The 71,376-nt window shown below is 42.8% G+C and overlaps 3 protein-coding genes across 7 annotated transcripts; 2 read left to right on the forward strand and 1 right to left on the reverse strand.

The window, feature by feature from the left end:
* Positions 1–1,040: 1,040 nt before the first annotated feature.
* Positions 1,041–24,532, forward strand: ARHGEF40 (Rho guanine nucleotide exchange factor 40). Of its 5 annotated transcripts, none has more exons than XM_031954991.1 (24): positions 1,041–1,811; positions 4,856–5,053; positions 5,567–6,803; positions 6,916–7,080; positions 7,257–7,377; positions 7,815–7,911; positions 7,989–8,069; positions 8,179–8,298; positions 9,367–9,462; positions 9,627–9,742; positions 9,955–10,081; positions 14,671–14,793; positions 14,946–15,089; positions 17,460–18,070; positions 18,240–18,474; positions 18,939–19,025; positions 19,737–19,952; positions 20,955–21,125; positions 21,770–21,947; positions 22,068–22,172; positions 22,403–22,546; positions 23,092–23,222; positions 23,798–23,854; positions 23,988–24,532. In XM_031954991.1, exons 1-23 carry the CDS (start codon positions 1,809–1,811, stop codon positions 23,837–23,839), a joined length of 4,548 nt encoding a protein of 1,515 aa, XP_031810851.1. In that variant the 5' UTR covers positions 1,041–1,808; the 3' UTR covers positions 23,840–23,854; positions 23,988–24,532. The 5 variants fall into 5 exon arrangements, 4 of the variants coding, with proteins under 4 accessions (XP_031810851.1, XP_031810852.1, XP_031810853.1 ...); XM_031954992.1 differs by having other exon boundaries at positions 23,993–24,532; XM_031954993.1 differs by having other exon boundaries at positions 24,367–24,532.
* On the reverse strand, positions 24,524–33,693 carry ZNF219 (zinc finger protein 219). Its single transcript, XM_031954995.1, is given in 6 exon segments — positions 24,524–26,267; positions 26,605–26,736; positions 26,989–27,362; positions 27,364–28,418; positions 28,718–28,803; positions 33,372–33,693. Coding segments are annotated over 5 exon segments (2,181 nt in total). The 5' UTR covers positions 28,724–28,803; positions 33,372–33,693; the 3' UTR covers positions 24,524–25,653.
* A 200-nt stretch (positions 33,694–33,893) lies between these two features.
* On the forward strand, positions 33,894–38,115 carry TMEM253 (transmembrane protein 253). Its single transcript, XM_031954996.1, has 7 exons — positions 33,894–35,664; positions 35,886–36,007; positions 36,704–36,814; positions 36,907–36,963; positions 37,209–37,319; positions 37,450–37,596; positions 37,938–38,115. The coding sequence occupies exons 2-7, from the start codon at positions 35,900–35,902 to the stop codon at positions 38,007–38,009; spliced, it is 606 nt and encodes a 201-aa protein (XP_031810856.1). The 5' UTR covers positions 33,894–35,664; positions 35,886–35,899; the 3' UTR covers positions 38,010–38,115.
* Positions 38,116–71,376: the final 33,261 nt, after the last annotated feature.

Consider the following 71,376-nt stretch of genomic DNA (forward strand, 5'->3'; position numbering starts at 1 on the left):
AAACACATATCCCCTTAACCACTTCTCTTATGGGACAAAGAGAATCCGGAACTCCAGAAACTGAAACTGGGATACCTGGATTCTTATTTATGTTTGCTCTATACTGAGAGATCCAGGGAGTAAACAAAGGGAAGGGATGAGAGAATTCCCCTACCTCCAAGAACCACAGGAATCTGGAACTGGTTTCTTAGGTCAGAAGAGCAGCATAACTTCCAGCCTTGGGTCTCAGTGGAGGTGGACAGTTCTCCTCCCCCAGGGAAACTTTTATGTCTCCTTCTTCTCCCATGTCCCTCCTCCCTAAAACTTGGAATCCAGCAGAAGAACCATTCTCAGAGATCTGCCCTCTTCCTAAATAGAGAAGAGGATGGTATAATCAATATTTCTCTAATGTTTCCATCAGGCTTTCTCACCCCACCCCCACATCCTGTCCCTTACCTTATAAAGAGAATAGCTGGCTGAAAGGACCAAAGGATGGTATGGGACAGATGGGTTGGTGTCAAAACATGCTTTAGCTTTCTCCTTCCTCTGCCCCCCCTCCCCAAAACAAATCTGGACTACCTTATGGATATCAGATATCTTCTGAATCCCTGATTTCCCTCCTCCCCCCAACATCATAAAACATTTAGTCTGGAGGAGGCCCGTCAGCCCAAGACTGAAAATCAGAAAGATGTCTAAATGAGGGGAAATTTTGGCCCACAGTAGAATTTCAAGATAGAATGTTTCCTACTTCCTGCCTTCTCTTGAAGGAAGCAAGAAGTGTTCAAGCCCTAAGAATTCTCTACCAGCTCCTTCTTCCCTAATCTTCATTCAGCCCTGACTGGTGGCCCTTCTGGGCAAAGGACCAAAGTGGGATGGAAGAAAGTAAGATGAAAAATGGATAGAGACAGCCATAGAAAAATTAGAAGTGACTACAGAAGAAACCTTGAACTAGAATCCGCACTCCCCTCAACCACAGCCCTCTATTCCAACTCTTTGGCCCTCCCTTCTTCTCCATCCACACCCACGCACCTCGTCATTCTGGGACACAGGAACCTCATTGTCCGAGCAGAGCTGCCAGAGGCCCGAGTATAGTGGGCGGAAAGAAGGGGGGTGGAGAAGATGGAATTGTACCGACAGTGGCTGTCGAGTCCCCTAATTGCCCTCAGTCCATCACCAAGAGATGTTTAGTTAATGAGAAGACCCTCAGACCAAGTCTGGACATCAGAAATCAAGATTCAAAGGAGGGGAAAACATGGCCCAGCGTAGGGTTTCGAGATAAGTGGTCCCCAGCCCCGAGCTCTCCAGGAGAGGGGATATAGGGAAAGATTCACCCCAAGTCCCACAGATTTATTTAAGGGTTGGATCCCAGCAAAACCCGAGGGAAGGAGACCAGTAAGCAGGCAAAAGGGGAATCCCTGGGAGAGTCTGGCTGTCCGATGGGTTAAGATCCTGAGTAAATTAATTGGGATCTGGGATGGATGAGAATCTAGAATACGTGTGTAGCTGTTCTGGGTAGATGGGCGGAGTGAGATTGAGGTGTCCCAGGGAGTTGTACATCTCCCGTTAGATCAAGTCGCAGAGAAGGGAGTCTGGGGAACTGGGGGAGGTTAGAGGGGGTGTGCTTAGGGGCGGGGCGGCCGTCTCGGTCCCCCTTGGTGGAGCCCCGCGGCCTGGGAGCTGGAGCCCGGGCTTAGCTTCTGCTACTGCCGAAGGGCCGGAGCTGTCCCCCCGCCCCAGCCAGACCAAGTGAGAGCCGCCGGAGGAAGGGAAGCGGTGCGCCCCGGCCCCGCCTGGACTCAGCCGCGAGCTGGGGCCCGGCGCCCCGAGCCATGGTGAGTCCTACACTTCAGCCTAAACCCTTTCTCCGTCCCAGCTCCTTGCTTCTGTCCCCCACCCTCTCCTCTGGGCCTCTCGATCCCAAGTCCCAACCCCAATCCCGCTGCCTCCTCTGCCTGTCCTTGATCTTGCTTTTACTTTGATTCTAGTTCTCCACCTCGGAAAAAAAACGGAATGCTCTTTCCTTCCTCCCTCTCCTTTCTGTCTGTCTTCTTGTCTCTGGGTCTAGAGCTGCCTGGCTCTCCCAGTTGGTTCCTTTCCCTCCATTTAACCTCCTCACTTCTTCTCTTACTCTTTATTCCTTTATCTGGACTTTGCCACCCCACCCCCATTCTTTCTTTTATGCTCAAATTTATGCTTTCCATATTCCTTGCCTTCTCCTCTGCCTTTTCTTACTCTCGGATCTCCTTGCCTCTGATTTACTCTAACTGTATAGCGTCCTTTCCTTTTCCAGTTCCCCCCCACCTCCCCACCCCCGCTTATCCCACCCAGGGCCCCTGGGAGCAGGTCCTGGCAATGACCCTGGAAAGGGTCGGCCAGGCCATGAGAACGGACCTGCCTGCAATCACCATTTTCCATCTCAGTCCCCGGTCCTGTGAGGGGAGGCCCACCCATCCGGTCCCAAGAGGACCAGTTACCGCTGTAGCTGGCGGAGGGGCACGGAAAAGTAAACAGGGTAGGAGAAAAGGTGCAGAGGAGTTGAGACTGCAGAGAGTACTAGCCCAGGTGGCATAGTTGAGAAGGGAAGGAAAGCATCACCTGGGGAAGCTTACACAGCCCTTTGTTCCATACGTAATTGCTCTTATCATTTAATATTGTATATTTTAGTTCTCTGTGGTTATGTAAGTTTTCTCTCCAAAACTGGAAACTTCAAGAGGAAGGATTATATTTTGTTTAAACTTTTTATGATTCCTAATATGTTGCGTGTGGAGCTGAGCACACTGGAGGTGATTGACTCATTTGGTGAGTTGAATGGCACGGGAAAGACAGCGGAGCGCACACTGCAGTGAGAAGGGTTGACACTGGCCTAAGAGAAGCTGCAAGGGCTCACGCTGCGGGGAGGATGAGAATATTTGGAGAACTGAGGCAGATGCGCACTACGGAGGAAAAGAGGGGCTCCTAATGGACACTGCCACCTGGAGAATTCGCTGCAGACTACTTTCAGGAAATCTCACTGCTGAAAGAAAGAAGGCACTGCCAGGGGGAGCGCCTGCTGCAGGAATGGGGGAGGGGTGCTGCCAGAAGGAGAGTGGACTTCAGGGAAGAAGGGGGGTACCGCCACTAGGAAAAGTCACACTTCACAGAGGAAGGGCATAATCTGTCAGGGAGAAAAGAGGGAAGAGTGCCAGGGGTTACTAACCCAGTCCCTTAGTCTTCTCTCTAGTCCCAGCCCTGTCACTTCCCTCCCAAACCCTCCCAAACTCTCCATTCCCAGTCCCCCTCTCTTCAGACTGCTCCTCCCCCCTCCCTCTGCTGCTGCTTCCTGTGGCTGGGACTCTCACACAGCCATGAGCTCACCGCCCCTAATGGGTTGCAGCTGCCTCCTGGCTGGGCTTCAGCTCCCCCCTCCCCTCCTGGCCTCTGAGCCTATCGCCCACTTGGCCCCACCCCCACCCCATTCTCAAGCACCACCACCCCTTCCCATACACACACCTATTCATTCTGCTAGACTCTGGGGTCAGCTCTTTCACATGCCTTCAGGTCCAAGCCTATCTAGGTACCCCCCTCCCCCTTTGTCAGGTCTAGTTATTCTCCATCTGTTCCTAATCCATTTGTCAGTATGTAAATGACAAAAATCTGTGGTGCTCTATGGCTATAGGTGCCTCCTTCCTGTGGATTAGAGTTATTTAAAGGTTGGAGGGGCATTTCAATGTAAACTCTTACACACACATACACACACACACACACACACACACACACACAAAATTAAACCAGCTTACTTGGAACATCAAGTAAGGGAAAGGGGATATAGTGCATATGAGAAGGATCTTGATGATGGAGATGTGAAGAGCTACTTCTGGGGTACTTGGAATTGATGTTACTGGTGTGTGGGCAGAAGAGATCAAAAGGGGGGGGTGGTTCAGAGAAAGAACTGTGGCTAGAAAGAGAAAGGGTAAAACAGCTGGTAAAGCTAGCTGGTGCTAAAAAGTAATCAGGCTCAACTCACAAATGTCCTACAGACACTTATGCAAGGGAAAGTCCTTCCCTGATTTTCTTTCCCTTATAACCCTTTTGTGACCCATTCCCCCTCCAAGAAACCCCTAAAATGTTCATTTGAACGTAATTTCACCTACCTAAAAAAGTGTTTCATTTGTGGAGATAGAGAACTAGGGCAAAGCATAATTTGTCCTAGTTCTTAACCCTTCACTGATTATATGTGTGTATGTGTGTATATGTATTTATGTAGATTGAGGCAGAAGATACCCCAACAATATTAGGTGGGTGTCACAGGTATGGTGAAAGAATTCGAAAACTCAATTTGTCTCCAGGTTAAGAAACAAAGATTTATTATGCTGCTGACAGTGGGCTAAGTTCCCAGGGAATTTAGCAAAGAATCTGGAGCAAGAAGATAATTTTATAGAAATAAGAAAAAAAAATCAAGTTCTCCAAATCACTGACATGCTAATTTTATGGTTTAGAGGTAAAATTCAAGAATGGTTCCACTATTATTGAATTCTATGGCTGAGGTAGAATTGAGGAGTGGTCTTAGAGGTGGAGTTGAGGAGTATTGGATTCTCAGAAACTTTATTACTGACCCACAGATTGTTATCTGACAGCAGCATTGTTTGTGGTGCTCCCAAGGCCAGGTAGTCATAGGGTTATTGCCACATCCTCCCAGAGAGCTTCACCACTTCATGTCTCTGTTTCTGTCCCCTGGCCAGCTACAGCCAGACCAATTAATCCTTGTTCTCTAGCAATAAGTCTGACCAGACCAGTCTGCTCCAGCAGAGAGACCTGTGGACAGACTGTCCACCTCCCCTGAACCTTCTGCTCTCTAGAGCTCTTCCCCTGCTGTCTTCTCCAATTCCCCTTCTCCCAGGAGCCCGAGCCAGTAGAAGATTGTGTCCAGAGCACCCTGGCCGCACTGTATCCACCTTTTGAGGCAACTGCACCCACACTGCTGGGCCAGGTGTTCCAGGTGGTAGAGCGTACCTACGGAGAAGATGCTTTGCGCTATGCCTTGGATTTCTTGGTGCCTGCTAAACATCTTCTTGCCCGAGTCCAACAGGAGGCCTGTGTGAGTTACTGCCTGCCTGCATGCATGCATGTCTGCTCCCTGGGCTCTAAACTGACTGCTTAATTACCCATCCCAGGGACCAGCCCTCACAAAACAACCTCCCAGAGACAGATATGGCCCAGAAAAGCTGGCCTCCCTTCAGAGACCGACTTCCCAGAGAGAGCAGCCAGCTGTCTTTCTTCATCTATATAACCAAGAGGTTGGGCTCTCTGGTCTCGGTTTCCCTCAGGGCTAATGTTCTGTGATTGTTATACTAGGCACTTCTATGACCCTCAATACTGAGCTTACTTCTGTATATAAACTAACTGTAATGTGACTTTCCTAAACACTGAACGGTACTCTTGCCACAATAAGGCTCAGTCTGTATTTTTCAAATAATGACCAAGGACAGAATTGTCCTTATTCCATCCGTCCTTACCCTCTCTGCCCCTATTCTCATGCAGGCTGCCTCCACAGCCTGCTGACCAGCCTTGGGGCCCCTTAATCTCCAGCTCCCCCCCTCTCTCTCTCCAGGCCCAGTATAGTGGCTTCCTCTTTCTTCACGAGGGCTGGCCGCTCTGTCTGCATGAGCAGGTGGTGGTACAGCTGGCTGCACTGCCCTGGCAGCTGCTTCGACCCGGAGACTTCTACCTGCAAGTTGTGCCCTCGGTGGCGAGAGCCCCTCACCTGGCACTCAAGTGCTTAGCCCCAGGGGGTGGACGAGTGCAGGAACTTCCAGTCCCTGCAGAAGCCTGTGCCTACCTTTTCACCCCTGAGTGGCTGCAAGGTATCAACAAAGACCGCCCTGCTGGACGCCTCACCACATGCCTCCTGGCGTCACCTACAGGGGTCCAGCGGCTGCCTTGGGCTGAGCTCATCTGCCCGCGATTTGTACACAAAGGCAGCCTCATGGTAGGACAGCGCCCCGTCTCTCTGCCCCCAGAGATTCCCCCAGCGCCCCCAGGGCTCTCCAGCCCCCCACTGCCTGAGGAGGCCCTGGGCACTCGAAGCCCCGGGGATGGACACAATGCCCCTGCAGAAGCCCCTGAGGGCGAGTATGTGGAGCTGTTAGAAGTGACTCTACCATCCCGAGGGTGTCCAGGGGATGCAACAAGCTCCCCTGGCCTCTCCAGGACTCAAACTGTACCTGCCAGGAAAGGTGCAGGAGGGAAGGGACGGCACAGACGGCACCGAGCATGGCTGCATCAGAAGGGGACAGTGCCCCGGGGTCAAGATGGAGCTCGGCCCCCAGGAGAAGGGAGCAGCACCGGGGTCAATATTGGCTCTCCCCCTCGAGCCGAATCCCCTCAAGAAGAAGGAATGCTTGATGCTCCCGAGCTCCCGGCTGAGGCACTGGGAGGGGAGGCTGGTCCTTTCCCTCTGAGACCAAATGAGGGTGGGGATGGGCCAGGCCAGGGGGATGAGGGACTGGCTGGGACACCCCGGAAATTAGGCAAAGGAAACAGAAGGAAGAAGCGCGGGGGAGGCAGAGGAACTGCTGGGCAGGGGGCAGAAAGTATACTGTCAAGCCCCAGGACCAAAGAAGAGATTGATCATCTGGAGGCCCTCACCCCAAATGAGAAGGAGCTCTCAGGAGTCAGCCTGGTACAAGAAGAAGAACCTGAATGTGAAGGAAAGACTAAGTCAGAGCCAGACCCTGAGCCGGAGGAAGTAAAGGAAAAAGAGCCCAATGCCTCTTCTGCCGGTGAATCTGCAGAAGAGGGAAGAGGGGAAGCAGAGTCCACCCCACAGAGCATGGCTGCTGCAGAAGGTGAGACTATGGGGAGGTTAGTGGGCAACAGAGGCAGGTAGAGAAAGGAACATGGTCCTGGGGAGCTACCTCTAATCCAGACCTCAGGCCGACCCCCTTCCTACCCCTTTAGGATCCACCCACCCAGAGGAGCCCCCATCTAGCCCCCTCATGCCGCCGTCTCAGGCTGGGAAGGACAAGGAAGGCAGGAGCCCCGAAGGGAATGTCCCAACTTTGACTGGTGATGGCTCCAATATGACGTGGGACTTGATGGCATCTGGATTTTTCATGCTGACTGGTGAGTGCTTCAAGTGAAGGAATAGGAGAAGATAACAGAAAATGGGAAGAGGGAACCAGTGAGGGGAAAGGAGGCCATGTTGTGGGGAGAGCCAAGGGATGTAAAGACTGATTGCACCTTCACCAAAATCAGCCTGTCATCTCTGACCCCTTTTCATAGCCACCTCCTGTCCACAGGTGGGGTGGACCAGAATGGCCGAGCCCTGTTGACCATCACTCCACCATGCCCTCCGATTGAGCCTCCACCCACACAAGCAGAGATGAGCATCGTTCTTTGTTACCTCTTTTCGCTGCTCAGGTAAATAGGGGCCAAGTGCTGACCTCCCTGAGTCCTTAAGATGATGACTTCATGGCTTCTAGAGCAATGACAAAATTACACACACACACACACACACACACACACACACACAACACACACACACCCATCCTCAGCCCACTGACTTTTAGCTCAATGATCCTTCTGAATTCTGAGAACCCTGCTATTATATACAGGACACTCATTAAATTTTCCATACCCTGAGTCCTTCACTATAGGTACAATGAACATTGATCTTCAAGAAACTTGACTCCATGATTTTGAAGACACTCCCTCCTAGAGGCAAATTTTTCACCCCAGACACTGGTTATTTACATTCTGTCTCTCTGATTTTTTCCCATGGACTAAAACCAGAGGCTCAGACTCTATGGTGCCCTAACCTCAAGATGAGACTTTATTAACCTTCCCTTCCCACACAGGTCTGATCTGAAGACTCTGGGATTGTCTGTCCTTCTGGACCTTCGGTGTGCTCCCTTGCTTCCACCAGGACTCATTCCTGTTCTAAGTGACCTTCAGGTACACAGTCTAGATCTGTAATTCCCTCCTAGATTCCCTAACTTCCAGGGTTTGACCTGTTCCACCTCTTCCCTTAGGATTCCAAAAAGCATCCTGTGATACAGCGATTGATTATTCTAACTCAGAATGAGCCCCCCACTGAGCTCAGTGAACTTCAGGTATGATTTATTAGAGCCCTACTTTGAGGGATGGCTGAGTCCATACTGGTTTACCTTGTTGACCATATATCTAGATCCAGAATTCCATCTGATCCCAGCATTTCCACAGGGGGCTGAGTTGCTGTCAGAGAGTGACCTACTAACTGTGGCCAAGCCTGAAGAGCTACAGAAAGATCTAGGAGGTCACAGGGATGACCCTTCTCCACAGCGCTGGACAGAAACACATCAGGTAAGATTATCTTTCCTCCTACCTCAGCCAAGGAAAGATACTACTATAGGCATGAGCCCATGGCCAGGACATCCACACTGGGTGCATCCTAGAGCAGAGGGCTACCTCAAAGTCACAAGACTGAATTCAATTCAACATTATTTACTGACCATTTAACTAAGATATTTCAAGGGTATCAAAAGATCTTGATAAGATCCAGTATGATGTAGTAGGAGGAGTGGACTTGGAGTCAGATACCTGGATTCAGGGCTTGGTTCAAACACCACCAAGTCGAATACTCCTAAGCAAGTTACTTGATCTCCTGAAACATCCATCTTTCAACTGTGAAATGAGGATATTTGCATGACCTACTTTACAATTTTTTTCTGGTGACACTGCTTTGTAAACCCTTAATGGCTACATCAGTGTTTGCTGTTATCATTCAAAAAGATTGTAATATAGGAGAGAATGAGATATATGAATCTAAAACAATAGAAAATAATGCAAGATAGTACAAAAAAGTCCTGTGTTAAATACCAAGTTCCCAAAAAGACAAAGAATGAGAGGCAGTATGAGAGAACAAAAGGAGATTGCATGCTTCTAATCTCTAGGTGTCTCTAAGATGCTTTCCATGATCTAATATTTCTATAACTCAATGACTCTGAGTGATGCAGATGGTTAAGGAGTGACCTTTACTAACAGTTAAAAATTGGAGTGTACCCAGCAGTTATTGGGGAGGACCCTCCCACCATGGCAGCTGTAGGGTTTGATCTGTGCCTTGAAAGATGGGCCTTAAAGAGGAAGAGCATTCAGGGGAGGGACCCTGTGAGCTATGCCCTGGACTGAAGAAGTTTGGGTTTGAGACCTGGTTCTGACACTCACTGGTGGTGTGACTTTCTCCTCTTCGAGCCTCAGTTTCCTTATAAGTAAGAACTAAGATTCTAAGTTTTCCTCTAGTTCTGATATGGTGAGGATATCTCTTAGGGTTGGGCTACTCTGTCTTAGGGTTTGGGTTCTTCATCACAAGTAGCACCTGTCTGCAATGTCTCTGCCCCTTCTGTGGTCTCTGGGTGTGCATGGGTTTTCCAGGAAGTAGCAAGACTATGCCAGTTGTGCCACGATGTGCTTCGCTCCGTTCGGGAGGCCATTGAGGAGCTTGAAGGGGCCGTGGAGCCTGAGGGAGAGGTACCGAGGCAGAGGGAGGGTGAAAAGAGGAGGGGGGACAGGTAGGAATCCCAGGGCAGGAGAATGGGGAAACCTTCACACAGGGGAAAAGAGAAGCTTGTGGGACTGGGATGGAAAAGAAGGGGGTTGGGCTGGTGTTCTTTCAAAGGTCCCTCTCACTGCAGGTGAAAGTGGGAAGCCCAGAGCCCCTGCGGAAGGTGCTGGCAGATCCCCGGCTGGCAGAATTGCAGAGGGACGGAGGAGCTATTCTCATGAGGCTACGCATGGCCCACAGCAGCAGGTGAGAATAGTGGGCCGAGCAGGACAGGGAGGAGGCCAGGGAGTGAAACTGGGGATTACAAGAGGTAATGAGCCAGGCAGAGGGGCTACTAGCCTGGCCGGGACGGGGACCTCGAAGGGTCCTGTATGAGTGGGCTAAGGACACAGGTCTGAGTCAGAGGCAAAATCCTGCCAAAGACAGTTTCTTCCTCACATCCCCACTTTTACTCTCAGGTTGGAGGGCCCAGGCCCTGCCATTCTGTACCAGGAAGTGGATGAAGCCATTCACCAGCTTGTGCGTCTGTCCAACCTCTACCTGCAGCGACAGGAGGATCAGCGACGTCAGCACAAGCTCCTCCAGGTGAGCCAGAGTACTCCCTTTCCCACCATTCCTAGTTCTTGGCACTGATATAAAACATTCTGCTGATTGAAGGAATTGCCTTTGACAAGTCTCCTGCCCCCCCCCCCCCCCCAGGACTTTAGATTTTCCTCCTAAATCTCCTTGATAACTGAACCTCAGCTCAAGGTGCTGAGCCTTCTGGAGCCTTACAGGGACTTGGTTTCCTAAGTTCTGAGATCTGCTTTGCCAAAACTCTACTTTGCTCCTCTTCTTCTACTACTAACCCCATTTGAAGACTCCTGATTCTTTCAATCAATTGACAAAGATCATTTTAAGAACCTAGTATGTGCCAGACATGAAGGATAGCCGGGTACTCTAGGGTTATAAAAACAAAAACAACACCACCCTCAAGGAATTTACATTATAAGAAGCAACATTTATAAAAGTGAACTAGACTAGATGGTAACTGGAGGTCCCTTCCAGTTCCAGGTCTGTAATCCTAAGTAGATGTAAAACACATGAAATGAAGACAAGGTAAACACAAAGAAATTTCAATAAGAAAGCACTAACACCCTGGAGAATCAGCAAAGACCAAATCCTCTAAGAGGTAGCCCTTGAGCTGAGCGATGAACAAGTTAAGTTTGCTCAGAAGTGAAGGGGAAGGAGTACATGAAAGGCATAGGCAATTACCCATGGAAAAGCAAGCAGACTGGGGATGTGATATGTTGTAAGGGTCAGCAAATAAACCAATTTGAATCGACTACAGAGTACACAAAGAGGAGTCATATTTAATAAGATTGGAAAAGTAGGTTGAGATCAGATTGTGAAAGGCATTCAATGCTGAACAGAAGAGTTTATAGTTAAACCTAAGTGGAGATTCTTAATCTAGGATTCACTGGCTCCATACCCACCACTTATGAAAAATCTGACATTTAATCAAGTTAGATTAGTTACTTAAAAATTGTTGAGTAAAACGGATCCATGAAGTCTGGTAGCAAACCCCAAAGTCAAAAATGGAGGTGGTTCTGGGTAGAAGGTAACCTTGCCACTTAGAAACATGAAGAATCTGGCTGCCATGTCATGGGTCTCCCAGCCAAAAAGCAACAGGGGCTCCCTTGCTACCTGGACTCCAGGAAGACCTAAATTCAAATCTGGCCTCAGAAACGTAACTAGATGTGTGCCCCTGCACAAGTAATTTAACCTAAGTCTATAATCTAATTAACATAATCTATAAAGGGAGAATAATAATAATACCTCTCAGGATTGTTGTAATGACAAAATGAGTGCTGGTACGTAGTAGGTACTACATAAATTTGGCCATTTTTAATGTTCTGTCCTTACTATGTAATTATGGCATCTTAGATTTCAAGGTGGAAAGGCCTGAGAGGTCATTTCAGATTACCTCAAAGGAAGAAACTGAGACCCATAAAGGACCTGAGGCAGAATGTAATTTAGCCAATGATTCCCTTCCCTTTATCTATAGTAAACGAACTACTATATATACTTTTCTGATCACATCATACATTAGAATAATTCAGGCAGAATCATGTCAGAGCTAGCTCAGATTAGCCTGGGAGAATTTCTAAATTTTCACTGTGAGCATTTATATCTCAGAAATCAGTAAATGATACAAAAACAGAGTTTGATTTGTTTAATTAATTGTTTAGACTTAAGATAGTAATGGAGAAAATGTTTACAATGCATTTTAAATTTAAAAATGTATCCTGTGAACATTTTTTTGAGATCTAGCTGGTAAACACTTACCAGCACACCACTGGAATCATCTTAATAAATGAAACAATCCCAGAATTAACAAAAAGACAAAAGAAGTGACATATAATGGCAAGAGTGTCAGATTTGGAAATGGGAAGATATAGATTCAAAATCAGCCACAGGCATTTATTAGTTATGAGATTCCTGGCTAGTCACTTATTTTCTTTGAGCATCAGTTTCTTCCTCTTTAAAATGAGGAAGTTGGACTCATTCTGCATTCTCTCCAAATTGAAATCTATGATATCCTTTTCCTTAATAAGTAAACCTGAGACATTTTTTCTGGAGTTCCCATGATATCCCCTCCCATACCCTAGCCAGATTGTCACTAAACTGCTCCCCAAGACTAGCCTCTCATTTCTGTATTCTAGAAGCCAATTCACAAGTCTAATCCTTCCCTTCCATATGGAGAACACTTCTCCTCCCCTGATATTGATAGTTTTTTTTCCAATATTGACTTGCCTTCCAATCTCAAGGGGCTATTTTAAAAACTCCCTCTTCACTGTCTATAGGCTTCTTGGAATCAAGCTTTCTTTGAGGAATCAAGTCTTCCCCTCCCTAATGTTAAATGGGAATATTAGTCTCATCAGTGTCCCCTCCTACCTTCTTTCCACCTGGCTTGAATCTGAGATCTTTGAAGATCTACTGATAATAATGCTAACAGCTCATATTTATATGATTCTTTATTATTGACAAGTGCCTTTCTCGCAACTCTCTAGTGTAATTTTTATTATCTATATATTATTCAAGAAATAGACATGTGGAAATTAGATGATTTGTTCAGAGTTCCACAGCTAGAAGAAATGGAAGAGCCAGGAATCCAATGTGACTCAAATTAAGGTCCTGTGAACTATCCACTCTACCAAACTATCTTAAATGATTTGAGAATCAGACATCCTAATAGATTCAATAGCTCTGAGAGGTACTATGTATCTTATGTACAGTGGAAGGTCCGCTGATACCTGAAACTTCCCAGCTACCACCTTCTTCTACCCAATGTCAGCTTTAAACCTAGAAGCCATAAAAAATCATAATACCTAAAACCCCAAAGGAAGAAAACACAATCCAAGAGGGAAAAAGGTCTTGAAAAATATTAATCCCCATTTTAAAAGGGCCACTCAGAAATGCTTTCTTCCTTCTCTGGCCATTAATCTTCTGAGGCCAAGAGTCCTGAAGAGAACACTAGCTGTTCTACTTAAGTACACCATGACCCTTAGACTTGCATTTGCTTTTCATTCCATAGTCCCAGGCTCAATGGCTGAATTGCCTAGACTTAACATAGGAATAACTCTCTCCAGCCCAGGGAAAATCAGGGTGCTGAGGTACTTTTCATAGCTAATACCAAGAAAGCGACCTTGGGCTCCCTATGTGCCAACATTGAAATCTAAACTGCACTTACTAACTTGGTGACATTGAGCAAATCATCTCCCATTTCCTTATTTGGAAATAATAATAAAAAAGAAAGTAAGAATCCTCGTACTACCTATTTCCCAGAATTGTCTGGTTCAAATGAGATAATTTAGGGAAAACATTTTGTAACCATGAAGTGTTTGTTATATGAATGTCATTTGTTATATGAATACATTTATATAGCATTTTAATATTAACAAGTATTTCCCTTTGCAACAACCTTGTGAGATAGAAAACCTGTTTTACAGATGAGATTAAGTAACTTGCACAGGTTCTCATAATTATTAAGTGGATCTTGAAGCTCTGTTCTCTGTCTCCAAGTCCAAAGCTTATTCCATTATACTGTGCTGATATTAGATATTCTAATTTTTATTATTTAATAATATCTGTTTATTGTCTTCCTTACATACAGGATCCTTGTAGACTAGGATCCAGAGGGCGATACTGCCAAACTAGTCAAGCACCCTTCTGAGAAAAAGCCTGATGAGTGGACACACATATATTTTTTTTAACATTAAAAAAGACCCCAAAACCCAAACTTCATTAGTCTTTTTTTTATAAAATAAAGTTCTAAGTATCTTTCATTGGAGCAGCTAGGTAGCCCAATGGGTAGAGTATTGGGCTGGGAGTCAAGAAGACCTAAATTCAAGTTTAGCTTTACACTCTTGCTAGCTGTGTGACTCTGGGCAAGTCACTTAACCTATTTGCCTCAGTTTCCTTATCCGTGAAATGAGGATAAATAGCACCTACCTTCCAAAGTTGTTTTGAGGTTTAAATAAAATAACAATTGTAAAGCACTTGGCCCAGTACTTCATATATAATAAGTATTATGTGCACCTAAGCTATCATTGACCTTTTTGGTCAACCTCAAGTTCTCTATATTCTTAGGATAACAATACTCAAACTACTCCTATGCATGTTTCAACAATGCTACCTTCCACTTTTCCTCCACCTCCTCTCATGCATTCTTCAGTTATTGAGGAGTCAACTAACTCAATCAATCCCCAACACCACCTTTTACATTGCTTTCTCCTGGACCATGGTACTCTAAAGACTTTCCTTCTGGTTCCCCTTATTCCCTTTACCCTAACAACTCTTAGCTCAGCCTTCCTCCAGGTCCCAGCAGGATTCCCTTCTCCTTTTCCTATTGTCTCTCCTTGACCAATCCCAAGCTTTTTTCAGCTCAGTTATATATCCTGCCTCCCCCAGGTCTTCTAAATAACCCTGAGACTTTATGTATCTGATTCTTACAGTCTTTTAAATATTATTATTCCCATTTTGTAGATGAGGAAATTTAGTGTTAGGGATCTGTCCAAGATCTCATGGCACAGTTAGAATAAATCAGAATCCAATTCTTCTGGATTCAATGTTCTTTCCATAATGGTACTTTGTTTCTTTGTGCTTCCTCTTCCCAATCTGTTTGCTCTCAGGTGTTACAGTGGCTTTCTGGTCCAGGAGAAGAGCAACTGATGAGCTTTACTGAGCTTGGAGATTCCCTCCCTGCCCTACAGGAGACAGAGATGCGTTTCCAAGCCTTCAGTTCTGAAGCTCAGGTAAGTCAAGGAGGACCAATTGAAGCACCTAAAAATAAGGAGTGACAGAGAAGAGAAAATCTGATGGAGAAGGAAAGAAGAAAAGCTCTTAAAAGATCAAGGCAGAGACTGTGTGCAGTGGACCCTTTCTTTTCCCCCCTCCCTTTCTCCAGGAGCATCTGGCACAGGCTCGGGAGGCCCTGACCCAGGAGGAAGACCCTACCACCCAGCAGGCCCTGGATGACTTTGAGCAGCGACTAGAACAAGTAGAAAGTAGCCTACATCGGGCCCTCCGGCTACACCGTTTCTTTCAGCAGGTACCCTTAATCCTCCCCCTTCTTTTGTTTGTTTTCTCCTCGTGTCTTTCTTCTCTTCCTATAACCCTTTCTGGAAGAAAGAGGACTGGATTAGAGGATCAGGTAACCTAGGTTCATGTTAAATGTGCGGGGCCATATTCTGCTTCACAATGCAGATGTAGGGATAAATATTACACAGTTCCTGCACTTGAGGAATTTATGTTCTATTGAGAGAAAACAACATCATATACATAGATAAATCAATACAAAATACACACAAAGAAAGAACAGAGTTAATTTCAGGAGGAGGCTTTAGGAGAGCACTAGCAACTGAAGTATCACAAAAGGCCCCTTATAGATGATGGCACTTGAGCTGAATCTTGAAAAGAAATAGAGAATCCACAAACCCAGTGTAAGGAGGATGTGTATTATAGGCTAGAAGATAGTTTATACAAAATCACAGAAACAAAAAATAGAATTTCACTCAAAAATGAATAATAGGCCAACTTGACTGGAATATGATTCAATCAGTTAGCAAGCATTTATTAAGCACCTGCTGTGTGGCAGGCACTATGAATTGGAGAGGAAAGAGATGAGTTAAAAGACCAATTAGAAATTACTACGATAGTTAAGAAAAGAAGCAATGGGAGCCAGAACTAGGGTATGAGCATATAAGTAGAGAGAAAGCAGATGGGAGAAATGTGGAGAAATAATCAACAAAACTTGACAATTGATTGGGTATGGATGGTCAAGAAAGAATGGAGAATCTAGGATGACTTGAAGATTATGACCCTGGATAACTAAAAGGATAGTGGTGATCTCAGAAGAAAAAAGGGAAGTTTGGAAAGTGAGTAGCTTTGGACAGAAAAATAATATGTTTCATTTTGAGCACGTTGAGTTTAAAATATCTACGGGACATCCATTCAGAGATGTTCAGTAGGCACTTCATGATGCTGCACTAAAGCCTAGCAGAGAGATAAGATCTGGATATGTAAATATGGGAATCATCTGCACAGAGATTGTAATTGAAGTCATGGCAGTTGATGAAGTTGCCAACAGAGATCATGTAGAGAAAGAAAAGAAAGCCCAGAGTTAGAGAGATGAGGATACAGAAAAGGAGCAAGAGACATGGTCAGATTGGTAGAAGGTGAACAAAGAAAGAACAGTTTTACCCAAAGTCAAAGAGGATAAAATAATCAGGAAGAGATGATGGTCAATAATACCAAACAACTTAAAGAATGAGGTCTAAGAAAAGGTCACTGGGACTTAGAAATTAGATCTTTATCAAACTTGAAGTTTTAGTTGAATGATGAGATCAAAGGACAGATTAAAGGAGTTAGAGAAGGACAGCTAGGTGATGGGATAGAGCCCCAACCCCCAGGAAGACCTTAATTCAAATCCAGCCTCAGATACCTCATAGCAGTCTGATTCCAGGAAAACCAGTGATTGCCTAAAGAGAGAAGGGAGGGAGAGGGAGAGAGAGGAGGAGAGGGAAGGAGGGAGGGAGGAAAGGAGAAAGGGAGAGACTGAGAGGTAAGTGAGAGAGAAAGTAAGGATTAATGCTTATAAAGTTTTATAATTTGGGCTAGTAAAGCAAGCTGTAGGATGGTTGGATTGTAGGGTCAGATGAGAAGACTTGAGTAAGTTTATAAGTAAAGAAGGATCCAAAAGGAACAGTTGAAGACCAGAGAGAAAACTGTTCATCTCCTATTTCTGACACTCACCAGTTATATATAATGTGGAAGAGTATCATCTAATTTAAGAAGAGATGGAGATAATAATTCTTGTATCCTTACCTTACAGAATTATTGACTGGATCAACTAAGAGAATTTTCATTCCCACTTTTATAGTTTTAAGGTTTGCAAAGTACTTTCCTCAAAGCAGCTCTCTGAAGCAACTAGTGTTTCCCCCACCCCACCCCTTTTTTTTTTTTCAAACAAGGAGCATAGGAAATTAAGAGATTTGCCACTGACCACTCAGATAGTCAGTGGTAGAGCAGAGATTTGAACCCAGGTCTACTAATGCCAAGACTATTGTTCCCTATTTTCTTTCCACTGTCCCTACCATGTCTCTGAAATGATTTATTCAAAACAGATGATGTAAAAACATTTTATAAACCCCACAATTCTAAGTCTAAATTATTAATTAATTTTCTTTATATGTCTGGTGCTCCTTACCTCAGAGACATGAAAGAAAATCAGTGCCCTCTGACTGGCACTCTGGAACAGAGTATTCTCAGGGCATATTCTTGCAAAAACTCTGGGTGAAGGTGGATGAGAGTTAAGTGAAGAAATCAACTAAAGTAAGAGCCAGAGCCTAATCTCTCATCCCCATTTTTTCTGCTTTTCATTGGTTCCTCCTCTTCCATGTCTCTTCCATTGTCCTTACAGGCCCACGAATGGGTGGATGAAGGAACAGCAAAATTAGCAGGAGTAGGACCAGGTCAGGAGTCTGTATTAGCGGCCCTGGCCCCAGTGCCCAGTGCCGGCACCTTCCAAGAAATGAGGGCTCTGGCCCTGGAACTGGGCAGCCCAGCAGCACTCCGAGAGTGGGCCCGCTGCCATGCCCGATGTCTGGAGCTAGAACGGAAGGTTCAGGAGTTTCTGGGGGATGAAACAAGTCCACAAGGTCGCTGCCGGCGTCGGGCGGACAGTGCCAGCAGTGGCAAAGGCAAACAGGACCCACTCAGCCCCTCTCGAAGCCTCAGCTTGTTGCTCCTCCCCAATAGCCCTGGCCCCCGATCAGCTCCTTCCCACTCTTCCCTGGCACCCTGTGGGGAAGACAGTGAGGAAGAAACAGCAGAACTTGCTCCTGAGGCCCCGGGCAAGCCCCGGCCTGGGACCACGCGAGCTGTCCTGATCCGTGGCCTAGAGGTCAGCAGCACTGAGGTGGTGGACAGAACCTGCTCACCCAGGGAGCATGTCCTGCTGGGTCGAGCTGGAGTCCCTGATGGGCCCTGGGGGGTTGGCACCCCTCGGATGGAGCGCAAGAGAAGCATCAGGTGAGTCAGGGATCACCTTGGACACTGATGACCCTACCCTTGCCCATCTGCGCTCCCTTGCAGCCCCAGGATGGGGAGAGAAAGGGAGGGGCTCCCCTGGCACCCCTCTGTGCCCCTGCCCCCCCAGGCTCTGGGATGACAGCCCTTGACCCCAGTTCTGTGTTTCTAGTGCCCAGCAGCGGTTGGTGTCAGAGTTGATCTCCTGTGAACAAGAGTACATAACGGTATTGGGTGAGCCGGTGCCACCAACAGGATCCGAGCTGACAGGAGAGATTCGGGCTGACTGGACGGGAGTCCTGGCTGCTCGGGAGCGACTCCGAAACTTCCATCGGGTGCATTTCCTTCGGGAGCTGCAAGGCTGTGCTGCCCACCCTCTTCGAGTTGGGGCTTGTTTCCTGAGGCATGTAAGTGGTCACATAGCGTCTTTTACTTCCCTGAATCCTTTCCCCATGGCCTCTGCTTCTGAAAGCCTCATTTTCCCTAATTTTATTTTCTCCCAAGCCCCATCCTCCTGAGCCATTTGCACAATGCCTGTTCTCTAAAACTCTCCATTCCCAAGTGTCTCTAAAGGTCTCTCTCGGGTCTCCCTCAAGCTATTTCTCCATCCATTTCTGGACTGCTATGTAAATGATGTCATCTCTAGAATTAGTATTATATTGTATTTATATTCTGTGGGGAGTCTCTCCATAAAGCCGGTCCCTTTCTTTTGTCCAAATATCTCCTGATGTTCCCCATTTTCCTTTTGGGGCAGCAGGAGTAGAAAGCACCTTTTTCTGCATCACCCAGTTCTTCATGGATTACTGTTAACCACCTTCCTCCTGATGCAGGGAGACCAGTTCAATCATCACTTACTTTCTTCCTAATTCAGAGGGACCAGTTCAACCTGTATGCTCAGTATTTGAAACATCGGCACAAACTAGAAGCTGGCCTGGCTGTGCTCAACACCCCAAACAAAGTAAGTTCTCTTTTTAGATCCACAACAACAATGGGATTGAGAGAGACAGAACATACCCACTACCCCTACCCTCTCTCTATACATATGTCCCAGAGTGGGAGAAAAAAATGGAGTCTTTCTAGCAGCATATAGATATGTTTGTACCTTGTCTGAGTCACGTGGTGTAGTGGAAAGGGCACTGGAACTGCCAGATGTCTGAAGCTAAAGAGAAAGGCTCAAGACTTTCTGAGGAATGCAACAAATCCATAAGGTCAGTGCTAGCATTAGGCAGACAGAAGTGAAGAAACCTGTCTTCTAACCCCACTTCTACTGGATAATTAGTTGACTATGTGCACATAAGCTACTTCTCTTAGTTTGTTTCCTCATCCCAATAAATAGGGGGAATTCCTATTACTTATCTCAAAGGGCTGTAAAGACCAGCTAAGATCATAGATGTGAAAGCACAAATACTATAGAAATATAGTATGTAATTATTTAACTCATTCCATTCCTCATCTGATTATGGAGGGCAAAATAATCTTCTAAATGTCCTCTCTCCCTAAGCTTTCTCTGAGATATTAAAAGGAGAAAACCACTCCTTAGAGGGATGGAGAGTCCTCTGGTTCTTCAGGTGGCAATCCTTGACTCTCCAGAATACAACTACCACATGCTCATTGAATAAATGCCTCAGATCTTCACCATGAACCTCTTTTGTCTCCTCCCCCACCCAAGGGTTCCACAGAAAGTGGCTCCTACCTGCCCAGATTTGTACAGCAACCCCTGGAACAGTTAGCTCAATATGGGAAACTCTTGGAGGAGTTGCTGAAAGAGACAGGGACTGAGCTGAGCTCTGAACGTCAGGCTCTGGCAGCTGCCCTGCAGCTGCTGAGGGACCAAGAGGACAGAGGCCGGGACCTGCTAGCTGTGGAGGCCATTCGTGGCTGTGAGGTAAAAGCAGCCACCAACATCCACTTGGCTCTGAGACAGATAATGGGTTCTAGTTTCAGTCCTGCTTGCTAGTTTGTTATTTGACTAATGGGTTCTAGTTTCAATCCTGCTTGCTAGTTTGTTATTTGACCTTAGCCAAGTCACCTCCTTAGTTCTAAGTTTCTTCAGCTGTAAAATGAAAGAATTAAACTTAAATCATTTCTCAGGCCTCTTCTAGCTCAAAATCCTGTGACTCTATGACTCCTTTCCTTTTCCTTCTACTTGACTTTCCAGTTCCATGCCTTTTCCCCCACCTACCTTACTAGCTTAGATCCATCCATCTCGGTGACCATTCAATTTTCCTCTTCCTTTTTTCTCTTTTCTTCACCCTGAGATCAAGTTCCACCAAATTTCAACACTGCCCTCTCTTTTTTGGAACAGATCCTTCTAATTCTTTATCCCCTTTCTTACAAGAACAGCTGTTTAGAGTACTAGGGTTCTCAGAATACAATGGCATTTTTCAGCAGCTATGAACTGCAGTTTGCAGGGTGCTATGCCTTCCTCTATCCAAGGCTGGGATGGAGCACTGCCTATAGAAATACAAAACGTTTGACTTTTCAAAGCAACCTTAAATTCTAATTGCTTTGACTTTAAGATTCCCAGCTAAAAGCTTCACTACTTCCTAGGCTCTATCTAGAGAACTCAACATTATCCACACACACACACCCCAAAAAAAAGTTTCCCTCAGGTTCTAGTTATTTCTGCTGCTATTTCCTACAAATTGAATGTCCCTGCTTCCACCTGCAAGGTCGTCTAATTTTTATCTCCAGATACAGAAAAAGAAAAAGGAAGAGACAAATAAAATGGGCACTTGGGAAGGAATTAAGTAAGATAGGGCCAATAAGACAGATGGAAAAAAAGGCACAAAATTGAAAAATCAAATAGAAAGAAGAAGCCATGAAGTCATAAGATTTTGAGCTAGAACTAAGGATAGGCTAACCTTTATCCTTTGTCTTTCCTCAGTTGGATCTGAAGGAGCAGGGGCAGCTGCTACACCGAGATCCTTTCACTGTCTTCTGTGGGAGAAGAAAATGCCTGCGCCATGTCTTCCTCTTTGAACATCTCCTCCTCTTTAGCAAACTTAAGAGCCCCGAAGGTGGACCTGAGGTTTTTGTTTACAAGCAGGCTTTTAAGGTACATCTCTATAGGAGCATCCTTCTTTCCTTGGATATTTAGAGTGCTCCAGAACCTTACCCTAGTCCAGAGACTTGGATAATCTAGAAATAGATCTTGTCCTGGAGTCAACCAGTGACTGGTCAGGATTTCAAATGCTGAACCAAGCTCAGGAGAGCAGTACCTACCACCAGGAAATCCAGGGATAAAATGAGAATAATAGTTTGTGATCTAGAACCTTGTGATCTAGAAACTCAAATGGAAAAATATCTCTGTAAGCCACATAGTAACTTAGAAAATCACAAATAAACATTATTTATTAAACACTCAGGAGTTTTGCCAGTGGTATATTTGATACCTCTGATGTAGAATACATAGGCACTGCAAATACTGCTTGACCAGAGTGAATAACCAAAGGCAATGATGCAAAATTCTTGCCTAGGTACCAGGTGCTACAGGATTGCTGTTTTCCACAGTCTATGGTTTTGCTAAAGACCTGGATCAATAGAATTAGAATCATTTTCTGTGCCTCCAGTTTTTATTCTAAAGCTACATTCAGGCTCTTGGAGGTCTGGTTTGTATGAGAGGCACCACCTGCTCAGTTATTCACTCTCCACACCTGCTCATTTATTCATTCTCCACTTCTTCTTTTTTTCCCCTTTCAGACTGTAGACATGGGGCTGACAGAGAACATTGGGGACAGTGGGCTCTGCTTTGAACTGTGGTTCCGAAGACGACGTTCCCGGGAAGCATACACACTTCAGGCCACCTCATCTGAGATTAAACACAAGTGGACAAGCTCCATTGCCCAGCTGCTTTGGAGACAGGCAGCCCACAACAAGGGTACCAGAAGAGAGAGGGTGGTAGTAGAGAAGGAGCAAAAGGGGGGAGAGGACAAGAGGCTGGTGGTCAAGCAGGAGCAGAGGTGATAAGGGAGAAGTGACAGTGTCCCTGTTTTCCCAGAGCTTCGAGTGCAACAGATGGTATCCATGGGCATTGGAAACAAACCCTTTTTGGACATCAAAGCCCTTGGGGAGAGGACCCTCAGTGCCTTGCTCACAGGGAGAGGTGAGGATCATGATGTATAAAGTTTTCCTCCCTCCCTCCTTGCCCAAGAAGCACTCAGAACCTTGAAGATGAGGGAACAATCCCAAACTGGGGGTTGGTGGGTAAGAGATAAAGAGGCAAGGCAAAATCTTTCTAGGAATTGTGGGAGTAAGAGACGTTCCATGGGACCAAGGCGTATTATGGGGAGACAACACCTAGCCCCTCTCTCCCACACAACCCCCTCTCTGCAGCTGCTCGAACCCGGGCCTCCGTGGCTGTTTCTTCTTTCGAGCATGTCGGCCCCTCCCTACCCTGCCTTTCCCCGGGAGCCTGCTCCCTGCCGGCCCGCGTCGAGGAGGAGGCCTGGGACCTGGACATCAAGCAGATCTCCTTGGGTGAGGCACCGTGAGCAGCAGTGGCCCTACACCCTGGCGATTCCCTTAACTGGATGCTCCTAACAGCTAGTTCACCATGGCAATGCTTAGGGTTTGCCTGTTAACTGGGAGATTTTTCTTGCCTTAGCCAAGTTGCCTTGTTGCCGTGATGGGTTTGTACACCTTCCCAATCCTGAAGCACCTTCTACCTCACTGCTAGGTTGATGCTTACAGCGGACTGTTTTTTCAGGAGCGTTTCCTCTACACCCCTTTCCTAGCTCTCCCTTGGTCGCTATGGAAACTGCCTCAGCTTCCTGTTGTGCCCTCCTGGTTCACCATGGCAATACTTACAGCTTCCTGTCGCTTCTTCTCTGGTTATTCTAATGATGCAGCTGACAATTTCCTGCCTTTTACTGGGGGAGGAGGGTTCCCCTGCAACGGGGTTGCTATGGTGACTCACAGCTTCCTGTTGCTAGGGAGTTTTTCCTCTATGCTTCTACAGCCTGGTTGCTTAAGGTAATCTGGAGGGGTTCTATACACTGCTCTCATCCCAGCTTCCCCTCCAGCACCCGAATCACCGGACTCTTCTGGAGAAGTGTCCCCGAGAGCAAGAAGTAGCCCCAGCCTACAGCCCTCCAACCTTAGGAGCAGCACCCCTCTTCTGCCTGGTGGAGGGATCATGGGGTTTGCCCGTACGGTGAGTTCCTACGATGGGGCCAGGTCTGGAAATTATCTCTTTATATGTGATTTCTCCCATTCATAGAGTCTGTTAATCAGGAATGTCATCCTTCACAATTTAAACTAGAGATCAAAATATTCCTAGATACGGGAGAGAATTTCATAAGCAACAGAATGGCAGGATGGGAGAAAAAAAGTAAATTATACCTAGGGTAGGGCTTAAGCTAAACTAACAAAATCCAAAAATATAGGGAGACCCCTTTGGTGTAGTGGTACAATGCCAGATTCTAGATCCAAGAACTAGTCCAGGCTAGCTTTCAGTGGTGATTTGGCCTGCCATTTGCTAGCTGTGTAACCTCAGGCAACACTTAATGCTCCTTGACTCCTATTTTCTTCATCTATAAAGTGAGGCTGATAGCATCTAGCTACTTCAGAGACATTGAGAGGATCAATTGAGATCATATATACAAAGGGTTTATGGCTATAATGAACTATATTAAATCTCAGCTAATATTATTATTAAAAAGGTACAGGGTTGGTAGGGGAACAGCTAAAGTTATCTTTCTAGCTCACATTAAGTTTCTCTTTTCTTAGAGCCATACTCGAGCCCCAAGTGATCCCACCACTCCTCTGTGACCCTGGAGCTCTGGGGTGAGTCATAAGATCCTTTTCCCCACCCAGCACTCCCCTCCACGTAAATGTTCCCAGCTACCCTTCTCCACCCCCCAGTTCCCAGGCATCAATTCTTCCTCTACTCAACTCCTTTCACTCTTCTTTCTTGCAGAGTAGGTCCAGAATGCAACAGGAGCACCACCTTTGAAGGACATGATGGGTTGGGGTGGAGGCATAATATAGGCATGAGAGAATGTCATGCTTCTTCCTTTCATTTTTATTTTCTGGGAAAGAGGGGTCAAGGGACCAGTGCATTATTATACTGCTCCCTCCCCCCACACCCCTTGCTCTTCCTAGCTTGGTGCCTTTGCCTGCAGGACCCAAAGTGACCACATCTGCTTACCACTGAAACCCTGCAATAGGAGAAATTATCCCTCTTCCCTTTCTTCCTCAATCCTAACCCATCCTCTAGAAAATATATCACTGCACATGCCCGGTACTCCTCTACCCACAACTTTTATTTCTCTTCCATCCCTTACTCCTCCCTAAAGGAAATCATCTCTTCGGGGCAAACTGGAGTATTATGGGAAATGGACCATCACAGGAGACAGAACTATGCAAACTGTTGTGGGAGGAAGGGGTTGGGGAACCTGAAAGTATCTTCTATGTAATTATGTTATTATAATTACTATTGCCATATTAAATGTATTTACTGGAGTCATCTCCTGGAAACAGGAAATCTTCTTAGTCTCTTGGAATGAATGAGACAACACTTTAATTTGAACACTTTCCCAGAATTATTCCCATGGCCAGAAGGGATAAAACTGAATTTTAAGTAAAAAGGCATTTTATATGACTTTGGACTTCTAATCTGAAAAATCCTTGAACTACAAGACCTCTACAGTCTAAATCTACAACCAAAGCTTTGATCCTATAACTAATAGGACATACAAATAAGGCTAGATAAATGCAGGGAGGTTTATCACAAGAAGACTGACTATGAGGTAACGATTTATTTTGGGGGGCAGGATGTCACTGCAACTCATGAAGTACCTACTTACTAAAGCATGGAAATGATTATAATCTCCCTCTGAAGGTAGTACCCACGAGGATGAAATCATAACTCTTCTGAATTATTTAAGTAAGCCAGGTGCCATCCACACTCCCATCACAAATCAAAAGCTGTTGGTGCAAAAAACCTGACTCTGAAACTTTTTATAGACTGGCAGTGAGACCACCAAGGGTAAGACGCTGCCTCTTAAGTCCTCTTCTACCCACCCACCTCTGTTGGTAGTCCTGGCTGCTCCCAGGGAACTCTGGGTCCAACGGACAATGTCTGAGTTGACTGACAAACAGTAGGACATAGGCCGACAGAAGGACACAGTGCCTAGTGCCTTAAGACACCTGTTTATTGGGGAAAACCGGGTCTGCGGGGATCGTACCAAAAATAGCAACGTCTACAGGACCCCTGCTAGGGACAGGAGGAGGGTGGGACGGTCCCCCTCGTACAAAAATAAACTCTCACGGCTATGGACCAGCAAGGACTGGTGGGGTGGCCCTCTCTACCGGGTCCCCTTCCCCGCCCTCGGAATCTGCTCTCTGCCCCCCACCTCCGCCACTCTAAGGCACTGTGACTCTCCCCAGGACAGGGTGGACACCGCCCTCCAACCCACACATCCCAGGCTGACTTCTCCCGGCTCTGCCCAGATCTGCCTGAGGACTGGATGTGGGTTCCGAGCTGCCCCCTGCTGGCTGCCCTACCCAACTACCTCTAGTGATTTCCCGCTCCCTCAAGGTGAGCGCTCTCTCTCTATACTACCTGCCCCTAAATGGGCTCCCTATCGTTCCTGCCCTCCCACCCCAGCCCCTGCAGTCTCCCCCTGTCGGGACAGCCCAGGGCTCCCATTCCCGTCCTGTGGAGGGCTGGGGGTCAACTCCCCTGACAGGACGCAAGCTGAGGAGGGAGGGGAGGGAGCAGACTGGGGTGGCCTGCGACCCCGGGCCCTCCGGCTGTGATGCACTTGCAGATGCAAAGCCATGAGCTCGGGAGCTCCAGTGGCAAAAGGGCAGAAGAGGCAGCGGTGCAGGGAGCCCCCGGCCCCGGCCTCACCTCCGGTCCCCGCCCGCAGGGACAGGTCCAGAGGCTCGGCTTCGCCACCTCGCCCATTGCGCAGGGTCCTCCCGGGGCTCACAGGTTTACGACGGGAGGGGGCAGTGGCGCTGGAAGGGAGGCGGGAGCCCATGGCACCCTCCGCCCAGGTTGGGGGTGCAGGACTGGGTTTGGCCCCTTGGGATGGAGCTGAGCCCCGCTGAGGTGGGGGTGGAGGCTCCGGAGGTGGCCCCGGTCCAGCCCCACTCCTTTGCTCTCGATGGTGGCGCTGCAGGTGATATTTGAGGGAGCCCGACTGGGTACCAGCGTAATCGCAGTGGGGACACTTGTAGGGGCGCTCACCTGCAGAGAGCAGAAAATTTAGTTGAGAAGAGCTGTGCCCACCAGAGACCCTTATCTTTGCCTTTCACAGACTTGCATGTCAGAAAACGTGCAGGGTGGTCCCCTCCTCGGAGTTGTAAGGCTTAAAGGGTTCAGGACTGACCCCAAACCAGTGACCCCACCCATTTCTGAAGGTCCCCCCACAACTGTGACTCCCTCATAAAACAGACATCCCACAGACATCTCCATTTCTGGGCAAGAGATGCCCCTCATGCTCCCAAAAGCAAGCGCTTTCCTCTTCCTTTTCAAAACCTGCATGATTCCCAGGCCCCGAGCCCTGAGATAACCCGCATCTCACCTGTATGAACCCGCAGATGCACTTTGAGGTGGTGTGCAGAACGGAAGGATTTTCCACAGAAGGGGCAGTCCTTGCCAGAGGCTCCCCGGCCCCCTTCAGACCTTGTTCCCCCGACCAACAGCCCGTTCTCTTCTGCAACACATGGAGAAAGACTCGAGTTAGGGGGCTAAGATCTCCCTACTTGGACTTGCAAGACGCAGACTGGGCTCCAAGACGCGAGAGGAAAGGGAGCCGGGGAAGGAGAGGCAGACTGGCGGGATCGGTGCTCCGCGCGCGGGAACAGCTACCAAGCAGCGGCGTCTAGGAAACACCGGGACAAAGAGGGCCGGAACCGCAGAGAGACAACGGGGATGGTGGGCGGCCGCAGGGGTTACACGTACGTACCCTGCGAGGCTGCGGACCGGGCCGCGCCCCCCGCGGCGGGAGCAGGATGACCCGAGCCTTCCCCGGGCCGCCGATGAAGGGAAGCCAGCGCCCCCAGGGCCCTGCTCCGAGTCCAGCCGTCGTCCTCGGCTTCCACCACCACCTCCTCTTCCTCCTCATCTTGCTCCTCCAGGCGGGGGCGCCGATCGCGGGCGGGGAGCGGGCGGAACCCCCCGAAGCCGCGGCCGCCCGCGGGCTCGGCGCCCTCGCCGTTGGGCCTGGCTTTCCCAGCTCGCAAGCTCAGGTAGCCCAGCAGGCCCGGGGGCTCGCCGCGGTCGCCCTGCGGCGGGGCCGGGGCCAGCAGCAGCGCCGGGCCCAGCGGCTCGTAAGCCAGAGCCCAGGTCGGGCGGGGGCGGGGCCCGAGGAGGCGCGGAGCCGGGCCCCGGCGCGCGCAGAGCCCCCAGCTTGCTGGCGTGCACCTTCATGTGGTTTTTGAGGAACCAGGGCTCCTTGAAGCAGCGGCCGCAGACGGGGCACGCGTGGTCGAAGGAGGCCTTGTGCTTGCGCATGTGGCCTTTGAGGAACCAGGACTGAGTGAAGCTCTGGCCGCAGACTTGACAACGGAACTCTGGGGGCGCCGGAGGCTCCTCGGGGGCGGTGGCTGGAGCTGGGGCGGGCTCCGGCTCCGGCTCCGGCTCGGGCTCGAGCTCCGGGGCCGACTCGGACTCTGGCTGGGGCAGGGACAGGGGCAGGGGCAGGGGCAGGGGGAGGGGTTGCGGCCCGGCCGAGGCGGCCGCCAAGGGGCGCTCGGGAGCGCCGTGAGCCGTCAGGCTGTGGCGCAGCAGCTCCTCCTCCTGGCTGGACCCGAAGCTGCACAGGTTGCATTTCCAAGGCCGGTGGAGGATGTGCAGGTGGCGTTCCCGCTCCGCGGCCGTGCGGAACTTGCCTTTGCAGAAGGGACAACGGAAGGCAGGTAGAGTCGGGGCCGGGGCCGGGGCCGGGGCCGGGGCGGGCAGCTCCGCCGGGGGCGTAGGCTGCAGGAGCGCCCCGGGCGCGCTGCCCAGCCGGGCCTCCCGCAACAGGGCGCGCTCCTCCAGCTCCAACAGCAGGCGCGCGGCGGGGCTGCGCGGGCGCTCGGGCTGGTGCGTGCGCAAGTGCAAGCGCAGCAGGGCCCTCTGGGCCGTGCGGTGGCCGCAGTGCGGGCACTGGAAGGGCTGGGCGCCCGGGTGGGCCCGCAGATGCAGCGCCAGAATCGAATTGAAGCGAAAGCGCTTCCCGCAGACCGGGCACGGGAAGCGCCGCCCGCCCCCTCGGCTTTCGGGCCAGCCAGCTGCTCCCATTGCTGCCGGCCCCCCGCTCACGCCCGGCCCGTTGGAGTAACGCTGCAGGTCCAGCTCGCCGTCGAAGGCTGGCAGGGCAAGGGGGCCGCCCGGGGAGCGAGGACGTGAGCCCTGCCAAGACAGGAGCGGAGGAGTCGGGTCAAGAGAGGATACAAGGAAGAGGGAAGTGGGGAACCGGAAGATAAGAACTATGGGGGCGGGAAAAGGGAGGATCAAGGGACAGCAGAGCCCCAAGGGGAGAAGAGAGCGGTAGGAATTAGAGAAGCCAAGTAACATGCCTCCCCTCCAAAAACCCGACCAACCACCGTCTGCACACACGTCTCCAACCCCCAGTTCTGCTCCTTGCCTCTGGCACGCGATGGGGGCAAGGATGATGGACTGCTTTAGGAAGGGGCAACGGCATCACTCACCTCCATGGGCTCACTTCACATTCTTTGGTGCCAGGGATTGTAGGGAGGAGGGAAAGCCTCTGGTGGAAGCGTCTGGGGCAAGGGGGCTAGAGAGAGAGAGCCAGATTCCCAATATGAGACCACAGGTTTCCAGGTGGAAGAGATTCAAGACTCTTCCCACTCCAAAACTCAAATATAGATATCCTTTCTTTTCTCCTAAACCGAGGGGGGAGGGGCACAGAGCTTGAAACCCTTGATCCCCCAGCCCCACCAAGCAATAAGTGAGAATTTGTAAACTCACAATTCTTCCCTTGCTGACTTTTGCCAGTTATCCTGGAGTCTATCTCGGGTACCGATTCTTCCACTATGAAGGGGAAGGGAGTGGACTTCATAATGCCCCCATAGATGCCAAGTTGGACTTGGGCATTTCCCTTGATCAAGTGGAATTACCTAGCTTCCTGGTTATCCATTCCTTCTCTTTAGCCACTGCCTATCATGCTGGCCAAGTCTACCCTTCCCATTGCCTGAACCCTGTCTTTCTGCCTTTCCCCCTCATTCCCCCTCCCTTTGCCTGGATTCCTGCTCCATTCATTTCCATTCATTACAGAGACTCATTCATGCATGGGAGAGAAACACCTCCCAGCAGCAGTAGCAGCAAGTCTGGAGACAGACAGAGGGGGAGGGGCATGAGGGGGAAAAGACAGAAACAGAGAAGGGATGGGTTGGGGAAGAATGAGAGCAAAGGGGTTTTTCTGGCCTGGGAAAAGGGATCAAAAGTGGGAAATCCTGATAAAAACCATTCCCTTGCTTTTAGCACCCTGGAGACTGAGCCCTGATGGTACCTCACAGCCCCTTTGTCAGGGCTGCTCCAAACCAGGCTTTCCTTATCTCTGCAGGGGAGAGGTTCCCCTACACAAGAGGAGGATTACACTGGCTCTGAGCTCCACAGGCCAGAGTGTGGGGCAGAGAGGCGGGGCTAGAGCCATCTGCACAGACAAGAGGCCCAGCACATGGTCTGGAAAGGAAAGGGTTAAAGTTTTCCAGGCTAAGACTTCAAGGCCTGGTCATCCTAGCTGGAGTGCTCAAGGAAGCTCTTTGCACTGAAAGAAAAGTCAGGGGGCACTCTAGCCTACAAAGGAGGTCAGTATTAGGAATCAGAAACTGAACACAGGATCTCCAAGCTGAAAGAGAACATAAAGATCATCTAGTCCAAACTCTTTATTTTACAATTAAGGAAGCTGAGTCTCAGAGAAGTGAAGGGATTTGTCTTGAGGCCATGAAATTAAGATAAACACAGCCGAGGTCTCTACTCCTAGGCCAAATTTCTCTCTGCTATATCATGCTGACTGACCACACCAAAATACAGCATTGCCCAAACAAGTGGAAGAGATAACCTGAAATCACCCAGTCTTTCTTCCTGCCTTTACACAGAACTGTACTTAACCTGACTTCCTTGGAGTGAGGGTTGTGAATCTGAAATGTGTTACTAGTGAAGATGGAGCTGTGTCCTTCCCTTTGACCTTTATTAACAAGAAAGTCTATCTGAACCAGAGTAAGATCATTCTTGCTTCAAGGGAGAGATTATAATGACCTCTGGAGGGACCTTGCATGTCCAGGGATTCTATATGGAATGTGCTGAGCCTCCATCTGTTATCTGGGATCTATGACCCTTTAGGCTGTGGGAGCTTTATTATTAGCGTAATGTAGGACAAAGGGGTCCCTGTCTGTGGGTCACTGAGCCCACAGAGAAATGTGTCTCACTCTCAACATTAACATATCTTCCCTCATCCAATTTTGGAAATATCATGGGGAAAAAATATGTTTTCTTGGAACCAAAAACCTGAAAGAACCTTAAGAGAGCTATGGTTAGTATCTCCTGGGCCTGGGAGAACAAGCAAATCAAGTGATTGTGAGATTCAGTACCATGGAGAGTACAATGGACTACCAGAAGGGTACCTTTGGCCACCTCTTACCACAGAAAAGAAAATGACATACATCAAAATGGCCATCTTTGTCCTCTCAACATCAAAAAAGGGCACTGAAAAATAGAAAGAGGACATCTCTCAACTATACAACAAAGAAAAAAATGAGATAGTAGAGGGGCTTTTTTGTACTTCTCAATGTCACTGAAAATTAAAAACAAAAAAAGTCATGGAAAATAAGTGAAACTGCATTAATTTACTAGATATGAGGAGCAACGTCCTGCTGATTACAGTTTGTACATCCTGGGATCAGTAACTGAAGAATCTATTTCTTAAAGCTGTCACATTCTGGAGCTCTCTTGGGGATTCCAAAACATCCTGGTATACAACCAAATCTTGTATATTCAAAGAAACTTGCAGATTATGGGTGGGGATACTGAATATGAAGAACCCATTAACTAATAGATGTTTCATGAACTTCTCTCCAATGCTTCCCAGACCCTGAAAAGGTTCTAAAGCTCCTGTCAAGGTCCAGGACCAGAGCTCAAAAGAGCTGGGAGAAATTATGACAGAAGGTTGTCTTCAAGGTAGTGGGGGGACATAATTCCTAAGCAAAATATTAAAAAGCCATTAGACACCTAAATAAACACCTAAATGATCTAAAAATTAGAATTCACTGAGGATCTTTCTAAGTAGATCAAATTCTCCTAGAAAATAGTGACCTGGAATGAACCTTAGAAACCAACCGAGATCTACTTTGATACCATGAGTTATCACTATACTCTGGTCCTCTGGATTTATCCCAATCTAAAATTATATTAGAGGAGTCCTAGATTCTTTGAAATAGGGCCTGAGGACCCATTAAAGATTCATGGATATATCACCTAGTTATAACAGAGTAGTGTATTTCCCATAAAGTTTGAACTAGTTCAAAACTCAAAGGTCATGACTGATACAATGCTGATCTAGAAAAGCAACTTTCCATTCCCACCCCACCCCCACCTCTTCAAAATACACATAAATCTTTTTATTCCCTGACAATCCATAACTTTTTTCAATCTTATAACTCTAAAGAAGGTCATATGAGATTTAAGGCAGAAATCACTAACTTAAATTATGTGCCATCCTACTGGCCCCCAAATCTAATGTAGGAGGGATTTGAGATTTAGGACAGGCACCTCCAATTATAAAAGGGTAGAGAGAGCAAATATAAGTTAATGGCAGGTAGATGAGACAATGACCAACTGAAGTGCTACTCAAGATTGGCCCTCATGCCATCCTGTACTATGTGGGTTATGGATTGCCAACCAGTGACTCCTTAGGATCAAAGTGCACAATAAAATAGTACTTTTATGGTCCAATCACACATATATCTCTAATTCTTCCATGTTAAAAACTTGAACTTTCTGTAAAGAGCCCAAATCTTCCTGAAAGGTATTGCTGAGGCCAAACTGCTTCCAATAGGACTTACAGAGAAGGTGCGGTGGAGGGAAGTATCAGTCCAAGGACCTATAGGCCACCCCAGTCCACTAGTAGTACCATGGTTCCCCCTCAGATCATCTAAACCTGTGTGACTAAAGGGACCCAAGGAACCAAGGCTCTGGCACTCCTCAAGATAGAGATACTCAGCTTCAGTATCTCCAGGTATAGAGTAAAAGCTACTATTTTTCCAAATTCACTGTTCTGGGCTAGGCCCTCATTCTGGGACCTAAACAGGACAGGAGGGAGTAAAGTATATTTACTTGCCCAACCAATTTCAGGCTAATCAGTGGAAATGCCCCAGAGTCTTGGCCTTCACCCAAACCCCAACATGACCCTCTCCTGGTGGTTTCACAAGGCCGCCTGATTGAGCAGGGGATGAAATTAGTGAAACCCCCAGGTTCTACAGCCAAATCTGACGATATCTAGGCTGGAATCCCCTAGATGGGAGCCCCCAGCCCCCGGATGGAAATCTGAACGCTCTTTGGGGGGAAGAGCCTCCTTGCTGCCCTGCCAGTAATTGGACTGGCAAATTAGGCTGGATTCACATAGGGATCTCCCCACCCCCGCCCCAAACCGATACGGAGGAGAAGAGGTGGGCAAAATGATTGGGGACAGACTCCTGGAGGGAGCAGCCAGGGGCTCGACTAGCCCATCTCAGGAGAACAAAAGCGGAGCTTCAGCCGCTGCCTCGGCTGCCGGCGGGCCGAGCTCTTTGTGACACTTTGTTTGGGACTCAGAGAGAAACAGTCCTTCCCCCACCCCCATCTCTTCCCTCCCACCCCCACATCCCAGAGCGGAGAGGTCGGATCCTCACCCCCTCCCTAACCCCAGGCCCTACCTACCTGTGCCCCGGATCGCCCACCAACCCCCGGCTCCCCAACCCCGCCAGCCCCGCGCCCCCGGCTCCTCTCCACTCCTCTTCCCTCCCCGCCCCTCCGGGCCCCTACAAAGACGCTCGCTCCCCCTCGCCTGGCCCTTCCTCCTGGGTCCCCGCTCCCCGCGCCGCCGGGACCTGGACCCCACCTCTCTCTGGGCCCCCAGCTTCCCGGGCCTCCCCGGCCGGCCCCCGCTTTGGGAGCTCTGGGCGAAGTTTGCTCGGGGCCGAGCCGGCGCCCCTCCCCCGCCCCCGCCCCCTGCACCTGCTCCGAGCTGGGCGCGGGGAGCGCCCCCCCCCCCGGGCGGGGGGGGTAAGTAAGGGGCCTGGGGCGGGAGCCGGGATGGCGGATGAGGTGGGGGGGGAGTGAGAACGGGAGGGGGGAGAGGCTACTCACGAGCCCGGGGCGGCGGCAGAGCGGGCGGGCGGGCGGCGGGCCGGCGGCGCGGGCGTCAGCGTTACGTGGGGCCGGGGGAGATGCGCTGGGCCCCGGCCCCCCCGCCCCCGGCCGGGCCCGGCCCCCGCCCCCTCCCCCTCCTTCGGTCCCCCCGCCCCCGCCCCTGGCCCGCATTGTGTGGGGCAGGAGGCGGCCCCGGCCATTAGCATGCGGGGGGCGGCGCGGCCGGGCTGGGAGCCGAGCGGGAATAAGAGCGGGGTCCCAGGGACTGGGGAGATAGGGCTAGGCACCTCGGTGTTGGGCAAAGAGAGCCAGGAGCCAAGGAGATGGAGTGAGGTTGGAAGATGGGGGCGCCTTTCTGGGGAGGGACCAGGTGATAAGGCTCAAAGGATGAGGTTTTTTTTTTTAAAGGTCATCAGCCTTTCTCTCTCTCTCTCTGTCTCTCACACACACACACACACTCACACACACGCACGCACGCTCACACACAGCCCCCCCCCCCCCCCCCCCCCCCTTCCCCCGCCTTGTATCCCGGCAAGACTGCCCCTTACCAGGCATTTAGTTTCTCATCATTTATCTGCATAGTGTATAAGTGTGAGTGTGTGCGCGCGCGCGCGTGTCTAATCTAGTCCCTCTTAAACTGCGTTTTAGTGGTTATATTTTGTACCCATCACCAACCTCCAACCACACCTTGGTAATCTTCAAAGTTAAAAAATATCATAGCTAGTTTACAGTTATATTTATAAAGCTATTATTAAATGTTGTAATAATGGCTGTCCTCCCGGTATTGGTCCCAGTGTGATTCTCATATATCGCAATTCTAGGCCGTTGAGGAGCTGAACACAGCTATCATACTTACATATTACTACCCTGCAGGCAGTTGTACATCCTTTCTCCACCTCCCGACGCCCCTACATCCCCATATACAGCCCCACAAACAGGTGCCCAATCCCAATCATAATCTTTCCAGGATTTTGAACTATAGGGAAAACATCACACTGAAACTACAGAAGAAAGAGCCTGGGGATAAGGTGTGGTGAGGGATAGCTGTTCCAGGACTAGGGAATAGGAAAAGGGAGTGGGGGGGGGGGGGGGGGGGAGGGAGAGGGGAGGAAAGGAGAAGGACCTGATGGAAAAAACTGCCAATAAAGGACAGACATAGGCCACAATGTGGATATTATCTTCTGCTTGTGTTTTCAGTCTGGAATGGTGGAATTTAGCAGGTGAATATGGGAGTAAAAACTAGCAGTAAAGTACTGAGACTGAGAAGAAGCAGCTAGTTGTAGTGGAAATAAACAGCATTGGATTGAAAGCCAAGTGTTCTGGATTCCAGTTTTTACTCTACTACTTCCTTTCTATGTGATCTTAGGAAAATGAATTAACCTTTCTGACCCTCAGATTTTTTTAATCTGCAAAATTATAGGGGGTGGGAAGGGAGTTGAATTAGATGATCTTTAAGGTTTATTCTAGCCCTAACATTTTATTATAAGATTTTTTAGCTGGGAGAAACTTTGAAGTCTTTCTTGCAGTTGTTTTGCAGACGAACAAGCTGGGGACTCCAGAGGTCAAGTAATTTTTTTCAGTCATACAGGTCACAAGTAGTATAGTAATAATCTGAACCAAGATTTTGATTCCAAATCCAGTGCTCATTCCACTATGCAAAAAGATGAGGTTACCAACCTGAGAATCAATTCCTCTCATTTAAGCTCAGGCTATTAAGTACTAGAAAAAGTAAGAACAATAAATACACAAATCCAAAATCTAGGTTTGAGCAGACTAGCCTGGCTCCAATATGGGGTACTTACTCAAGTCATGTTCCTGAAAGAATCTGGAGGGTGGAGAAAACAGCTTCCTTTCCTACTTATTTCGATTAGGTAGATAGAAGGAAGTGGGAAAGAGGGAGAGAATAAGCAGAATATTTGTGAGATTAAATTCTAGTCTAGTTCACGGAGAGGATAGGTGCTAATAGGTGACGATAGATCTAGAGATCTGGAAAAATGGGGATTGAGGAAATGGAGATGAAGAGAGACTGATTAGGGAGATGAATATATAGAAAATAAAAATGGAGGCATATGTGCCAGGGAAGTCTGTTGGAAGGCTTGTGACTTCCCAACCTTAGTTATCTCCCTTCCCTCCAGCAAGTCACAAGAACTTTTACCCTGGCCCCACCCTGCCCTTGACAATCCTTTCATGAAGGGACAGGAGTGTTCTTCAAGCTTTTCATTCCCTGGAATCCACATTATCAGAACAGCCAACTGTTTCCTGCCCATCTGAAGAAGTCACCAGAGCTTCGGTATGTTTGAGTCAGAGAACTTAAGCTCCTGGAGGCAATTATAGGTTGAAACTAAGTAGGTGGGTAGCTGAGGCAGTAGGCTAAGGCTAGGGACAAGCAAGACTTGTCCTTCTGTAAGCTTAACCTAGAAAAGGGATAACTTCTCTGATCTAGATGACCCTGGGCCCGGTAGAGTGGAACAGTGTTATGTCCCTGGGGCTAAAGCTGTGAGGTCCCTCTAGGTTCCAGCAAAGTCATGGAGGAGAGAGAGATCCTGCCTGCGGAAGAGAGGCAAGTAGTTCGGGAAGAAAAGTTGAGGCATTGGGCCCAACACAGAGAGAGTGGACGTCTCCTGGTGTTATCGGTGAGATTAGACTTCCCCAACTCCTTCATTCCCTCCACAACTCCTTACATAGTGTGCCCCCCACCCCAAGAATTACTCCACCTCTCCTTTCCCTTTCTCCAGATTCCTTCCTCACCATACCCTTCCCCCTCTTTCTATCTGCACCTCAGGAATGAGAGAAGCTAGGCTTTGGTACAGTGGAAAGAGAGCCCTAATCAGTAGTTAAGAGATGTGGATTCAAAACCTGGCTCCAACTCAGCTGTATGACACTGAGCAAGTCATTTCCCCTCTGAGAGCTTCAGCTTCCTCATATATAAAATGCAGGGGGAAAAACTCTCTTCTTCCTTTCTCCTGGTTTCTTCCCCACCACACCCTTCCCCCTCTTTCTACCTGCCCTTCAGGAATGAGAGAGGCTGGGTTTGGTACAGTGAAAAGAAAGCCCTAGATCAGTAGTTAAGACATGTGGATTCAAGACCTGGCTCCAACTCAGCTGTGTGACACTGAGCAAGTCACTTCCCCTCTGAGCGCTTCAGCTTTTTCATCTATAAAACAGAGGGGAAAAAAACTATTTCACAGGAATACGTAAGTAAAATATCTGACAAACCTTAACTACTATATAAATGTGAGCTATTGTTATGAAGAGCACAAAAGCAGACAAAAGTGAAAACTACCACTTGTTATAACCCTATCTGTCCTCTCCTTGCCCTCCCAAATCAGGTGAGCCAGCTCTGGATGGCAGTGGCTTCTGTATCCTTTGCTGTTTCCATTTCTTGCCTGGAATCAGACTGCCACATGAATGTAGCACTACCCCTGTGGCCAGGAGTTTCGGTGAGACCCAGGGAGTGTGAGGGGAGAGTTCAAGGAGTCATCCCTTGCCATACCAAGGCAACAACCCAACATTAACCATTCTTAACCTTCAGGGTCTCCTTACTGGGATCCTGACACTAGAACTTCGAAGAACACCCCGCCTCTGGAAGGTGAGTAGGGGTCCTGATCACAGAATTCTCCAGATACTATTGGGCTCATGACTAAACTTGTAGGAGATCCATGAAATCAGTGTTTCCACTTCTCAGTACAGATGGCTAAGAGGAAAGAGTGAGACAGATTGCTGGGGTAAAGGCTCAAGGTTAAAGATGGGGAGAAAGTGGTGGACCATATAATCTGGGCTGGGTGATCTGCTCCTTGTCTTGGACAGGATTGGATTAAATTCACTCTCTGGCAGGTGAGAGCTATGATGATACTGAATTTATTTGGAATGATCCTGGGACTTGTGGTGGTGGTAGTCCAGGGAATCAAGCTGGCCTTGGGTCCACTACAATCAACTTCCTACCAGGTACCATGAAAGGGGAAAAGACATGAATAAAAGTGATTAGAAGAGAGGCTGGGAGGAGTAGGGGGCAGGGAGAGTTATTCTGTGGAAAGGGGAAACTGCAAGTACCATCCCAGACTCCATCTGCCTGCAGTGGGTTGGCTTGCTGATCCTGGAATTGAGTGCAGAGGCCTACATCCTAGGTGGAGCTCTAGCCTCTGCCTTTTCCCTACTCCTGCTGAGCCAAAGAAAGCCAGGATGCTGTGGTGTTCGGAGACTGCGCTACCAGGAGCTACAAGAGGTACGAGATCTGAAGAAGGTGATGGGGCAACTGAATGCTTTTTTCTGCTCAGTGACATTTAAGGGGAAAGGATAGGCTTCTGGGCAGGGCTGTGATGAAGAGTAGCAAAACCGGAGCAGGAAAAGTCTGGGCCTCCCAGTCCTAATCCATCACTGTCTGGCTATCTAGTTCCAGCCATGCTATATCTAACTTGGGGGGAGGGGAGAGGGTTGGAAGCAGCCAATATTTCCGAGTAAGAAATAGAGAAAGCAGGAGAGCTGCTCAGTCCAATTTCTAGTTCAATTTTCTCCCCTTACCAGCTGCTCTTATCCTGACCAAGCACCACTGTGTCTCCCTTTCAGGGCCTATCAGAAATGGAAGAAGTTAAAGGTACTGAAAATATTCCCTCTACAGCTTGCGCAGCAAATGAATGAATCCGGAAAGTGGAACAGAGGAGTATTTCTAGAATGCTTTTTAAGGATGGACCAAATAGTCCTTGATCACCCTGTACAGACACTGATGCCAGAGGAACGGAAGAGGAATGGCTCCTCTCCTTCCCCACACCTGAGATCTTAGCCTCCTGAAATCTCCTTCAGCAACCAATTTTGCCTGGGAGGTTGGAATCCAACCAGACTTACAAGAATGTCACCCAGGGAGGTGACCACTTCTTCAACTTGGCTCAAGCATGGCCATGGGCTTTTCCCTTTCCCCTACCCAAGCAGATATGCTCTTGAAACTGAGTTTTCCTTCCTCAAGGGGATGATACTAACTGCCTCAATTCATCATCCTGCGAAAGGTCCCTTATTGCATCCTGAATTCCCCTCACACCTGTTGCTGTTCCAGTTCATGTATTTATCCCTCCGCAAGCCATAGTCTGATGCATCCAGCTCTCAATCTATCCCTTTTCCTCCATGCATTCCCTTCCATCCTCATCCATTCTTCCTGCCAATTTCCCTCCTCCCCCCCCCCCCCCCTCCATGATCCCATTCATCACATTCCAGCCTTTTACAATTCAACACCTTCCCCCATCAGCCGCAACTTGCCCAGTCCTTTGGTAAGAAAGAAAGCAAAGAACTACAAATCCCAGCAGATGCCCTTACCGCTTTGCATGCTGGGAAATAAAGGTCCTCTGTGCAACTGGGGGCGATATGGATACCTTGAGTGACGCGCAGCGCCAGAGATCTGCCCATCTCGGTCCATCCACTTGGTTCGCGCAGACTTCCCTAGGGTCCAGGCAACCAATAAGCCGGAAGAAGCTGGGCGAGGCGGGAGGAGGGGGGCAAGAGGTGTGGGGCTAGGAGTAGCTGACGTGGATCCGACCTGCATCTGGGCGGAGAAGTGGCTACATCCCAAAGGGGCGCTGCAGCGAGAGACGGCGCGGCCGCCCAGGCGCGGGGAGCACGTCTGCCCGCGAAGCGGCGGCGGCGGCGGGAGGAGGGGCGTCTTTGCCGCGGCCGCCGAGCTGGGGTTTCCCTTGGGGCGGTATCCCTATCCTGCCGCTTCTTCCGACTGCAAGGCACAAAGCCTCCCCACCCCGCCCTCCTCGAGATGCAGGATGGAAAGGGATTGGCGCTGTCTCTAGCAGTGTACCTGGGTCACAGTGGGGCCGTCTCAGAGCGGGGAGGAGGGGGTGGACGGAGCCAGACAAGGGAGCAACCTCTTAGCTCCGCAGATCTGGTAAAATAATAACCCTTATGTAGCGCCTTCCTCACAACCCTGGGAGGCAGGTAGCACGGATCTTTTTAATCTTCATTTCACAAGTAAAAAACTGAGACAGTGAGGTTTTCAGCTAAGGTCTTCAAACCCTCCTATCTAAAGCTTAACACCACCCCCATCCACTTCGCTTTCCAGCCTTTCCCCCTCCCCCCTCCTGCAGAAACGAAATTATGCCTGGCTCTGGTTGGCCGCCTTAATCGACCTTTGATCCAGACGTTCCAAGCGCCAGGCTTTTGAATCTCCTGTGCCTATCACAGTCAAAGCACACTCCATCTCCCGCCTCCCTGCTTTCAGGAAGGCCGTCATCCCGTACTTTGGAATGCACTCCCTCATCTCCGCTTCTCAGATTCGTTATCTTCCTTCTAGGTTCTGTTCTCATGCCACCCTCCCATCTTGCTTTCTCCGACAACCCCCACCCCTCGCTTTCCGCGTTCTCTCCCCGCTGGAATGCCCTTTGAACACCAATCTCCTTTCCTTTTACCCTCATCGCTACTTTGTGTTGTTTCTACCTGTGTATATGTATCTCTTAGAGAAGGAAATGGCAAACTACTCCAGTATCCTTGCCACGAAAACCCCAAACGGGGTCAAGCAGAGTCGGAGGCTGCTGAAATGACTGCACTGCCCCACCCATAACAGGTAAACCCGACAGGCACAGCTCAGGACCCTGAACCCAAGAGCCCTGGAATAGTGACTTTAAATAATGACATGAAAGAGACGGTTTTACCAGCTGCTTCACCTCTGCACCCTAAGGGCTATGGGACTTCTCGATTTGACTTGCAACTGGAACTTTCTCAATGTATTGTTTCCCCTATTAGAATGTGAGCTCCTTGAGAACGGGGAACCTATTTTTCTATTTTTACCAGCTACATTCAACACAGTGCTTTGCACACATTATGTGTGCAAATAATAATTCGAATAATAATTCACATAATACTTTGTTTTCAAAATAAATGTTACAAAAATTATCTCGTTTTCATCCTTAGAAGTTTCAGCCAAGTCAGGTAACATTCTGGGTAGGGTGGCAATCAGTATAGGGATTCCACTGGGGAGAGTCATCAGCTAGAGTTCTCAGGCAATCACAGTCACCTTCTATCTCATTCATTATCAAATGAAAGAACAGAATTATCTGAGCAGTGTCTCCTTATCAACAAAATAACTAAAGCCCAAGGACTGGCTGTCATATGTTCCAGAATCCCAGTAGTACAACAGTTGAGACTCCCTTTCATGGCACCTTGGTAATAGGAGTAATCTCCTAGCCAATTTTGGAATAATCTTCAATCAGTTCCATTACACAGTAAGCAATTAAGTGATTTCTATTTGCAGGTTATTTGACTAGATTACTGGGGGCACAAAGACAAAACAAGACCATGTCTGTCCCCAAGGAGCTGAGAGTCTGCTGAATGGGATATAGCACATACACATCCCTTTTACAGAAAAGATAGTTAATAAGAAAAGCTGAGGAAGGGGTTGGGGAGCAGAGGGCTTGCCCTTAAGAAAATAGCTTTTGTTTTCTCAGATCTCTGGGAATCTAGAGAGATCATTTCTCTATAGGAAAGAAAAGAGCCAAAAAAAATAATTTCTGCAATGTTAATTGGTGGCCAAGAAAACCAAGAATGATGCCATCAAATTAGTGCAGAAAATTCTCTTAAACTAGAGCTGCAGATCTTGATTAGGTAAAGAATTAGTAAAACTCAGGCTCTAGCCAGGAAAACATGCCATGATCATCACAATATTGGGATGAAGTGATTCCAAATGTACTTCAGAGAAAACAAAGAGTTAATCACTTGCTGTGAGCAGATGAGCAATTGGAGCTCATTCATTCTTATAGTTATACTCCCATCTGCTTCTACTGTGGTTTAGTTGTGGTTTAGTCACATGAACCACTGAATTAAATTTTAGAAGGGAACTTTGCTCATACCTATTAAAAGAGCACTGATCTGGGAGTCACTTAGACATAGGTGCTCTGTTGAACATTCAAAGCCCTTCACAGTCTGGCTGCAGCTCATCTTTCTTGGCTTCTATTACACATTGCTCCTTTTCACAAACTACATTCCAGCTAAACCAGATTGCTTGCTGTTCCTCATATACAGCATTTAGCCTCCCATCTCCATGTCTTTGCACAAACTCTCTGAAGCCTTTCCTCATCCCCACAGTTGTTTGGGCCTTCCCCCAAACCCTAGGGGAAAATAACTTTAGAAGCTTTCTGTAGGGCATATTATTTCCTTCAAAGAATACAAGCTTTATAAAAGAAGGGAATCTTATTTTTGACTTTTCATTCCCATCACTTCCCAAAATACTTGGCCTATAGTATGCACTTAATGAATGCTTGTTTTTTTGATTAGCTGATGGAGGGACCAGTTCCAGTGAAGACTTTACCAGTGCAAATACAGTCACATGCTGTGTCTTGGTTTCCTCATATGGGAAATTTAGTCAGCAAGCATTTATTAAATATCAACTTCATATCAAGAATGGTATTAAGCCCTTTACAATTATCTCATTTGATCCTTACCCTAGGAGGTAGATGCTCATACTATTCTCCTATTTTGCAGATGAGGAAATGAGACAAACTTGCCCAGGATCACAAAACTTGACCAGATTTGAACTGGGATCTTCTTAAGTATAGGTCTAATGATCTATCAACGGCACCACTTAGCTGAAAAGCCAAAAAATAGTTTCTGCTCTCAAGGAGCTCACAACCTAGTGTAGGAGATAACATGAACAGCTAAATACCAACAAGATATGTACCAAAAAAATAGGAGATAGTCAACAGAGAGAAAGGCATCAGGAAAGGCTTCTGGGATTTTAACTGAGACTTAAACAAATCCAGAAAGGTCAGGAGGTATTGATGAAAAGGGAGAGGTTTCCAGGGACAGCCAGAGAAAATACCTAGAGTTGAGAGATTGAGTGTTTTGTAAAGGGAACAACAAAGAGATCATTGTTACTGGATGATAGAGCACTTGGGGGGAGATATAGGACCGGAAAGGAAGTATGCCTGATTATGAAGGGCTTTGAATCACAGACAGCTTCATATTTAATCCTAGAGAAAATAGGGAACCACCAGAACTGATTAAGTAGCTGGGCAGCTAAGTGTCAAAGTGCATTAGAGTGCCCTTGAGCCTGGAATCTGGAAAACCTGAGTTCAAATGTAACCTCAGACACTCACTAGTGATCTGGGCAAGTCACTTAACCCTGTTTGCCTCAGTTTCTTCATCTGTAAAGTAGTGAGCTGGAGAAAGAAATAGTGAACTACTCCAATGTCTTTGCCAAGAAAACTCCAAATGAAGTGTCAGACAACAACAAGTCGTTCAGAATTGCAATTGAATCAGACCACTTTGACAAATGAGTGGAAGGTGGATCAGAAAGTAGAGAGACCAAGATGGACTGAAGTGAAGAGACCTTGAGGAGGGTAGAACAACCAGAAGGCCATTGTAATGATCCAGGTATGAGGTGATGAGAACATGTGCCAGGATGGTGGCAGGGTCAGGGAAGAAGGTATGAACAAGAGATACTAGGAATAAAGGATCAATAGGACTTACCTACAGATTGGAGAGGGTTGGGGGTAAGGTGAGGAGATGTGGGGATCAAGGATAATATGTAGCTGTGATCTGGGTTGCTTTCAATCACAATAGGAAAGTTGAAAAGAAGGAAGAACTTAGGGGGGGAAAGATGCTGTTTCGTTTTAAATATACTGAGTTATGGTATTAATGATACTTTCCCTTTCAATCACAGTGGGGTCCTGTGAAGATGAAATTGTGTGAAAATTATGTGAAAGTATTTCAAAAAATTTAAATGCTATACAATTGTACTTTGGGCACTGAAAACTAAAAGGGATGTAAAAAATTGAGTATTTTTGCCTTGACAGCTTCCTGCTAGTTGCACAACTTTGTAAGTTCATCTCGACCTCTCTACTACCTTCTGAACAGTTCAGCTGTATCTCTTTTTTGTTGTTGTTGCCAGCTACCACATTGCTCCCTTTCTTCCCTAGACCAAGGCTTTCTTAAACTTTTTCCATTCTTGACCCCTTTTTGCCTGAGAAATTTTTACATGACCCCGGGTATATAGATAAATAGAATAGGTATAAAATTCAAGCATAATAAATTGTCATTTGTAATAATAATTAAAACATATTATATGATTATATATGTGATATATTATGTAATGATAAATTATAATATATAATTATAATTTTGCCCAACACACATTATGTGATCCCCATATCCCATAGTTTAAGAAGCTTTTACCCTAGAAGATCTTTGACTTAAAAAAATCCCTTGATGCCTTCTTTTTCACAGTCCTCTACTATTTTATGTTTCTTCCATCATCCAATGTAACAACTTCTTAATATAATAGGCTCTGTGATGATCACTGATATTTTGTTCTATTTGCTGACCAACTGAGATTTCACAGGAATGACTATGAATGAAAGCCCTGATGATGTCATATTTATCATCACTAACTTCTTTCTCTAACTCCAATCATTGGGAAGATTTCCAAAAAAAAAAAAAAAAAAGACATATGATCTTACACAAGTCCAGATTTGATCTGTCACAATGTGATGTAGTAAAAAGACCTCTAGAATCAGGAGACTAAGGCTGTAGTCCCACTGACACTAAATACTTGTGCAAATCTGGGCAAACTACTTAAATTCTCTGGGCTTTAGTTTTCTCACATTCTCACACTGGACTAGAGAACCCCAAGGTCCTACATTTGTAGGAACTATACCATTGATTAGTATTCCTTATTTATTATGAATTCATTAATCTTTCCTGATTTTAATGACCACATTTAAACCATGGAGAATCAGCTCTCAAAGCTTGCTTCATTTACTAAGACTGGGTCCTATTGTTTTCTGGGAAGGATTCTACTAGAAATAGCTTACTCACTCCAGAAAAGCAGTTTCTTTGCTTCCATCTTTGGGTTATGTCCTCTGCTGCCATCTTCTGGCCTCTGGGCTGTCCAAACCCAGGTGTATACAGGAAAGGGGGAGAGGGGGGTGGCGGGGAGGGGAGTCTTTCAGTCCAGGTATAGGTAGATGTTCAGTAACTCAATCTATATAGTAAGTGCTGTTCCTCCTACTGTGAGGGACTCTGGCAGGATGTTTATAACATAGCTATAATGTGGTCAGAAACCTAATACTCAAGTGGAGTTTCACACTAAATTCTAGCTTCCATTTCCCAACGTCTTCCTACCCTCTAGGCAGTTATTAATTGGCTGTGTTTATATTTTAATACTTCAAAGACCCACACTGGTATGAGTAATCCCTCCTTTCATGTAGATACATGGTCTTCATTAATTGCTCTCTCAGTCCTTGAATTATCACCTGGAGGTCAATGTAGTGAAGAGTCTTTCTGTATTCAGCTAGACATTTCCTTAAGATGATAGAAAAATGATCCATCTACAGATCTGAACTTGAAGCTGTTCTTCTTTGGAAAGACCTGCCAAAGTTTGCACTCGATTAATGTCTGCAAGAATCAAGGGTCACCTTAATATGGAAGCAATGAAGTATTGTGATAGCTCTTTGCCCAGTGCTGCCTAAGACATTCTCATTTCCCATGCTGCAGGATGGCTAATGCTTTCTGGGGATGTCACGGCACTGCTCCAACTAGACCTGCTTTCCGCGGGTCTCACATGGCACGCAAAGTGCCCTATGCTGACGTGTGAGCATGGCATGAAGCATGGCTTTTTTACTGGTCTTGAAAGGTGGTTTCTGAAAACTACAACCCTAATGCTGGGATCACTAATAGAACTGATTCTTCCATAGTCTTCTCACATTGCTGTTGCTCAGCAGAGCTGGCTGCTGCCAAGTTGTGGAACCTTACTCTTTCCGGCTTCAGGTTTCTTAATTAGAGTGTTCTTAAGTAAGGGTGCCATTTCTTCCTCATAGGAAGAGTGGGCTATACATGCTCTTTCATTTAAATCTGAGTGGCTTCTTTTTAGTAGTTCTTTCAAAAAAAATTTAGTAACAAGCCTAACAAAATCATCTCGTGAGGGTGGGAGAATACTTCCTAGGGACAAAATCAAGGAAGGGTTTTTTTTTTCCCCAATGAGTAATTTGTCTTTTTCTTCCATAATGTGGGCTAAAAAAAAACCTTCCTATTTCTACAAGGAGATTCTTTGCTCTAGATACAAAGCTCTTTAGAATACAGAGTAGATCTACTTCTTAGCTAGTTGGTACTGGCAACCTTAATTCTGTCTCTGAACTATATTTCATTTTAATAGTATTTTTTATAACTACATGTAAAAACAATTTAAAATATTCATTTTTTAAAAGTTTTAAGTTCCAAAATTTTTTCTCCCCTCCCCTACAGTGGTAAGCAGCTTATAAATTATATATGTGCGATTATATAAAACATTATTAGTCATATTGTGAAAGAAGAAATAAACCAAAAGAAAATATGAAAAAACTTAAGTGAAAATTGTATGCTTCAATCTGCATTCAGTTTTCATCAGTTCTTTCTCTTAATGTGGACAGTATTTTCTATTATGAATCCTTTAGAATTGTCTTGTAGCATTCTGTTGTTGAAAAGAGCTAAGTTATTCATAATTGATCATTGAACAATTTTGTTGTTATTGTGTACAGTGTTCTGGTTTCACTTAATTTTGTATCAGTTCATGTTAATTTTTCCAGGTTTTTCTCAAATCATCCTAATTGATTGTCTTTTCTTATAACACAATAGTATTCCATTCATATGCCACATATTCCACATTATTCATATACTAAAACTTGTTCAATCATTTGATTAATAGGAATTTCTTCAATTTATAATTCTTTACTACCACACAGATACAAAAAAACTGCTATAAATATTTTTGTACATGTAGGTCTTTTTCCTTTGTTATGATCACTTTGGAGTACACACCTAATAGTGATATTGCAGAATCAAAGGGTATGCACAGTTTTGTAGCTCTTTGGGCAAAGTTCCAAATTGTTCTTTAGTGGTTGGATCAGTTCACATCCCTACCAATAGTGCATGAATGTACCAATTTTCCCACATCCTCTCACATTTATCATTTTCCTTTTCTGTCATATTAGTCACTCTGATAGATATGAGGTGGTACCTTAGAGTTGTTTTAATTTTCATTTCTCTAACCAATAGTGATTTATAGCATTTTTAATATGACTGTAAAATGGCCTTGATTTTATAAATTAGACTCATTTCTCTAGATATTTGAAAAATGAGGCCTTTATCAGAGACACTTCCTGTACAAATTGTGTCTCTGCTTTCTGTTTTCCTTCCAATCTTGGTGGCATTGGTTTGTTTTACAAAAACTTTTTAATTTAATATAAGCAAAATTATCTATTTTACATCTCTCAGTGCAAAACTGAGAGATTTAGCCATAACTTCTTTCTTTCTTCAGAGATCTGACGGGTAAACTATCCCTTGCTCTCCTAATTTGCTTATGGTATCACTGTTAAAGTTATGTACCTTATCTTGGTATATGGTGTAAGTTGTTGATCTATACATAATTTCTGCATTTTTATTTTACAGTTTTCCCAATAGTTTTTATTGAAAAAGTACCTTCTTGAGCCAGAATCTGGGGTCTTTGGATTTATCAAACACTATTGCTATGATCATTTACTACTGTGTCTTGTGTAGCTAACCTATTGGAGATCTACCATTCTATTTTTCAGCTATTGCCAGATAATTCTGTTGATTGCCGCTTTATCATATAATTTGATATATGGTATGGCTAGGCCTCCTTCCTTTGCATTTTTTTTCCATTAATTCCCTTGACATTCTTGATCTTTTGTTTTTCCAGATGAATTTTATTTTTTTTTCTAGATCTATAAAATTTTTTGGTAGTTTGATTGGTTTGGCATTAAGTAAATTAATTTAGATAGAATTGTCATTTTTATCATTTTGGCTCAGCTTGCCCATAAGCAACTAATAGTTTCCAGTTGTTTAGTTCTGACTTTATTTGTATGAAAAGTATTTTGTAATTGTATTGGTTCCTGGATTTGTTTTGACAAGTAGATTCCCACATATCTTATATGGTTTACAATTAGTTTAAATGAAATTTCTCTTTCTATCTCTTGCTTCTGGAATTTGTTAGTAATGTATAGAAATGCTGGTTATTTATGGGAGTTTATTTTATGTTCTGCAGTTTGCTAAAGTTGTTGTTTCAAGTAGTTGTTTAGTTGATTCGCGGGATGCTACAATTCCCTTGTATTATTTTTATTTCTTCTTGTATTCTTTAAGCATACCATCATATTACCTGCAAGAAGTTATCATTTCACCCCCCCATTTCCTATTCTAATTCCTTCCATTTCTTTTTCTTCTCTCATTGTTATTGCTAGCATTACTAATACAATATTGAATAATAGTGACATTAATGACCATCCTTGTTTCATTCCTGTTCTTACTGGGTAGGCTTCTAATTTAGTCCCATTACAGATAATGTTGATGTTTTAAGTACTAGTTATCATTTTAAAGAAAGCTCCATTTATTCCTAAGCTTTCTGGTGTTTTTTATTAGAAATGGGTGCTATATTATGCTGAAAAATTTTTCTGTATCTGTTGAAATAATCATATGATTTCTCTTGGTTTTGTTATTGATATGGTCAATTATGTTGATAGTTTTACTAACAATGAACCCGCTCTACAATCCTGGTATAAATCTCACCACATCATGGTGTACAATCCTTGTGATATATTGCTGTAATCTCCTTGCTGATATTTTATTTAAATTTTTTGCATCAATATTCATTAGGGAAATTGGTGTATAGTTTCCTTTCTCTGTTTTGGGTCTTCTGATTTAGGTTTCAGCACTATATTTTTGTCATAAAAGGAACTTTAGTAGAGATGATTCTTCACCTGTTTTCCCCAGTAGTTTATATTGTATTGGAATTAAATGTTCTTAAAATGTTTGGAAGAATTCGCTTGTGAATCCATCTGGCCCTGAGGATATTTTCTTAGGGAGTTCATTGTTTGATTGTTCAATTTCTTTTTCTAAAATGGGATCATTTAAGTAGTCTATTTCCTCTTCTGTTAATCTTGGCAATTTATATTTTTGCAACTATTCATTCATTTCATTTAGATTGTCAGATTTATTGGTATATAATTGAGCAAATAGTTTAATTTCCTCTTCATTGGTAGTGAATTCAGCTTTTTCATTTTTGATACTGGTAATTTGATTTGCTTCCTTCCTTTTTTAAAATCAAATTAACCAATGTTTTATCTATTTTATTAGTTTTTTTTCATAAAACTAGCTCTCGATTTTATTTATTTCTGAACTATATACTATGTCTTGATCAGAGATGATGTTCTAACTTCGGATAGAAATTCCTTGTGGGTCTCTATTTAATTTCAGATGGTCAGACTACAACTGGCTTCCCCACCAACAAACTACCAAGGACCCTCAGAGTTTAAAGCCCCAAATTTCCCAATTCTGAAACTCTTCTGCTCTTCTATGAACATGAGTGTGAGGTAGAAAAGCATAAAGTAAAATTAAGCCCAGGAGGTAAAGCCATCATTCCCTGCCAAGCTATGATCCTGGTCTTTCCTATGTATATGAAGCAACAAAACCTTTTGAGTGCACTCTTAACTAAGCTATCTAGATTTCTAAAGGAAAAAGTTCCCCGTGTGGACATGTTTCTGTGCCTCTTCTCTTACCCACTAACTACTAGGGTAGCATCTAGATTCTATGTTCCTTCAGAGACATCTGTCGTTTTGCTCTAGGACCAAGTACTGCCTCTGGGTATGTATGGTTTAGGATGAAAAAGGTTCTCATCTTCACTGTTTGTTCTGAAACTCTGCCTCAACATTCTAAGTATGGTTTCCAAGTGTCCAGAACTAACCCTAATAAACTTTTAGAATGAGTAAATGCTGTGGAAAAACATCCTCCAGGATGAGAACACTTTTCTCCAAGTTAATTTACCCGGTCTCCTTTCTCTCTATTGCTGCCATCCAGAAGTACAGGACCTATTTATATGTATGCACTATTGGGGGCTGGAGAGAATTAGACCCTGACTCTGGCATCATCGGGGCATTACAAGCATGAAAGAGGCCTGGAGTCAGGAAGTCCTGATTTTAAATCTGGCCTCTGACAGTAGTTATGTGACTCTGGGAAAGTCACTTAACCCCATTTGTCTATGAGCTGGAAAAGGAAATGATAAACTACTCCAGTGTCTTTGCCAAGAAAACCCCAAATAGGGTCATGAAGAGTCAGATACATGAAAATGACTGAACAACAAAAACCAAGGTAGGTCCAAGTAGATTGGTGGCCAGGAACACAATTTTGGCTCACAGACAAGTCATTCATTCCCAAGATCCCAGTCAATGATATCACATTCTCAGGCCCTACCTTCAGGCACTTGTTCAGTCCTATCCAAGTATGATACCATGTACCATACTTTCTACGGGATTTTCCTCGCTAAGATATTGGAGTGATTTGGCATTTTCTTCTGCAATAAATTAAAGCAGACAGGGTTAAGTGACTTGCCCAGAGTCATTCATTTTTAGTAAGTGTCTGAGGCTGGATTTGAACTTAGGTTTTCCTGACTCCAGGCCCAGTGCTCTATACACTGAGTTACCTAGCTGCCTTACTTTCAGGTTCTAGTAGTGAGAAAGGCTCCAGAAAAAGGCATCAAAAGTCATTGAAATCAGGCCACTGATTGCTATTAATGAGGCACATGGCTTGGACTCTAGAGGCAGTGTTCCATAGGGAGTTAAGTTCATAATTAGAAAGATTTGTATTCAGGTTCTACCTCATATAGATTGTGTGATTTCTCAGTTTTTTGGATAGATCTATAGGACTATATATTACACTATAGATACCTAATCTGCATTGGTGGAGGAAGTTTGCTCATCTGGAGTTCCCAATATAAATTAAATCACAAGTAGGGTTAAAAAAAATGCTTTGGATTGATTTCTAGATCGTATCACTGGATTATATAAAATCATTCTCAGTCCCCTGATGAGTTGGCCTAGGGAAAATTAGGAATAACTTGTCTTTCAAGTCTTCAAATTCTCCTCTCAGTAACCTTTTGCTCTTCTTACTTCCCCTACATTTAGATGGTCTGTACTTTCATACTTTCCAAGATCCCTCTTTTTAGAGGAAGCAGAAATATTATTCAACAGAAGATGTGATTGTAAGAAAATAGATTTAGAACTGGAAGGGTAGAGTCAAACCTTTCCATTCTACACATAAAGAAATTGAGATCCATAAAAAAGATGTAGATTCATTTTGTTTGGTTGTGCTTATTGATCTAATTAGGATATGTGTTATTTCTTCCAGCAGAAGGTAGCATTCCACCATTTTGGGGTCTAAGCCACTCAAATAGAGAACCAGATATGACTACTCTGGATTAAGAAACAATGCTAGCCAATGATAATCACCAGGCAAAATTTGAGTGCTAAGGCTTGTTATAAGTTTAAGGCTTTATTTGACTCTTTTTTTACTTTGAAAGATGAATTAGTTTAGGTACTTCCTCCTCCTATGCAAATTGAAACTTTCTACATGATTTATTATTTGCCTCAGATGAAAAACTCATTATCAGTTTTATAGTAGATAGTCCGACCTCAAGTTGGTCAATCCATCAACAGTCAAAAAACATTGGTTAAATGTTAAATTTATGTAAATATATTGGGTGGGGGGTGCATTCCTTATTCCTACTATTGGGGAGACTAAGATAAGCCATCACTTAACTTTAGGAGTTCTGAACTTGTACAGTTAGTCCACACAAAGTCCAGCATAAATATAATAAACCCTTGAGCAAGGCTACCTAAGGAGGGACCAGCATTTCAGGTCAGAAATGGAGCAGGTCAAAGCTTTTATGCTAGCAGCAGTGCGGTCGAGCCCATGAATGACCACTCCACTTCTAACTTTCTTGAAATAGGGAGACAGAGTCTCTCTTTTTTTAATTTAAAGCTTTTTATTTTCTTTTTTAATGATTATTAAAGCTTTTTATTTTTAAAACATATGCATGATTTTCAACATTCACTCTTGCATAAACTTGGGTTCCAAATTTTTTTCCCTCCCTTCCCCCATCTCCTCCCCTAAACTACAAGTAATCCAATATATGTTAAACATGTGCAGTTCTTCTATATATATTTCTAGGAGACACAATCTCAAAAGAAAGAAGAGAGAAACAAATCCAAAAGAAACAAAATCAAAAGAGAGATGAGAGAGAGCATGAAAGATAGGCAGAAAGAGACAAACTCAGAGAGAGTATATTGTAAGCAGAATACTTTGCTAGCCACTGTGGGAGATAAGAAATTTTGGTAAGAGATAGTTCCTGTCCTCATGGAGTTTATAGTTCCATATCAGAGAGACTAGAAAACTAAAAGACAACTGTAAAATATATTACATGATAGATACATTATTTGTCTAATGTATCTATCTATCTACTATCTACTATCAAAGTGCCATGTGAAATTCAGTGGAGAAGATCAGAGGAAGCTTTGTAAAAAACAAAACAAAACAAACACAGAAAAACCCCAGCATTTGAGTTTAACTTTAAAACATATGTAGGAGTTTTGCTCGTCCCTTCAGAGTGGAGAATGATACCTTATTGTCACAATGTTAATTTACTTTATGAAAGATAATTTTTTAAACAAATGTATTTATTTTTAACTTAAACCTAGCCATACAGTTTTGGCTTTACCCAACAGGTGAAAGACATGGATATTAAAATAAATTGTAAGAAAAATAAATGAACGAATGAATGAATAAAAGATATGTTGGAGTTCCATAAGAGAATATAGGATATTCCAGGAAATAAACAACACCTTACAAGAAGGTGTAAGAAAATGGAGCATGAAGTCTAGATGAGTTTGACTAGAGGACAGAGTACCCTGAGGAGCTTAATAGAATAATAATATAATAAAAGCCAGAAATTTAGGTTAGTGACAGATGGTAGAAAAACTATCAAGGCAGGCAGAAAAAATTGGATTTAAACACTGAATAAGGTGATGATCTTCAATTTAGGAAGAACTGAATCATAATCCCATCTAAAACACTTCATAATTGTGTTTCCCCAAATAGGTCACTTAACTGCTCTGTGACTCAGTTTTCACATCTGTAAAATTAGAAAGTTGGATTCATTGGCCTTGAAAGTCCCTTCCAGCTTTAAATCCATCATTCTATTGTAAGATTGTATTGTACTGTACCTTTTAATCGAATATATGGTGCGTGAGTTTTTTTTTTTCCCTAAGGAAAAAAATTGCTGATTTAAGTCTACCTTGGCAGGGGTAAACAGTGTACTTGTCTGGGGATATTGGTAGGCTCAGAGTTCTAAGAAAAACAGTCACTCTAAGAATTATAGCTATTGTTAATTTTGAATGTGATAAACTATACTGGACAAATATGGACACAAGGGCTGTTTTGTGTTATAGGATAAATGTAATTTATATGATTATAGATAGCAGAGGAGAATTTGACATCTAGTATCTGCATACTGGATACATAAACATAACCATAATGATGTAAAAACACGACACATTCAAGAGGAAAACAACCAAGGAAGGAATTTAATGGAAGAAGTTTAAGAAGGATGATAATACTGAGAGAGGAATAGTCAAAAGCAACACAAACATCTTAATCTTGAAGAGAGAAGTAAAAGGAAAAAGAAAAGAACTGGAATCCAAGGGGAGTGTCCATTAATTGGAGAATAGCAATAAATCCTGGTATGTAACATGATGAAATATTATTGGTAGAAATTATGAAAGATATAATTGCAGAGAATCTCATCTTGTACAAACTAATGCAGAATGAGGTCAGCAGAAAGAGGAAAACAATTTATTTAGGGATACCATGGTAAAGAAAAACAACTCTGAAAAACTTTTAAGAGTGGAATCAATGCAATGGGCAATCATGTATCCAGAGAATCTATGATGAAATATCTTACTTTTTGACAGAGAAGAAATGAATATAAGATGCAGAAATAAGATATGTTTTTTGGACATTAGCCATTATGTGGTTTTATTTTGTTTGATGATGTTTATTTGTTATCAGAGTTAGGATTGTGGGGTTTTGTTTTATTTCATTAGTTTATTTCATTGGGAAGGGATTGGAAAAAGAGAGGCGATTAGTAATAATGATTAAAATGGGTCATTGAAGTATTTTTTAAACGTTCAGAAGAAAAGTGCAGTGAACAGAACAGTTTTGAAAATAATGTTTAAAATTTATTAGGCATATACTTTAATTTTTATTCATTTTGAATTCAAATGCAAAAGGACAAGAAAATTCTCATGTACATAGTACAACACAAAAAGAGAGTTCAGTATGAAAATATGACTTTCCATTTCACAGTTTACTTTTTAAAAAGTAATAAATACTAAACATCATTTTCACTTACCCGGCTTTTTTTGTGCTTCCTTCTGAGTTTTTTTGTTTTCTGCTGTCACTTTTTTTTATTTTCCCTTCCCACCCCACACTAAAGAAGGCTACCATTGAATACAAATGTGTATATGTGTGTGTGTATGTTAAATCATGCTATACATCTTTCTATTAATCAGTTCTTTCTCTGGAAGTAGATAATAATTTCCTTCATAGGTCCTTTGTACTTGATTTAAATATTCAAATCCTCAAAATAATAAATCTTTAATGGTTGTTCTTTGAATTATATTGCTGAATATGTGGCTCTGCTCATTTCACTGTTCATTATTTTATGCAAATCTTTCCATATTGTTCTAAAATCAACTTGCTCATCATTTCTATACCACAGTAATACTCCATCAAAACCATATACCTATTTAGCCATTCTCCAATTGATAGGCATCTCCTCTATTTCTAGTTTTTTTGTCACCACAGAGAAAACTACTATAAATCTTTTAGAACACATATGTTCTTTTTCCTTTTTCTCTCCTCACCTTGGGAAACAGTCTCGATAAGTGCTATTGCTGAATAAAAAGATATATACAGTTTTTAAATTCTTTTGGTATAATTCCAGGTTGCTCTTCAAAATGATTAGACCAGTTCACAGTTCCACCAACAGAATATTGATATCTCAATAATAATTTTTCCATATCCTCTCCAATATTTGTCATTTCTTTCCTTCTATCACTTTAGCCAAACTAATAAGATGTCTTAAAGTTGTTTAATTCATGTTTTTCTAATCAGTAGTGATTTAGAACTTTTTAGATGATTTTGATTTCATCATCAAAAAACTGCCTATTTCCTTTGATCTTTTATTTAAATTTGATTCAGTTCACGATATATTTGAGTTATGCAAACTTTATCTGAGGAACTATTTATAAAAATTTTCCGCCAATTTTCTACTTTCCTTCCAATCTTGGCTACATTAGTTTTATTTATACAAAAACTTTCTAAATTAATATCATAATTATCCATTTTACACTTTACAATGCTCTCTATTTCCTGTTTATTCTTGAATTCTTCTCCTATCCATAAGCCCTATTATAATATGTTTCATGTTTTGTTTGTTTTTTACATTTTCTTATATCTCCCTTTATACCTGGCTCATGAATCCATTTTGACTTTATCTTAGTAAATACTGTAAAATGTTGGTCTGTGCCCAATTTCTGCTAGACTTTTCCAGTTTTTTAAAAATAATTTTTATCAAATACCAAATTTTTACCAAATTTACCAAAATAAAAAATATTTTATCAAATAATGAATTTTTGTTCCCAAAACTTAAATCTTTACATTTGTCAAACACAAGGTTACTATAATCATTTACTTCTGTGCATCATATTTCTATTCCTTTCCACTGAGTAGACATTGTATGTGTACTCCTTTCTATTAGCTACTGCCAGATAGTTTTGTTAATTACTGTATTATAATATAGTTTAAGATCTGGTATTGCTAAACCTCCTTTACATTTTTCATTATTTCCTTTGATATTCTTGATCCTTTGTTCTTCTAAATGAATTTAATTATTATTTTTTAGCTAAGTAAAATAATTTTTGGAATTTAACTGGGATTCATATGCTTTTTTAAAAAGCAGTTAAGATAAAAGATATTCACAGTTTCAATACAATTTTCTTTTTGTTCTAATTTAAATTAAAATATTTTTTAAAGGCAAATCTAGCTAAGTTTAGAAGCAGAAAATTGAATAAGTCATCCAGTGGGTAGATTAGTTTGCTAGGATATCATGGTAGGAGCACTCTCAATCTCTACCCTCATGAAAGTTAGACTAGTGTTTATTTGTTACTTTAAAAAAAAAAAAGTAATAAATACTAAACATCATTTTCAGTTACCCTGCTTTTTTTGTGCTTCCGAGTTTTCTTTTGTTCTCTGCTGTCACTTTTTTACCCTCCCTTCCCACTCCACACTAAAGAAGGCTACCATTAAATACAAATGTGTGTGTATGTTAAATCATATTATTTGTTTTTCATTGTATTAGAACTTTGCGATAGACTTGCTTGACTTAGGGGACTAAAGCTGAGACTACTGCTGTCACTTCTCCCCTGAACTCAAAGCAGCTGGTTAGAAGGAATAGTAGGAAAACTCTAAGGCTGGGCTAGTCAATCATGATAGATAACTTAGACAAACAAGAAAGCTTCACTTAGGCTGAATCAATTTAAGGTGTCTTCAATGCTTTTTCATGTTGAATATTTTTCTCCTGCTCTGGTTAAGAAAATCTCCTTTTGTTAATTGTCAAACTATCTATGAGTATCTCATTTTGTTCCATTATCAAGTGGGAATTGGCCTGAGTCAGGCTCAGTTCACAACAGACTAATCTCAGAGCTATTGGTCAAGCATAGTGTCCATCAGTTTAGCTTAGGAGTGGAAGCATCTTCTCAACACAGGAGCTTTGGTCATCTCAAGGAAATTTTATGGACAAATAGAGATGGAAAGAGAGCAATAAAGTTTACCTCCCATCCTCCAGGGTTGTGAGTTGTCCCAACCACATGTTCAAGGTCTTGATTCTTGAGGAGAGAGCCATTTTTATACCTAAGGAAGATCATTCTAGAAATGACCAAGAGCATTGGAGAAGGTAAAGATGAGAAGAACTGTTTTGAGACTTTTAATAGGATTTAGGGCTGGAAGGAACCTTTGAGCTGATCCAGTGAAGCTCCCTTGTTTAATAGATGAGGCATCTGAGACCCAGAGAAGCTGAGCAGCTTTTCCTAACATATAGGAGATAACAGAGCCAAGAGTCAAACCCCATTCTGAATACAATGAAATTTCCACCCTCCAGTACTGTAGGCAAGTACACATTGGAGCGCCTGTCTTCGAGTGGTCAATATAAGAACAGAGAGGAGGGCATGGTTACCAAAAAGTGTTCTAGTAGTGAAACAGACAAAACTTGGCATCTGACTACTTGAGATATGAAGGAGAGGTAAAAAATAAAAAATGAAAACAATATTGTAAATATTGAAAACCAAGATCATGTGGTACCACAAGTAGAAATACCAAAGTCAAAAGGAGAAGCAAGTTCAGTGGGGGAAAATGTTAGTGTGGTTTGTACATGAGACATCTCTATAGAATTGGAGGCAGGCAGAAATGGATGGGGTTTAGCATCTCAGAAGACAAATCAGGAATGGAGATACAAATTTGGAAATGACCTTCATAGAACTGGTAGTTAAAGCTAGGAGGAATCATTGAGAGTACTAAGGGATTTTGTTTGACTGTATATGTTTGTGATGAGTTTTATTTTTCTTGCTTTATCAAAGGGATAATGGGGGAGGTGATTGGGAGAGAATTAGGAGCTGAATGTTAAAAAAATGAATTTTTTTAGAGTACTAAAGAAGAAAGAGTAGGATGAAGAGAGGACAGGGAAGAAATGGGAACAATATGAGAAGAAAGGAGAGTAGGAAAGATTGAAAGGACAAGGAAAGAACAAGAGGAAGTTGAGGGAAGGGGAAGAGAGAAAAGAAAAGAAAGAGTAGACTCTGAATGTGCTAATCACAAAACCTTTCCACTCCTGAATCTGCTTCCAGAGGTAATGTGGCATATGGATAAGTAGCTCTCTTAGTTGCAGGCTGCTGGGGCACCCTTCAGGACTATACTGGCTCAGCTCTGGATCCCAGTTGCCAGCTCTTTGGTAAGTTCCCTGACCTTCTCCATTCCACCGCAGTACTAAGCTATCTAAGAATAATCAAAGAGACACAAAGGCACAATGTATTTACAGTTATACATGCCTAGTGCTAGTAGGGAGTGGAGGCCTCTGGAAATACAGCTCTCCCCACATGGAGGTCTACCCCTAGCCAGGTTAATAAGCATTTTGTTTAGCAGCTGCTATGGGGAAGCTGGGGAGACAGAAACCAGCCCCTGTTCTCTAGGGGAAGACAAAGAGCAACAGTTGTTCTTGCCCCCAGGAAAGGAAGATTTCAACTGTTGGGACAACTTATGTGCCACTCACTTCAGGCTCAGAAAACAGTTAAACAGCTTGTCTTTACCATTTACATAGTAAGTGAATAGGAAACAATCAAGGAATATGTATGTATGCTCTGGGGCAGGAGCCAGACCATTCCATTCCACATCTTCTAGCTTTGCCAGAAACAGACTCATCAATTCCTCCCAAAGGCGTAGCAACAGATAAGCACATTGTATATGTTCCTAGGATTGGGTAACTAATGGCCAGTTCCCATACAGCACATATTTAATATTGCATTATGCAGCTCCCCTTTGAAGAATCACACATCTTTTAGTCACCCTGAGAATATATTCCTTAACTGTTTTGAAGTATATTTAAAAGAGAGTATAAGGAGAGAGAGAAAGGGAGAGAGAGACACGGAGACAAAAAAAGAAAGAGACACAGAGAAGACACAGAGACAGACACAGAGAGAGAGACAGAGATGGAGACAGAGACACACAGAGAGAGAGAGAAGGAGAGAGGAGAAAAGAGGAAGAGAGAGACAGAGAGACAGAGAGAGAACCTAAAGTGAATCAAAGCCCACAGATAAAGTAGATATTTTCAGACCTTGGAAAGCAAGGTGCACTGCATGAGTCCCCTTTTCTATTTCACTATTCATGTACACATTGTTATTCTTCTATACCTACTTTTTCCTTACATGTAGGCAAGAAACTGGATGAAGGAAGTCACCTGAACACCTCCATGCTTGTATTGATGTGGAGACTACCTCAAATGAAGATTTTATTCCCTTTTAATTTGTTATTCATTGAGATTATAGATTTAAACTCAATTCAAAAAGTATTTTTGAAGTTTCTATTCCATACAAGGTAAGAAATATTTTGGCATACTGGACCAAAATCATTAAGAGCTGGGTTCAAATCTTGTCTCAGACATCTGTTGGTCAAGGGTTCAATGCTCCAGGCAACTCTCTAAGACTAAAAATTTCAAAGCAGGAGCCAATTTGCATCCGCAAAGAAGTTTCATAGCTGGTAGACATCTAAATTCATAGGGCCATACATACATATATACACATATATGCAAATATATATGTATATATAACTATATTGTGTGTGTGTTTGTGTGTGTGTAAAATATTGTTAAGCACTCATGATTTAAAAAATCTAGCCCTGACTTCAAGGAACCATATCATAACCTTGATAATGGAAATAGAAAAAGCACGAAATTACAACCAAATAGAATAATTTTAACAATCATTCTCAATCCTAGAAAAAACTTATGAAGCACACTTCACTTCAGTTTGTAGAAAGATGTGGGATACCTGGCAGTGGATAATGCACTGGGCCTGAAATCAGCAAGACCTAAATTCAAATCCAGCCTCAGACACTTCATATAGCTGTGTGACCCATGGCAAATCATTCAGCCTCTGATTGCCAGATAAAAAGGAGAAGGAAATGGTAAACCTAGTGTGTTTGCCAAGACATGGACAGTTGGTCCACAGAGTTCTGACGACTCATGACTGAACAACAGCAAAAAAGTAGGACCGTGACTGGATTGTCCATGGTTGCTGGTTTGTTCTATTTTGGTTAATTGTTTTTTTTGTTTTTTATTAGAAACAGATTGGTGATGAAGTAGAACACTGGGTTTGGAGTCAAGAAGATCTGAATTGTAATTCTGCATTAGACACTTAGCAGCTGGGGAAGTATGGTTAAATGACTTAATCTCATCTGCCTCCAGTTCCTCATCTGTAAAAGGGGATAATAATAGCATCTATCTCCTGGGGCTGTTGTGAGGATCAAATGATTATATATAATGGATATACATGTGTGTATGTGTGTAGTGTTTTGTATGTTATATAGAGCTATATAAATGTTGAATTTTATAAATGCTAGCTGTTATTGCTATCATTATTGTTATAAGGGAGGGTTTGGTAGAAATATCAATCACTTTAATGACTGGTATAAACAAAAGGTACCACTAAACTTTAAACACACTATAATTGTGGTTCAAAGCCTGAGGATTTTGTACTTTTCCTGCTCTTTTTTGTTTTGATATTTATGATATATAACAAAGCTAAACTACAGAATCACATTTTATTAATAGAAAGGTTAGCATTCAATACAAAATGTGCAGATGTACCTCATATTATTGCACTTTGTTTAATTGCCTTTCATAGATAATAGATTTTTTACAAATTGAAGATTTGTGGCAACCTACATTGCAAAAGTCTATTGGCAACATTTTTTTTTCCAACAGCATATGTTTCTCTGTCAATTTTGAGTAATTCTCATGATATTTCAAGCTTTTTCATTATTATTAAATCTGTTATGGTGGTCTGTGAGCAGTGATCTTTTATGTTACTGTTGTAACTGTTTTGAAACCCCACAAACCACACCCATATAAGATGGTGAATTTAATCAATAAGTGTTATGTGTGTTCTGATTTCTCCACCAATTAATGTTCCTTGTCTCTCTCTCCTCAGGCCTCCCTATTCCCTGAGACACACCAGTATTGAAATTAGGCTGATTAATAATCATACAATGGTCTCTTAAGTGTTCCAGTGAAATGAAGAATCGATTGATGCTACATACTACGTTGTTGTCTTATTTTAAGTAATTGCCACAGTTATCCCAATTTTTAACAACTACCACTTTGATCAGTAAGCAGCCATCAACATAATAGCAAGACTTTCTACCAGTAAAAAGATTATGACTCACTGAAGGTTCATATGATGGTTAGCAGTTTTATCAATAAAGCAAAAATGCTTAAAAAATAGTATTATTTTATTTTATCTTCCAATTACATATAAAGACAATTTAAAAGACATTTTTAATTCCAAATTTTCTTCCTCCTTCCCTCCCCTCTCTTTTCCTTAAGATGGTAAGCAATTTGATATATCTTATATGTGTGCAATCATGTAAAACATTTTTCCATAGTAGTTATGTTGTGAAAGAGGAAACAAAAAAAGGACAAAACCATTAAAAAATAAAGTGAAAATAGAATGCTTCGATCTGCATTCAGACTCCATCAGTTCTTTCTCTGGATGTGGACAGTATTTTCCATTATGAGTCTTTTGGAATTGTCTAGGATCATTAGAACAGCAAAATATGCACTGGGAAGCAAAAAAAATTTGTGTGACTTGCTTTATTGAGATGGTCATCTTATTACAGTGGTCTGGATCTGAACCTCCCATATCTCTGAGGTGTGCCTGGTCAGTTAGCAGTCAACTAGCATTTGTTAAGTATTTACTATGTGCAGTATATAGTACATTAAGTGCTGGGGAAACAAAAAAAGGCAAAAAGCAAATTGTCCCTGCTCTCAAGGAGCTGGCAGTTTAATGGTTTGAAAATCTGAAATGGGATATCAAGTTATATAAATTAGAAGTTATCTACTAATTTTACAAGCTCAACACATTATATGACATGTTTAAATTGTGTTACTAGTTGAGAAAATATATAGGCTTGTTTGTTTAATATGTATTATGTATTTTAGAACTGAAAACTCGTAGGCTTACTGATTTTAGGAGTGGAGCCAAAAAATAAAAATAAAGATATTACAAAAATATGGAAAAGAGGTTAAAGAACTAGAAAACGACAAGGTAATCCATATTAAGATCAATCTGGGAAGATCTCTTAGTAGTCTATGAATTATTTGATTTGTTGAATCATGCAAAAATGGTGCCTACATTGACAGCGATTTTGTGAGTAGTGATTTACACACTCCTTCTGAGAAAGAGGAGTTAGTTGTTCAGTAGAATAGACACAAGACAAAAGGAAACTAAAGTCAACAGAGAACTTCTTTCCTGAGATAAATTTTTGAATTTTTATCTTACAAAGAAATATAAAGTGAATTATTCTCTCTCAGAGAGAAGGTTGACTCAGAAAAAAAGTACACAAAGAATCCTAGTAGCAATATTTTGTGGTTTATCCAATATGAGGTTATCATCCCATAGTCAGCCATTTGACTTTAACTTGACTTGTTACCATATTTGTTTTCATCATTTTGATTCCTAAGGACTATGTTTGGATATTTCCTTGTTAATGACTAAAATTGCAATTACTCTCTCATTTAGTAATCAGCTCTATGCCTACTGTAGTTTATTAAATGTTCTTTATTTAGTAAACTGGAGAAAACTCTATTCCCATAAGGAAATACAGATAGATATAAATTGATAAAAACCTTCAATTTCCAAGGCTTAAGTTAAATATCAAAGGTACTGGCTATACAATATATTAATGGTGTAATAAATAATGCAAGAACATGATTATTTTCAGTGTTTTAGCAATGAGATAAATGACATTCAGAGCTATTTCTATCACTATATATGTCTCGACTCTGGAATACAGCTTCACCATTTAGCTTTTCTCAGAACAATATTTTCTTTATGTTTCTTTACAAGGTAAAAGTTAAAAGTTTTCTCAGGAAAAAAGTTCTCTTCATACTCTTTTTTCCATATTTCTCTCAATATCTCTTTAGCCATGATTGTTCAGAATTTCTCTAGGATAATAGTTACTATTTGTCCCTAAAGATTTTCTTTTTTAAATTAATTTTTATTTTTAAAATTTATTATTTTATTTTTCCCCACTTACATGTATTGTCTTTTTAAAAATACACTACTTATAATCTCAATGGAAACAGCCTAAAGCTGGTGCTATACAAGCTATTTTAGGCATTAACTAAGAAATCCTTGTGTTGCTGTAAAACAGATTATGTGCCTCACCAGTTTAAATAATAATAATGCTTTCTCCTTTAAAGTCTGAAAATTATTTTTTTCACAACCTGTGAGATCAGTAGTGCAAGAAATAGCATCATGTCCATTTTACAGATGAAGGTACTGAAGCTCAAAGAGGTTCACATAGGGACAGGATCCTGGTCACAATCAGAGGCAAGATTGGAACTTGAGTCTGGGTTTCCACTTATCCCATGCCTCATTATGTCTTTCTTCTCACACACACACCCCCAATTATGCCTCATGATGTCTTTCTCCTTCTTATAACTAACTCTTTTAGGATGCTAAATGGCTCACTGGATTTAACCTGCCTGTCAATGGTATACTCCCTTCTCCAGGAGTATTTCCCTTTTAATTGTGAATTCCACTAGGGAATTTGTCTTTTTCATTGCGAATTGTTAAAATTCCTTTCCTTGCATTATGCTTTCCCAACTCTATTTTCTAGTGTCTATTTGTATCCCTTCCTTTTATCTGTAACCTCTTCCCCTAAATAAACCTACCTTTTACCAAAGAGAACGGCCATTGTGAATTCTTCACATGACGGAACCCCAACATTTGGTGTCTTCATCAGTCTCAATATTTGGTGCTAAAACCCAACCAAATCCTTTGGAATTAGGAATTGCTAACCTGAACACTTCAGTTGCCCTGGAAATGATGTGTGGTAATGAAGGCTTCTAGATCTCCAGCTTGTTCAGTAGTTGAGTTGATTTTTACCCCAGTGGTATGTTGTATAGGTATGCTTATCCCAATTTACAAATTCGAAACTAAGGCACAACATGTCAAATTACATGTAGCTAATGCAGTGCATGTCAAAATCTGGATCCCAGTCTGCCAAATCCAAATTCACTGTTGTTTCTCCCACTCCACAATAAGTAATTCCCATGAGTACTCTTCAAGAAGGCTTTTATGGAAATGTAAAGAGAGGTATCTCACTACACTGTTTGCACCTTCAGGTATACAGCTTTGTTCATCCTTCCCAGCATCTGGGGCACATAGACTCCGAATATATAAATACACAATGGCAATGTTTTCTAAATAAAAACCAGGAAAAAAAATAAGAACAAAGAAAGCTTAATGTTTCTTGCTGGCAACCTCTCTGCGGCAGTTTTGCTAACCTTGAAAGGGAGTCTTATTCTCCTCCCCTCAAAGTTTCTGCAGGAGCTCAGTGTCTGCATTATCTGTGATGTGTAATGTGACTGTGCGTTTCCTGATCTAACAGTCGTGTTTTGCTTTTGGTTACAATCAATAAGGACAATTAGGTGGTGTAGTGGATAGAGTACAGCCCCTGGAATCAGGAGGAGCAGAGTCCAAATCCAGTCTCAGGCATGTACTAGCTGTGTGACAAATCACTTAACCTTGTGTGCCTCAGTTTCCTCACCTGTAAAATGGGGTAGAGAAGGAAATGACAAACCATTCCAGTATCTTTGCCAAGAAAACCCCAAATGGGGCATAAAGAGTCAGACACGACTGAAAGAAATGATACAACAATCAATGGATAAGCATTGATTAAGTATCTACTATAGGTCAGGCTCTATGCTAAATCTACAAAGATAAAAGAAGGACTAAAGGAGTTTGTACTCTAATGGGGCAGATGACACGGGCAAATTATTTACAGAATAAATACATATATGCATATGTGCATATATGTGTGTGTATATCTCTGTATATGTTTGTTATATGGTTTTGACATGCATATTCCATCTAAGATGACCACATATCCATCTAAGATCCAGCCACCTGGCAAATACTTGAGACCTATACCTGGGATATAGAACTGGCTGTACCTGGGATAAAGGCCTGGCACTACTTGGGATATAGCACTGGCCAAACCTGGGATAAAGAACTGGCTCTACCTGGGATAAAGGGCTGGCCCAACCTGGGATATAGGACTGGCTTTACCTGGAATAAAGGCCTGGCACTACTTGGGATAAAGGCCTGGTCCTACCTGGGATATAGGACTGGCTCTACCTGGGATAAAGGCCTGCCCCTACCTGGGATATAGGACTGGCTTTACCTGGGATAAAGGCCTGGCATTACCTGGGATAAAGGACTGGCTCTACCTGAGATAAAGGCCTGGCCCTACCTGGGATAAAGGACTGGCTCTACCTGGGATAAAGGCCTGGCCCTACCTGGGATATAGGACTGGCTCTACCTGGGATAAAGGCCTGGCACTATTTGGGATATAGGACTGGCTCTACCTGGGATAAAGGCTTGGCCCTACCTGGGATATAGGACTGGCTCTACCTGGGATAAAGGCCTGGCACTACTTGGGATAAAGGCCTGGCACTACTTGGGATGTAGGACTGGCTCTACCTGGGACATAGGACTGGCTCTACCTGGGACATAGGACTGGCTATATCTGGGATATAAGACTGGCTGTACTTGGGATATAGTACTAGTTATATCTGGGATATAGGATTGGTCAAACCCAGAATATAAGACTGGCTATACCCGGGATATAGGACTGGCTTGGCTTACCATTTTGTTAGGAGAAGCTTCTTTCCATCAGCTTATTTCAGTTTTAGGTGCAGGTATTGTCACCATCTAGAAGGAAAGTCTTGAGAAGCCAGGATTCTTAAGGACACAAGCCCAGCGTGGCTTTGGACTTGGAACTTGGTAGAATAATGCTGCATACAAACTGAATTGAGCTGTAAATTTAACCATTTTCACATCCCCAGAGACTGAAGTCTTATAGGGAGGAATATGCTCCCTAGGTACTAGAAGGCGGTGTTTATATGTTTGGCTTTATTACATTTTTGAAGCAAATATTGGAACTGTAATATTTAGATTCATAAAATAAATTGGATCATAATCAATGGGAATTTTGGCTAATGATAGAAATGAAAGATTCTAAGTCCCCTTAAGAATACTAGATAGGTGGGAGAGGAGAGAAACATCACACATATAGTTCTCAGCTAGTGGGGGCATGGTAATTGCTGTTACATTAAAAAAAAATGCAGGATGCGTCTGGAAAAGTAAGGACTAAGCTGGGAAAATCAGTAAAGGTTTTGTATAAAAGATAAAATGAGCTAAATTTTAAAGGAAACAGGATTCCAAGAGGAAGAGGCAAGGAAGGAAAACATGGGGAAGAGCCATGGTGAACAATGACAATGAGTGAAGTGTTATGTTTGAGTGTAATGTAAACCAGTTAATAGTATAATGTCTAAATGATCTTCTTAGGCCAGATGGTAGAAGAGAAAGGAGTTATCAGCAGATGGGATGGAAACACAACAATATAGAAACACTTTAACCCATTCCCTAAATTATGTTTCTAACAGGAAGTCAGTGCTGGAGAGAATATGGTCCCCAAGACATCTCATACACCCATTAGAGAGAGAATGACAAGTAAAGTGATTAGAGGAATGGCCATTTATATGAATACGGAATTAATATTCAAATCTAAGAAGGTGTAAAAGAAGGATCCTTTCACTTGTTGTAAAGGAGATTATTGGAAGGAAGAGTATTCTATTAATATTACTCTGTTAATGATTATATTATGATATAAATATTCAAAACATTAAGTGTTTTAAGGATATTGAAAATAAAGAATGACACAAAAATAACTGTGGTCCTCAGACTAGTATCTGCTTGTCAAGAAGTGCAATCTGGGAACCTCTAACTATCCTGTACTTACTTTTCTTTCCAGAATGGACAGTTTGAAGGAGTGCCTAAAATGCCAAACTGGGTTGCTTCAGAGAAACACAAACATATTCATTTAGAGATCTGTCATGGACTGAATGAAATTTTTCTAGAGAGAAGAATCTAGAGTTAGTTTAACACAGGGCTTCTTAAATTTTCCCCACTCGCAATCCCTTTTCACTGGAGAAATTTTTATGTGACCCTGGGTATATAGGTATATAAAACAGGTATACAAATCAAACATTTACTGATAATAAATCGTGATTTTGCAACCCCCACTTGGAGTTACAATACCATATGGAGTCATAAAACGCATTTAAGAAGTTGAGCTTCAACCATATGGTCAGAACCAGGGATAACATCTAGAAGTAATCACAAGCATGAACTGGATAAATTTGTCATTTTGTAGTGACAATAGTGTAGTAGAGAGAATTTCCTCTCTGTTACATACATACACACACACACACACACACACACACTCTCCCCATTTTTCTTTAGAATCCTCACCATTTTCATGTGTTGTTAACTTGGCTGCTTATAGAACAGAAAAAGACAATTTGGCTCTGGTTCACATGGATAGTGAGCCCTCTACTGGCCTGTCTGAGGTTGTATTGGGGAAACCAGGTATCTTAAATTATGTAGGGTATTAAAGGTGTGTACTAAGAATATTTTTTGAGGGAGACCATAATTGAGAAATAAATACTGACTATACATAAAATGATGCCTCTTGGTGCTATATGATGCTCTCTCTTGGGAAAGGCACGTGTGATAGCCTCATTAGCCAGTGTCTGAGAATGTATAAATTGGTGGATATGGATTAAACAATGTTTGATTGGAGCAACAAAAATTCACTTCATGATTGGCCAGCTGAGCATGACATTATAAAATAGATAAATGAACTAGAGAAAGGCCAATTTCAAAAGAATTAGTACATAGGCAATATTCTAGGGATAAAAAATGTCATTTTATTGTTGGGAAAAAAAAAAAGGATGTTCTATGATGGCAGAGGAAATCATGGTGGGCTTAGAAAATTATCAATAAAAACTTTTTGACTTGATGTCAGAAAGACTTGAATTCAAGTCCTGTCTCTGACTTACACTTACTGATTTTGTCAACCTGAACAAGTCACTTAATGTCTATTTGCCTTGGTTTTCTGTAATATGGATAATAATCTGTAATATGGAGATCACAACAGAACTTACCTCCCAGAGTTGTGAGGGTCAACTCAAATTTGTAAATTTGTAAAGCACTTAGTACAGTTCCTGGCACATAGTAAGTATTAAATCAATGATAGCTTTTTATAAATTTTCCAATAAGCAAACTGAAAAAAAAGTAATGCTGTTACAATGAAAATTATTAAGAAATGAGGCAAACAATAGCAGAAGAAAGACATATGGAAGCAGCACCAATAGCTATTAGAAATCGTATAAGAAATTTCTAAAGATACAATAAAGTCAGTGATAGACACACTCAAGAAATTAGAGGTAGCCATTAAATGAGCCCATAAAACCCATAAGTTTAATTAAGAAAGGAACCAAGCAAAGCTAAGGAAGCATGAAACAAGATAATCATGGAACTTAGTACTTTGTAAATGAGTATAAAAAGTATAAAAACATCAATATAGACAATTAGCAAGAGAATTACTAACACAGTGAATAAGAGAATGGCAATGGTAGAAAACAATTAAAATGGGGGGGGGAATCAGAAAGTAAGTCGAGAAGAAAAAATTGGGTAGCAACTGAGCATTGGGAGTTACAAAGAAGAATAGAATATGATAACTATTTCAGAAAAAAATTATACAGGAAAATTTCCCAAAAGTTTTGAAACCATATTTTACTTAAAAGCAATTCATAAAACCCTAGTAAAGAAAAACCTTAAATTCAACTAACCCAGAAACATCACTGTCAAATTTCAAAATTATAATGACAAAGGAAATCATTCATAACCTCCAAAAGAAAAGCATTACTTATCAAAAAAATAGCATAACTTAGAATCTCAAAATATTTTTGACAAGAATACAAAAGGATAAATGAATCTAAAATATGACTTGTGTAAAAAATTTTTTAAATATGTACTTGAATCCCACAATCAGTTTCTAAACAAAAATATGCTTTCTTTTGGAGGAAAAAAAGATGGTTATTTAAATATCTAGAAAAATTCAAACAATGTTTAGAGAAAAGGCTTAATATCAGAATGGCTTTTGACTTAGACAGATAAGAATAAACAAATAGTCCTTGGAAAATTTGTGACAAATTAAATCAGCTTTTAAAAAAAGAAAGAGGCAAAGAAAAAATATTTTCACATTCATGAAAAGTTAAATTCTAGGAATGATAAAAACTTCACAAGTCAAATTAACTAGAGTTGGAGAACCTGGGTCTTACTATCTAGCTGAGTCACTGCAATTCTTTGAATCTCAATTTCTTACAAAATGATGGTAAGGGACCATCAGGCCTCTTCTAGTGCTTAATTAATTGTTATATCAACATAGTTGCCCCAGAGTGATTCAAAATCCCATCAGTACTATAATTGTAAATAGAAAGAATTCATAAAACTCAACTAAGGAGGAACTCTAAACTGATTATCCATTGAATAATAAATTTGGTCCTGGAGACAGAAAGCAGAAGATAATAATTTAAAGTATATAACTAAAAAGACATTACAATTGAAAAAGAGAGAAAAAATAAAAGATAAGTAAAAGTGGGGTAAGGAGATGAAGAGTTCATGTAATCCCAAGGCAAAATTACTATTTTCATGAGATGGTTTTAGCAATGCAGAGAGATACTCAAATACCAAAATGGACCTCTGATCTCATCATTGTGGATATTCTCTTTCATGATGCACATACCAGATCTATATATGTCTCTACTAGGCAACTCTTCTTATCCATGTCCTCTAGGAAGTTTGCCATGGCAGGGAGGGTGGGCATCCCCAATTCTGGGACCTTCCATTCTTTTTCCTGACATAATGAGGATATGATTGATTGCTCACCACTTATTTATCACTCTTCACCACATAAGACTATCTACTTTTTCAAACATATATTTCCCTGGTGATATTCTTTACTTTGGTTCTTCAAAGTTCTTTTTGTGTTGTATTGCAGTGTGCTTACACCTACCATGGTCCATTTGCTCTAAATCATTCCTGTTTTTAATCCTTTATTCCCTTTACTGGGAGCCAATACCATAGTAGTATTTAAAAGATGGGCCTTTTTTTCTTGAAGCATTTTGTGACCATTAAAGGAGTTTTTATTTCTCCAGAGGCAATATAGCATACTTATTTTCTTTTTTTTTTAATTAAAGCTTTTTTATTTTCAAAACATATGGGTGGATAATTTCTCAACAATGATCCTTGCATAATCTTGTGTTCCAAATTTTCCCCTCCTTCCTCCCACCTTCTTTACTAGATGGCAAGTAATCCAATATATGTTATTAAACATGTTAAAATATGTAAGCATATTTATACAAATATGCTGCACAAGAAAAAATCAGATCAAAAAGGAAAGAGAATGAGTAAGAAAATAAAAAGTAAACGAACAACAACAAAAAAGTGAAAATACTCTGTTATGAACCACATTCAGTTCCCACAGCCCTCTCTCTGGGTGCAGATAGCTCTCTTCATCACAAGATCATTGGAACTGGTCTGAATCATCTCATTGTTGGAAAGAGTCATGTTCATCAGAATTGACTGTTGTATAATCTTGCTGTTGCCATCATACTTGTTTTTTCTTGTTTAATTCTGGGAGCAATTCATTTTCAACTTATATAAAGAAGCATATGTGGATGTATGTATGTTCATCTCCATATACACATATGTGTTGCACACATGCTTGTCTATATGCACATGTGTAAATATTACAAAGATACATGTGTTATGCAAATGTATGTATGCGATAAAAAATTTCTATTATAAATTTTGAATAAAGAGTAAATACACAGACATATACATAGTATACATCAAAAGTCTTAGTGCAATTTTAAGCTCTAGTAGCTTAAAATCAAATAAGATTTTTGGTATACCTATATACTTATACAAATATTGATAGGTAAAAGAAAGAGAGAGAAATTCTATAGAATGTCTTTTTGTTTATTTGTTTGTTTTTGTTTTGCAAGGCAATTGAGATTAAGTGATTGCCCAAGGTCACACAGCTAGTAAGTATTAAGTGTCTGAGGCTAGATTTGAATTTAGGTCCTCCTCAGGGTAAGTACTCTATCTACTGTACCATCTAGCTGCTCCTGGTTTGATAGAATGTCCATCTAATTAGTTGTTATAACCTGGACAACATACAATTTTATCCATTTGGTCTTTCCTGTGAATATAGATCATATAGAATTAATAATATAAAATATAGGAATTCATTTTAGTTTATTTTTCTATTTGATTCAATGGAAAGAATGGTGGCTTTGAACAAATATGATCTGAATTTCAATCCTGAATTTTCCTTTATTTTCTGTGCGATTTTGAATAAGTCCTCAACTTCTTTGAATTTTTTAAGTTCCTCATCAGTAAAATGGCTTTAGATGAGATGACCTCAAAGGTACCTTTCAATTCTAAATCTATGAACTTATGAAATGAGAATTTTTTTCCTGACAAAAATATTAAAAGAAGAAATAAAATAATGTAACTTGTGCCAGTACTGTGTCCTCTTATTTTTTTAATTACTAATTACCTCTGAAGTAAAGATGATGATGATGATCAGAGAAAGAGAAGTAAATTTCCCCAGCTCCCTGACTCCTCTTCTCAGAAAAAGATTCTCTTAATAAATAGTTATGTAGTATGAGAGGAGGAGGGGTGGACTATAAGTGCCTAGTCCTTTGTAGCATGTTCATTGTGCTTTTGGGCAGCTATGTGGGACACAGCAACTCGAGTCTAGAGGACCTGAATTTAAATCTGGCCTCAGACATTTACTGACTAGGTGACCCTGGACAAGTCACTTAACTGTTTATTTCAATTTTCTCATCTATAGAATGAGCTGGAGAAAGAAATGTCAAACTCCAGTATCTTTGTCAAGAAAATCCCAAAAGGGATCATGAAATGATTCATGTCATGCAAATGACATTATTGTACAAATTAATTTATTCAGTGCATAAAAGAATATTAAAATCTTTTTTAAAATATCAATTGAAAATATTTTAAAATATTTCTATCATCTAAAATTCTTTCTAGACTTTTCCCATTAGAATTGCATGTAGGAGATCAAAATGTCTTCCTTGGGAAATAGATTAACGGCAGAAACCAAATTTAACTCTTATTTAATTAAGTTAATTAACTTTTCTACCCTGTAAAGTTATCGGTGATACATCTTAGATACATCTAAGGGCAATGTACTCTTCCATTCAAAGATCAAGATAATGATTACAGAGGGGAAGTTGTTTCAATCCTTGATGTAGTTGTCTAAGGAAGATATTGAACAGTTACATTTACAGATTAAATGACTGGAGTGTTAACTCAAAACTGTATATTCACATATTTTCTTTGCTCAAAATTCCTATAATATT

The sequence above is a fragment of the Sarcophilus harrisii genome, chromosome 2 (genome assembly GCF_902635505.1).
Source record: "Sarcophilus harrisii chromosome 2, mSarHar1.11, whole genome shotgun sequence".
Lineage (NCBI taxonomy): Eukaryota > Metazoa > Chordata > Mammalia > Dasyuromorphia > Dasyuridae > Sarcophilus > Sarcophilus harrisii.

Coding starts and splice junctions, on each gene's coding strand:
- ARHGEF40 (XM_031954991.1), top strand. Junction 19,026..19,736: donor TGCTCAACACCCCAAACAAA/GTAAGTTCTCTT, acceptor CCCCCACCCAAG/GGTTCCACAGAAAGTGGCTC. Junction 21,126..21,769: donor TTTACAAGCAGGCTTTTAAG/GTACATCTCTAT, acceptor TTCCCCTTTCAG/ACTGTAGACATGGGGCTGAC.
- TMEM253 (XM_031954996.1), top strand. CDS start 35,900: ATGGAGGAGAGAGAGATCCTGCCTGCGGAAGAGAGGCAAGTAGTTCGG. Junction 36,008..36,703: donor GACGTCTCCTGGTGTTATCG/GTGAGATTAGAC, acceptor CTCCCAAATCAG/GTGAGCCAGCTCTGGATGGC. Junction 36,815..36,906: donor CCCTGTGGCCAGGAGTTTCG/GTGAGACCCAGG, acceptor CTTAACCTTCAG/GGTCTCCTTACTGGGATCCT.